A 70,319-nucleotide genomic window follows, 5' to 3' on the forward strand; every position below is an offset into this window, starting at 1 on the left:
GGCTGGACGTACATCAGGCATCTTCCAGGCCTGTGGCTCTCCAAGCGTGGCCCCCGGACCTGCCGCCTCAGTGTCATCGGGAAAACTTGGCACAGATGCAGAGCCTCGCAGACCTGCCAGACCAGAACCACTGGTGGGGATGGGGACACTGCAGCCTGTGTTCAGACAAGCCCCCCTCATTTGGGTGTGCACTCATGTGTGACAACCCTTTCGTTTTGGAGATGAGGCCCCGGGCCCCTGAGAGTCGGGACTTTTGAGTAAGTTTATCTCACAGCTGGAGCTAAAACCCAGGATGTGCCCCCCTCCCCGTCCCTGGGCGCTTCCCTGCACAGCACATGGCAGAATAGGCCTAACTGCAGGACACAGGAAGATGCCTATCTATCCATAACCTAAGGGAAAGAACCCAAAGCAGCATCCCCCTGCCTTTTTTTTTTTTTTTTTTGAGTTTTTATTTAAATTCCAGTCAGTTAACAGTGTGATACTAGTTTCCGGTGTACAAGATAGTGATTCAACACTTGCGTGCAATAGCCGGTGCTCATCACAAGTGCCCTCCTTCACCCCCAGCCTCCCCCTGATTTTAAGGGAGCTCCCAGGTCTATTATTAAGAAGCCAGTGGAGAGGCATGGTCATGAGCGCGGCTCTGGGTTTGGATCGGGCTCCGGGGCCAGGCTCCCCTCGCTCATTCCCAGCACGGATGTGTTGGGGCATCCTGTGACTCAGGCACTGTCCTGGGCCCTGGGATAGAGAAGTGGACAAAACAGACTCCTGCAGTGTGCATTCTGGGCAGACAGCCGGCAGACACACGGGCGCTTGCATGTCTGGCCGTCGCTGGCGAGGGAATGGACTGGAAAGTAGAGAGGAGGCATTCCCCGCAGGTGCTCAGGAAGGCACCTCTGGGGAGGTGGCCTGGTGTCAGGGACCTGAGTGAGTGAGCTCTGGGGCCACTGAGCCCTGGGGCAGGCCCGCCTGGGGTGTGCCAGCTAGTGTAGCTGGGGCAGGTGGGGAGGGAGTTTGGATTTCATTCCCAGTGCATAGGGAGGACCCCGGGGGGCTCTGAGCTGGAGCCCGGTGACCCAGTTTGGACTTAAGGAAGTTTAGCTTGGCGGCCGGGCGCTGGCTTAGGAGCATTAAATGAATAGAAGAGTGAGCAGGGCGCCCGACGCGTGGAAGAGCTCGGTGCACGCTGGTTGTCGTTTCGTCTGTCATCATTTCCAGAGCCATCCACCCTACGGCGGCCAGCCCTTGGAGGTAGTCCTGGGCATCAGGACCCCTGCCCAGGTGACCTGGGGCTGAGGGGAGGACAGCTCTGCAGAGCTCCTTCCCCCAAGAGTTCTGAGAGGGGGCTTCTCCCCCCTCCACTCTCTGTTGTCACCAGAGGTCCAAACAGATGGGAACAAAAGGTTCCTCCCCCACCCAGACGGGTGACCAACGGGCCAGCACACAGAAGATAGCGCCGTGTGGGTGAGGGGCTTTTATGCGGAGTGGTCAGAGAAAGCCTTTCCCATAAATACGAGATGGTTTGCTAGCTGTTTGGGGGAGAGTGTTAGCGGGTGGTGGCCCCAAGGGGTGGGGTCGAGGACGGAGCCGTTCCTTTTACTAGGATCAGCCACTCTGAACTGGGCCAGAATTAATTCTTTTGGACATAACTGAGAAACTCACTTTGGCAGAAAGAGCTCCATTTTTCTCAGAGTTAAGACATTTGCTGTATCAAAGGAAATGTCCGTTTCTGTGCAAAGCAGAGTTTCAGGGCTGACGGTGATGTGGGCTTTGGTTCATGGGACGTTTTAAGGCATGAGGAAATCTTTTTTCTTTTCCAATAACCATCTCTTTGTTTTGATAACACATAGAAAGGCCTGTTCCTCAGAGCCCAGACTACTGTACCTTGTAATCTCGCTCAACACAAAATTCAGTGATTTTTTTCTACCTTATGGATCTGTTTGCTGTCGTCAACCGAATAGAATCACTGGGGCCTTGAATATGGATTTTTAAGGGTCTGCATCGATCAGGTTCAAGGACAGTGGCTAGTTTCCGTCCCATCTCACACTGCAAAGGCCCAGGTCCGGGATGCTGGGCCCGTGGGTGTTGTTCCTTTAGAAACAGAGTCTGGGTGGGCTCGGGGGGTGGGGGTGGGTCTGTCCAAAGTCTGGGATGCCCTATACTCAGGCTGAGTTGCATCTGAGGCCCCAGCTGCCCCTGAGACCGGGTTGGGATCCCCCGGCCCCATCGTCTGGATCCTTGTGTCTCTTGCCAGAGGATGAGCAGAGGGAGAAGTCCGTCTCCCACCAGACCGTCCAGCAGCTGGTCCTAGAGAAGGAGCAAGCTCTGGCCGACCTGAACTCCGTGGAGAAATCTCTGGCCGATCTCTTCAGGAGATATGAGAAGATGAAGGAGGTCCTTGAGGGTTTCCGCAAGGTATGTTCATGTCGGGGCAGAGCGGGACGCTGGACAGGGTGGGTGGGGAAAACTGGAGCAGGTTGGGAGAGATTATAGGGACCTGGACTTGGCGGGCCAGGGTTCCAGCAGCATCAGGGAGTTCTCGGGGTTCCCACCCCCCGGGGCATTTCTTCTGTGGGCGTGACCTCTGTCCTCTGTCACGTCAGAATGAAGAGGTGCTGAAGAAGTGTGCACAGGAGTACCTGTCCCGGGTGAAGAAGGAGGAGCAGAGGTACCAGGCCCTGAAGGTGCACGCGGAGGAGAAGCTGGACAGGTAACGCGGCCTCGGGTCCGCTCCCGGAGGCCTCTCAGCACCCCGCCAAGGCAGGCCGGGCTCTCCAGTGGCACACTCACACTGGCTTGGGGAGGGCGGGTAATCCACTTGTGCTTTTTCAGTGTGGCTTGTGATAATAGTGTACTCTTGAGCATTTTGATAAGTGAAGGACACACGTTGCAGTTTCCAGGGCACCCACTCAAAGCACCGCGGCATCACGGGAATGGGGGCTAAGGGTGGGGCGTTCTCATGGGCTCCTGCTGCCCAGAGCTGGGAGGAAGAAGGTGGGAGGGGTCTATGGGGAAGGGTGACCGTTCCTGAGCATCCCCCCCGCCACCGCTGTTTCCACAGGGCCAACGCCGAGATCGCGCAGGTCCGAGGCAAGGCTCAGCAGGAGCAGGCTGCCTACCAGGCCAGTCTGCGGAAGGAGCAGCTTCGGGTGGACGCTTTGGAGAGGACGCTGGAGCAGAAGGTAAGAGCCGAGGGCGGGGGGGCCTCCACGGGGTGGGGCTGGCCGGACCCAGAGGCTGGGCTTCTCTGTGCTCCCTGCAGCTCCTGGGACAGGTTTAGACCTCGTGAGCATATGCTTGCTCTCCCTCTAGAAGATCCAGTGTAATGCTCGCCCCGAGACTGTCCCCCTTCTTGCCTTTCCTGGAATTGCTGTCTGCTCCGATGTTTATTGCTGCTTTTCATTCCTTGTCAGCATTCATCTGTCACACATTTACCAAGTGTCTACAGTGTGCCAGGCAGAGTACCTTACCCCACATCCAGCGTGCTTTACTGGTGAGGGAATGGGGTAATCACCAGGCCATGTTGGGGTCAAAAGGGCCCCAGATGTCCTCCTGCCTCCATGGATGGCAGAATCCTCCTGAGGTTCCTCAGCTTGTCCTGATTTCTGGTCTAGCGCCCAGTCTACCATACATACCTTCTCCCTGGGTATCCAGACAGGAAAACCCTTCCACCCAGGGGTGTCGTATGAGTCTGAATCTGGGTAAGTGAGTGCCACACAGCTCCCTTCCTTAAGTGTGTCTCTAGAAAGGGAGTTCCCAGACAGCAACCCCATTCTGGTTGATTTACTGAGCCTTAGGAGTCCCTTGGATGGTTATCAGAGAGCCCAGTGTCCTGGGGTAGCATCACTTCTCATGCATTTGGGCCTTAGAGGGCAGTCATGGTGGGGGGGGGGGGGCGCGTCCTTTATGGGCAGATGGCATCTGAAGTCCAGCATGTCTCCCAAATGGTCTGCTGACCCAAAAGCACCCAGTGGCCTCTGATTGACTCCTTTCCTGTGCCCATACCCGCCAGGTTCCAGGGGGACTGGCTATGGGTCCGAGGTGGGTCTGGGCCAAGCAGTGGGCACATACTACCTCTCTCTTCACCTAAATGATGTCAGGGACAGAGCCCTGGGACTCAGGAGCCTCAGGTTCTCCCCCCCCACCCCCACCCACTCCCCGCCATCCATTATGACCCTGAGCAAGCCTCACACTTGCCCTCAGGTTGTATAGGTTTGTCATGTTGGAGGTTGAAACCTGAAGATTTGGAAGAGTCCCTCAAAAGGGAAAGAAGCGAAGAAGCGGGACTGGCCCAGATATGCCAAATCTCTTCAACTGCCTCAATCTTCCAGGCTCTGCTCCTTGTTCCTAGCAGGGAGCCCAGAGTCCGAGGCATCAAACACAAGCATTTGCTCCTCCCATCGATATTTATTGAGGGCACTGCATTGCTCGTCTGGAGCGGGTGTTTATTTTGTATTCTTTGAATATTGATAATCCATGTGTAGCATATTTGGTGACTCTTGAGAAGTGAAATATTCATTTAAAGTAAGGACCACATTCCCCCATCATTTTGGGCAGGAAGGCAGTTGTGCATCAAATGTTTCCAGGTGAGAAATGTAGCAATATATTGGTTCCCTTCTATTTCCCTCAGGATTTGATGGTGTTTGAACTGCATCATGGTGTTAGCTCAAGTAATAGAGGTAAAACCAGAGTTGGGATAGGTGTTTTCTAGGCAACCTGGCCTGTTCAGACTCTTCCACTTGCCAGATGAAGGTGATGCTACGTATTCTGGCAAACTGAAAGACAAAGAAGAAGGCTAGGTAGCGTGCCCAGTTTTGGAGAACAGAAAAGATACAAACAGATCTATAAACATAATTCAGTCTTAAACTAAAACCGAGGAGGAATGGGTTCATCACACACGTTCTCCCCTAAAGGACTCTGAGTGATACGGAGGGGTCGGTCTCTGTTTTAAAGAGATTCAGAAGCATGACCTCCCCCCACCAGGCCCTTCTTAATCGGAGGCGCTGGGCATTTTGCCCAGTCAGGGCGCTAGAAACCCAGTGAGCTGAGCTGCACGATGGCCGAGTGCTAGACAGTGGGTTGCTGGTGCCAAGATGGAGCTTGGAGAACCTACAGGAATCTATAGGGAGTGGGTCTGCTACTGCCTCTCAGCGGTCAGTCGCCGCACATTATGTTTAATAAGTAAAACAGCAAAGCCATCTGGGGCCAGGCCAGCCTGAATTCTCCGGGCTTCCGGTGTCTGACCAGCTGCGTGACCTTAAATTAAGCACAACACTTAACCTCTCTGAGCCTCGGTTACCCACTGGTAAGTGCAAATATCAGTGGCTCCCCCGAAGGGACTGGTGTGTGAGAACCTAGCGGGGCCAGTGCCTGGGGCATGTTGAGCACGGTGACTGGCACACGGGAAGATGGAAAGTCGCCATCCGCAGCCCCAGCAGACGCTGTTGTGGCAAGGATCCTTCCAGGATTCAAGGTTCGAGCCACGTTCCCATAGAACATCGTCTTCCAACAGACGTTTCGGTGCTTCTCAGAATCGAGCCTCTCAGAGCTGAAAACTCTAGAAGGGGGTAAGCCGAGGTGCTGTTCCAGGTGATTCTCTCCTAGTGGGGGCTGGTGGCTGGACTGCAGTGAGGGCTGCGTTTCTCTTCTATTGAGGACCTCTCGACTCTTCCCAATATGGACACAGTCACGGGTGGCGCCCAGAGCCCAGCCTGGAAACACAGGACACGTGGCTCCGGGCGGGACCGTGTCTCAGGAGGTTTCCACGATTTCCAAGGAAGGGCCCCCATTACAGTCTCAGGGGAGAGGCTCGTGGTTAAGACTCACCTTCCACGGGGACCTCAGAAAACTGGCTGCAGTATGTCCCTGGGATACCAGGAAGATTTAGCCCCCTTGGAGAGGGCTGTTCGACATTGGCTGTTGAAGCAGATCTGCATCAGAGCAAAGCCTCACCTGCCCTTGGACTCATCCCGTTGGATCCCCACACTTAGAGCGTGGACGGTGTTGTCTGATCGTTGGTGCGAGCATGTGGTTGGCTTCCCTTGCTTCCCAGCATGGGGAGGGCGTGGTGCGAGGAGCATCTGAAGCCATCTTGCGTCTACCCCTGCCTCTCTCCTCGACTCCTTGTGTCCACAGCACCTCTAAATAATGCTAGCAACCCTATTCGAGTAGAATTGCTTAACCCCTCCTGGTGGCATTTCTCAAACAGACCGCCCGAGAGCTCACCCCGGACCCTCTTTTGTGTCCACATCCTTCAGAGGCAAAGAAAGTGAACCCATAGGAGTCAAGCCTCTACTCTATGCCGGTCACTGTGCTAGGGAGCTTTACGTTCTGACTGCATTCCATTCTCAGAGAGATGCTGTCATCCACATTGTAGAGAGAAAGACAGCAAGGCTCAGAAAGGTTGTGTAACTTGCTCAAGGTCACGGCTAGAGCTGGGGTATGTACTTAATATTATTTGTCTCCATGTCGTTTCTCTTACTGCATTAGATAATTTCAGGGGGGCCCAGAAACCTGGAGGGCCCCACACCCCTGAAAAGCCCAAAGATCATTCTGATTGGCTTGATTTCCAACAGCCAGGAGATTTCAGCAACCTTTTTTTTTTTTTGTCTTCACTTTCAGAATAAAGAGATAGAAGAACTCACCAAGATTTGTGATGAACTGATTGCCAAAATGGGGAAAAGCTAACTTTGAACCAAATGTTTGGACTTGACCATTGCGTGCAATATGACCGTCGGCTCACTGCTGTCCTTCCGGTTACGTGGACAGGTTCTGTTTTCACTTTTTCGTATGCACTACTGTATTTCCTTTCTAAATAACGTTGATTTGATTGTATGCAGTACTAAAGGAGACTATCAGAATTTCTTGCTATTGGTTTGCATTTTCTTAGTATAATTCATAGCAAGTTGACCTCAGAGTTCCTGTATCAGGGAGATTGTCTGATTCTCTAATAAAAGACAAATCGCTGACCTTGGCCTTGCCCTTTGTACATGAGTTCCCAGGGTGAGCGGCTTTTGGATTTAATATGAACATGTATAGCTTGCACAGGGACTCTTGCCTTAAGGAGTGTAAACTTGATCTGCATTTGCTGGTTTGTTTTAAAAAAAAAAATGCATGTTTCGAATAAAATTCTCTATTGTAAATAAATTTTTTTCTTTGGATCTTGGCAATACGTGTGGCTCTGATTTATTTTCTGGGAAGGGTTGAGTCTTTTCTGGCCTTTGTTAAAATCATATCAGATCTGGCCCTTCACTCTTCTCTGGCTCCCTTCTCTGTCCATGGATTTAAAGAACATTTCCTTCGTTATCGTGGAAACCGTTCGTAAGCTGTTTGTAAGATGGAAGCTAATGAGAAGGATGGACTTGCTATTTAAATGATGCAGTGTTTCGAATTACCGTAGATTTTGGTTTTACAAAGCCTCTCTTGAGTTTTGACGCGAAAGTCTATTTCCCTTTACTGGCTCGAGGAAATAGCAGGCTGTCCCTCTTCCTGTGTGTTCCTTAGCATATGACCGTCAGCCTGGAAACATTGCCCAGTTCCCTCTAAAGGACCAGGCCCGGGCGAGCGGTTACCCATGGGAGACAGGTAGTGAGGCCGCTTTGGAGACGAAATCGGGACGTGCCCGCCGTTAGATTCCTTAACTGCTCCTGACCTTCTCGGGGTCCCCAGGCTGACCGGTGGGCGTATGGGGGGCAGTGAGAGGGTGGGAAGTTGTCTTTGTTTCGTAGGACACAACATCACACAATCAGCAGCTTAAAACAACAGAAATGTTTGCTCTCACAGTTCAGGGGCCAGAAGTCCCAAATCCGAGTGCCGGTGGGGTGTGCTCCCCCCCGCCGAGGCTCTGAGGCAGAGTCTTTTCCTTGCCTCTCTCGCAGCTTCTGGACAGTGGCCGCAGTCCCTGGCATCCCGTGGCTGGCGGCTACGTCCCTCCAGTCTGCTCTGGGGCTCAGCTCCCTCTCCCCTCTCTTGTAAGGACACTGCTCTTTGGATTTCAGGCCCACCCCAATCCAGGATGACTTCCTCTCCACATTCCCAGTTACATCTACAAAGACTCTGTTTCAAAGAAGGGCATGCTCACAGCTAGTGGTGTTCGGGGATGGAGGCCTTTTTGTGGGGGCGTGGTGTGCAGCGTGAACTTGGAAAGCAGCCCCAAGCCCCTGGTGGCCCTCAGCTCCGGGTGCCCCTCCTCGGGCCCAGCCACCGTGCCTGTGGGCTGTGCCCCTCAAGTAGAACCCCCCGACGCCTGACAGAGCAGGTATCCCAGGCAGCACAGAGAGAAAGACCCAGCCCGCCTCTCTGGAAGAGAGTCCCAGCCTCTAGTCCCACCGTCAACCCCACGTCTGACAGGGACCCTGAGATAGGCCCGGGGGTGGCCTCCTCCCACTGCCCAGCCACCTCTGCTGGGCCCCGTCTCCCTGTCTCCCCTCCTCGGGGCACAGCCGTGTCTCCCCACCCCAATGCTCATTTGTCCAGACCAGACGCCTCCTCCACGCTCACCCCAGATTGTGATCTCAGCTGTGTTCTCACGACAGCCCAGCCCCTAGCTCTTGGAAGTTCCTCTGTTTCTTATTACCTAAGTAAAACATTTCCGGGGGCACCTGGGGGGCTCAGTTGGTTGAGCGGCCGACTCGATTTTGGCTCAGATCCTGATCTCAGGGTCATGGGATTGAGCCCCACACTCAGCAGTGAGTCTGCTTGAGATTCTCTCTCTCTGCCTCTCCCTCTGTCCCTCTCCTCCCCACCCCGCTCATGTGTACTCTCTCTCTCAAATAAATATTTTTTTTAAAAAATCTTCCACTGCTAAAAAGTCTAGAGATGCAGGTAAGGAAAAAACCTCATAATCCCCAAACCAAGAAATGATAGCTGTTAATGTTTTTATATTTATTTTTCTATACTTTTTTCTCAGTGTATGAAATACTTATTAATTTATCTTTATAAAAGCAGGATTATTTGGAGCTCTGCAGTGCCCCTGCATACCGTTTTGTAAACCCTTTTTTCATGTGATGCTATAATGTAACCATCATGTGATGCAAACTTTTCCGTCAATAAATACGGCTCTTTGTCATCATTTCTAATGACTGCATGTGTCTCATGGTCGCAAAATGCATTTACGCAGCCGCCCACTGATGGACATTTACGTGGTGTCTGATGGTTTGCTGTCATGGTGCACGCACATTGCATTGAGTTTCCTTACGCATATACATTTATGAACATGAGTTTTCCTTGGGCTAAATTTTGGAAGTGGATAACCTGGGTGAATGCTGTCACTACTCCAGCCAAAGGCCACCAGGAGCACCCATGTTAAGCAAGCTGGCTTTGGGGCTCGTTGTAGGGAGGGAGGACAGCCACCAGGGGGAGCTGTGGGGCAGCGCAGTAAGAGACTGTTGGGAGGCAGGTGGTGTATAGGATTTGGGCTTGAGTCAGGTGCTTCTGGGGAAGACGTAAAGAAGCAGGGCTTTGTTCCGTGTTGGATGCTCTCAGGGCAGAGACAGGTCTCAGGTGGGGTATCTCAGCACATCTTATCTAGACTAAGGCAAAGCTGTAATTGGTAAAGAAGGAATAGTTGTTCATACATATTAGCCAGGATGGAAGGATATCTGGTCCTTTCTGTGGGTTGGATAATGTTCATGTTGTGTGTGTGTTCAGGCTGATTCTGGGGTGGTCTTGTTTTCTCTTGGTCCATCCCAGCGTGGCCAATTCTGGCACCGATTTTCTGCGGAACTGTGTTCAGCAGGAGAACAGCAAGGCCTTGCAGGCATGCCAGGCCAGCTCCTGGATATCACATGCGGTTTTTCTCCTTGAAGCTTATACACATTTTTTAAAGTTGGTACACCCATTGCCAAATAGGCCTTCACTAAGGTTGTACTAAAATATACCGCCTCCCCCATACACACTCAATACGCACACATAGTCCGTATGTAACCTTTGAGGCATAGATCTGTCTCTGGGCCACTCTGTCTGCTGGTCAGCCTGGACTGGCCTAGCTTGGGACGCCCTGGCCCCACCTTGGCCTCAGGCCCACCTGCGCGCTAGGCCCCCTCACTAGACCTACCCACAGAGTGCCTGGCCTTGGGAACCCCTCTGGGTTGAGATCAGCTGCTTTTGGTCCTCCATTCACTTTATAGAATAGCACACGTGTTTGCAGATGCTCACCCACGTGATGGCCGCTAAGGACTATTTCAGGTATTTTGCCTTGCTGAATGAGCGGGAAGGGCAGGAGAAGGAAGCACCTGCCACCCACCCAAAGCTCCCCCGGCAGCCGGCATGACAACCTCTGAGATTCTCTGCAGCTCTTAGAAGTTCAGTTTGCCAAGTCAGTTGAAATCCTGAAGTTCGAACATCATTTTCTTTTTCTTTCTTTTTTTTCCCCCTGGCTCAGCATTTCCTTAGGGCTCTCAAGTTAAAGATGACGTGACTGAGATACTAAGTTTACTCCTGAAGACAGAGGGGGTGGGGAGGGAGATAGAAAAGAGGGAGGTGGTCACTGTGACCGGGATGGGGGGGCTCGGTGGAGGAAGCCTCTTTTTCTTTCAAGTTTGGGGCTCAGCCCCTTAGGCGTGAGATGTGAGGGGCCCAAGGCCATGCAAGGAGCACCCCAGCCCCCAGGCACGGAGAGAAGTGATCAGTGCTGTGCGTGGGACAGGTGACAGAGGTGACAGGCCCGAGTGCGGGCTCAGGCTCCCTGACAGTGCTTCTTTCACTTAATTGTCGGCCCTGGTAGGATGCTCAGGTTTTCTAGCAAAGCCTCTCTGCTTTCCAGGACATCCCACTTGACAAATGGAACAAGGCGGGGAGGGTGTTCCGACAAGGGCAGCGTGGAGGTGTGCGCACAGGTAGGAGGAAAAGGCTGTTCACATTTGAGGCCCACAGGGCTTCCTTGGGGTTTGCACTCTCTGGCCTTGAAACAATCTGGTGAATAGGAGCTATTTTTATTTCTATTTTACAAGAAGGAAGCAGAGGCTCCGGGAGGTTAGAAACCTGGGGATCTGACCAGGCCGCTCAGCCGGGAAATGGGGCCCCCAGGACGGGGCCTCAGCTCTTCAGTGACTGCGAGCCCCTTTGCGTTCCTCAGGCTGACAGTGGTCTTTATAAGGGAGCCCAGCAGAAAGCGGTGGGGAGAGAAGGCACTGGGAAGGGAGTGCGCCGCCCCCCGCCCCCGCCGTGGTCCTCACACCCATTCTGTCCTTAGACTGGCAGCCCTGTCTTGAGCCTGGGCTGCCCCTGCTACTGTGTTCAAGGACGCTGAAAACCCCGCTCTTTGTTCAATAGCTGGGAATGGCTGTGGGGGCCCCCCGCGGGGTGCAGTGTTAGGCGGGTGTGAGTGAGGGGCTCTGCTCTGTCTGGTCTTCACGTGTTTCCCTCAGCGGGCCTGTGGCCCCTCCCCAGGCTGGCAGCACCTGGCGGGGCTCCTGCGTCCCCTAGACTGGAGCAGCAATGGCAGAATACAGAGAATCCACATCTTTTGGGTTTATTAGGAGCTGGGAAACACAACTTGGAGATCAAAGAGGTGGGGCTAGACAAAGCCCCTTCCCCCATCCCCACCCTACGGTACAATGAGATGCATGGTCATTTCTTCAGTAGGTCCCGACACCTCTCCCGGGGACACCCACCCCTGCCCCATCATCTGGTCTCCCAGCTAATGCCCACTCCCTGAAGGCTCATTCTTGATGTCACTCCCTCCAAGGAACCCTCCCTGAACCCCCAGGCCTGGGTCAGTATTTTTAAATGTGGGTTTTATTATTATTCAGGCATGATGAGGCCCACGGACCAGGGGACAAGTGCCGTTGAAGACAGCTGGTTCCTCACAGTTCCCCAGAGGAGAGGGTACACTGTGCCAGGCAGGGTCACATAGGGAAGCACCAGGTTGGTCAGGAGACAGGGGAGCAAGGGAAAGATGTGGATAAGAGCCTTCACTGTGGTTCCGGAGGGAAGGAACAGGTGACGGGAGTAAATAGGCTTAGGGTCCGCTAGTTTGCATAATTTGCATCAGTAGGCTCTGGGCCGTAGGGGCTCTCTGTAGTTGTTTGGTACCCGGGCCTGGGGTGATCAGGACCGGGGGACAGCGGCCCTGAGTGTGAAAGCCAATAAAAGAAGTGATGGGGAGGGGCGCCTGGGTGGCTCAGTTGGTTAAGCGACTGCCTTCGGCTCAGGTCATGATCCTGGAGTCCCGGGATCGAGTCCCGCGTCGGGCTCCCTGCTCAGCGGGGAGTCTGCTTCTCCCTCTGACCCTACCCCTCTCAAGCTCTCTCTCTCTCTCTCATTCTCTCTCTCAAATAAATAAATAAAATCTTTAAAAAAAAAAAAAAAGAAGTGATGGGGATATGGGCTCTGGGTTTGGCTGGTTTGCATATGAAAGCTCGCTAATAGGCAGGTGCTTTACTAGCCCTAGGAACTGGCTAATGCTGAGCGGGACAGACAGTCCCTCCCAGGTCAGCACGACCTGAAGACGTCAAAGCAGCAGAATACATGCTTACTGTAGTTGGTTGCCCCTCCTGTGAATTCCTGGAGCTGACTGAGCTCCACTCCTGACTTGGCCATCCCCCTGGACCGTGCGAGCCTCCTAAGGGCAGAGATAAACTTCCAAAAGCAAAGTGCATGTACACAAAAGATGATTTTCAGGGGTGGCTCACAAAGGACTTTTTAAAATAGTTATGCAGTTAATTTAATATGTATTAGAAATAAACCAGCATACCAAAATGTTATTTCATCGATAAAGCAATTGCTACGTAAATAACGTTCCAGGTGCGATGAGGATTAAAAGAGCACACAGGTGGTCTCATCCTCCACTGAGCTCCCATTTTATCCGCAACCCCCAGCACAAACTTGACGCTCCAACTTTGTTTAAAGGTGTGGCTGGGACAAGCCCTAGGCCAGTGTGGTTTGTCATCACCCCACCCCTCCCCCAGTCCTGGTTGTACCAGCCTGGGAGTCTGGGGATAATGGGATGAGCAGGGACAGAGCGGAGGAGTTGTTTTGTAAGAGCTCTGTTGTACAGATGAGAAACTGAAGCCCAGAGCCGAGAGAAGGCTGCCCCGAGCTCACACAGCAAGACGGACCAGGGTCCGACCCAAGTCCCAGGCCGGGGCTCCTCACTTAGCACTGAGACTACCCCATTCCTGGCCATATAGGATGCAGTTCAAGGGCAGGACCCACCCTCTGCTTCTTGGTGGAAGCCCCTTCCGGTCTTCTGGCTCATGCACTTCCTCAGCCAGAGGCCTCATCTACAGGCTGCACCCCACCCCCCAGCAAGAGCCTAGACCCCGGTGCACAGACACCCCCCCACCCCCCGGGAGCCAGGCAATCCTGATTTGGACACTCACAGGAGCCTCCTGCTATGTACACACAGTGTCCTGGGCCCCGAGTCTTTTAAAATGAGGGTCCTTAGAGCCAGCACTCAGGTTCTGAGGTCAAGACCCTCCAACATGCCAGGGCCCCGTGTCTCTGGGTCTACTTTCCATTCAGGGAGGTGAAGGTCATGTCCAGGGTCACACACAGCTAGTCAGTGCCAAAACCAGGGTCAGAAATGGGGGTTCTTTCCTGTGTACCCCGCTTTCTGGGCTGAAATGGGCTCTCTGGGAAGCTGGGAAGCAACTCATCCCTGGGATGTTCAAGAAGATGGACATCCCACCAGAATCCCCCTGTAACTGGCACGGGAGATTTTGGTACAAGGTGGTTCTGGCTGAGAGCTGTGCTCAATGGAGTTTGGTGTCTGAGCCACTGAAGAAGGCCTTTGCTCTTGGGATGTCTGGCTTGTCTGAGCCCGTGGGGCATATATCCCCACACACTGGGCACCACCAGGAAAAGGCCGTTAGGGAAACGAGCTGGGAGCCATTTCCATTTATTTGTGTTGGCTCTCTTGCTCTATGGGGGATGTATGTACAGAGGGTTTGGGGGATGAGCTGAAGGCCAGACCCTATAGGGAGTGATAGACACAGACAAGGCCAAGGTCCTGCTCAGGGACACTAGGGAGTATGGCACCCTGGGATGCTTCCCGCGAGTGGCCACTAGAGAGCGCCCAAGGGCAAGCTCTCAGCTGTGCCCCAGACCTGGTGCCTGGAGGGTGTTCCTGGGCTTGCCCATGAGGGACAAGGTGGTCCAGGACAAGGTATTTCAAACTCTTTCATTGAAACCTTCCTTGGGGACCCACATTCCAGGGACAGGTAGCTGAGAAAAGTTTGGAGTGGAGGGAAGAGAGCAGCAAAGCGGGAATCTGTCCATCTGTTGAGATGGGATTGTGACCCACAAGAAAGAGATACACACACGCATACATGAACACGTGTGTATGCACACACACACACAGACACACACACACACACATGTCCATCCATGTGCAGAGAGGTGGGTAGGGGTGGGTACATCCAATGATCCAAGTCAAGAGACATCTGTTGAGCACTTCCTAAGGGCTGAGTCCAGTTGTTGGGTCCCGTGGGGAGGTGGGGATGGGCAGGCCACCATAGAGCACCCCCCACAGAAACTCCTCCCAGCGGAGTGTAGGTGTCAGGAAAGGTAGAATCACAGATCAGAGGGTGAGGAGGGAGGGACATTTAGAGATGCCTCTTCTCTATGGAGTGTGTTATAGTTTCTAGGACTCGGTTACAAGTAGGCAGAGCACTTACCTTCCTGTTTCACTTTGTAGTTTATATGACTCAGGAAAGGCCGCACATGAAGAGCCTGGGGGAAGCCTGTCCTGGGTCTCATGAGCTGCACCGACTCCTGGCTGTTCTTACTGTGGCCGGGATTTCTGTGAGTCCGGGGGTGGAGGTCCAAGACTTTGATGGACCAAGATTCCGGGCATGATGGATATGTCTCCAGATCTCCACCTCCTAGTTTGGGGCCTGGGCTTTGCAGACCAGGTCACTGAGCCCCTGGAAGTTTCCACCATGGCCCCCGGCATGAAAGCTCTTGACTTTTAGTCAGATCTTCATTCCCAGAGGGAGCGGATTAAAAATCACCTATCCACAAAATAAATCACCAGGCATAGTTTTAATAACGTAAAACTCTCCAATTCTTTTTTATTTTTATTTTTTTGATTTTATTTATTTATGTAACAGAGAGAGACACAGCGAGAGAGGGAACACAAGCAGGGGGAGTGGGAGAGGGAGAAGCAGGCTTCCCACTGAGCAAGGAGCCCAATGCGGGGCTCGATCCCAGGACCCTGGGACCATGACCTGAGCCGAAGGCAGACGCTTAACGGCTGAGCCACCCACGTGCCCCCAAACTCTCCAATTCTTATTTACATATTTTTGTCAAAACATTTCTAAACGGCTGAGCCAGAAATAGAACACCCCCAGAATGCCAAGCCTGGCAGGGATCTGAGAACCTTCCAGCGCAATCTTCTCATTTGACAAAGGGGGCCTGAGGACTTGAGGCTGGACACTCCCTGAGGCCCTTTTAGCGGCTCTTCCAGGTTACCCCAGGTGCTGTGAGGAGACGTGGCGCCACAGGGCAACAGGGCTGACACGTGTCCCCCACGGAGCCCAAAGTCCCCAGCTGTGCTGAGACAGGCCCGGAACAGGAAGCGCTCAGAACCTTTTCCTGATGTTGCCATGGTGCCCACAATCGGGAAACCAAGGGCAAGCTCCCCTGCCGAAGCACCTTGGCCCCTAAGAAGAAAAGGGTGAGCCCCAGATGTCATGAGCACTCTCAGGGTTCAGAGTCAGAAGGCGAGCAGCCCACAGCGATCCTGTCATTCAGAGACCGAGGCCACAAGAGTGCTTCTGTTCAACAAGTCTCTCCTGTGAACGCACTGTGGCCACGGGGACACTTCGAGACGTACGTACGGCTAGTGTTTTCATCCCCTCTGGAGACGGAGGGCACCCCTGTGACGTGCGCTGGCTGGACTAGGTAGGGAGGGGCTGCGGGGGCTCTGGGCGCGGAGGCGGGTGGGCCTGGAAGCTGGGGGTGGGGGGCCCCACAAGTACCAAATGACCTGACCAGCCTACTTACGGACCTCCTCCGGTTCCTGTCCCTTGATAAAGGGGCGAGGAATGGTGGGTTATCTCCCATTTGGCTCTTTCTGAGCCACATTTCCAGCCCAAGAACAGAGAAGAGAGTCTCTAGATTTGATGAATAACCCACCCTGGAAGTTTACTCATTGTTACTGTTTATGGCAGCAAAATAGAGACTCTTCAGGCCAATCTGCTGTTTTGAAGAGCCCCTCTGGAGAGTTTCTGCAAATGTAAACCTTACCCCTTTTGTCTTCCAGGTGTTTCTTCCCCCCTCTTTTCATAATCACCAGTACCGTCCAGGAAAATGCTGCATCCGGTGAGTAAAGCAGTTTACAGGCGGCCAGGCAGTGCGGGCAGCAGGAGCACCTGCTTACAGCTCTGTCACCACGTTTGCACAGGGCACGGGTCGTGCACCACTCACGACCCCCAGCTTTATTGGCTGACCCTGCTGTCAGAGCCCACCACTTACAGGACTGCATCTAGATTCACATTCCACAGTGTTCGATCGCCCGCCATATTCCAGGCACTAAAGCGTGGTTCCCAAACTTCCTCTTACCATTTTAACATCATCGCCTTCGCCATCATCAGGTGAGGACCGAAAGGCTCAAAAGGTTAAATGACTTGCCCAAGGCCATACAACCCATTAGTGGCGATAACAAGATTTGACCTTGAATTCTCCATTCCCTGGCCGCTGGTCTCCCCACCACCCTGCTGGTGACTGGCCTGGCTTAGGAACAACCGCACCCATTCCTGTGGGTCCGTCATGGTACACTTTCCCTGGCTAGCCTTTCCTTGACCCACCACGTCTGAGGCTTACATCCATGCTGAATATTCTACTGCTCCCTTAAGGAAACTGCTAAAGCCCTACGACCTCAGGAAAATATCTAAGCAAAAGTCCCTGCCCAGTGGCCCAGCTGTCCATTCCTGGGTATAGACCCAAAAGAGTGGAAAACAGGTGTTCAAATGGAAACTTGTACACAAACGTTCACAGCAGCATTTTTCATAATCACCGAGAGGTGGAAAAGACAGGTGTCTATCAACTGATGAATGGATTAAAAAACATGGTCTCGGGGCGCCTGGGTGGCTCAGTCGTTAAGCGTCTGCCTTCGGCTCAGGTCATGATCCCAGGGTCCTGGGATCGAGCCCCGCATCGGGCTCCCTGCTCCGCGGGAAGCCTGCTTCTCCCTCTCCCGCTCCCCCTGCTTGTGTTCCCTCTCTCGCTGTGTCTCTCTCTGTCAAATAAATAAATAAAATCTTTAAAAAAACAAAAACAAACATGGTCTGCCCACACGGTGGAATATGATTCAGCCCTAACAGGGAATGAAGTTCTGATACCTGCTACCACAGGGAGGAACATGGAAAACATGCCAAGGGAAAGAAGCCAAGCCTAAAAGCCCACATGTTGTCTGATTCCATTTACATAAGTATCCGGAATAGTAAATCCTTAGAAGCAGGAAGCAGATTGCTGGTTGTCAGGAGCTGGGGGAGGGGTATTAGGAGTGATGGCCTGATGGGTATGAGGTTTCCTGCTGGGGGAATGAAAATGCTCTGAACTGGATGGTGGTGATCGCTGTGCAACTTTGTAAATGTACCAAATGCCACTCAGTTGTATGCGATGAAATGGATAAAATGGTGAATGTTACATTTTGTGTATTTCACCACAATAGAGAGAAAAGCAGTCCCTACCTAGGATCTCTCAGTTTGGTATCTCTCTGAAGCCCAAGTGAGGATAAGCACGTAATGAAGAGTCTCTTGAAATATCCTGTCCCTGCTCGTGGGTTCTTCAGAACCACCCGCAAAGAAACAATCTTTCTTCCTGACCTTTGGCCTCTGGCACCTTCTGTCCTAGATCCTAAGCTCCAAATTACTTTGTTCCTTGAACTCCTCTGTCTACTGAGTACGATATTGGCCTTCGGAGAATGGCTCCTGAGAAATACCATGTTTGAACATCAACCAGCGTTTTAAAATGTGTCTTGCTTTTCTCTCTGTTGTACACTTTGGAAAACCTGGCATTTGGCTGAGGTTAAAAAAGGATTTTCTCCCTTCTTTTGCTTCCCAAGCAGCACAGAGCTCGGCTGGAACGTCGAATGGTTGGCTCAACCAACCGGTGGCGTTTTCCCAGAGAGCCTTTCTCTGGGGACCTGCTGGGACTTTCCCAGATGTGCAAGGCTTTGAACGTGAACTTTGAAGAAGCTCTGAAGAACCCAGACAGGTAGGGCGATCAAAGGCCCACGGCCGGGAATGCCCCAGGGGGGGAGCCCCATTTCTGGGAAGGACCCTGTGGTTGGGCCGCTCTACCTGGGCGGATGGGCTCATCTGGGCTGCTGTTGGGACCGACCTTCAGGGATGGACAGCCTCGGCGTGACCACTTCCCCTGAGGATGTCTGTGAGTGATAAAAATGTAGAGAGAGACTGACCCTTTTTTTTTTCTCGATTTTTCCTTTATACTGGGAACTTTGGACCCTAACAAGATTCTGTTATGTTTATCAACTGATTTGTTGACAAAGAAAACTTAGCTAGTCCTGGCTTAGAGTCCAACCCTATCTCTCAAATTCATATTTCCCCCAGTCATTTGGCTCCCCATGTGTGAGAAGCTGGTTCCTCCTTCTTTCCCAAGGAATTCTAACAGCTGGCTTATAAGGAGCATTACTTCTCCCTGTGGCAAGTTCTCTCTGGCCTCTCCTGGGACATGGAGCTGGACCCCATTGCAGAAGGAAGAATTCACTTCCCGGGTGCCTTGGACTTGACTCGATGCCACTGCCCCCCTGGGCTGGCGGTGCCTACCTCGTGAGCGTGCTGGAGAATCTACCTGAGCATGGCCTGTGCCCGTGGGCAGCACCCGGCGCAGAAGGGCTGCTCGCTCCCAGTTTGCTGAGCCAGTAGCCCCATCTTTCCTTTCTAGACCCCCTGGCCAGCCCTGCTCCAATCCCCCACCCCCTCCCAGGTGACTCTCTTACACACACTTGTAGATAAATGAAATCCATCTGCAGTCGGCGCCTAAATTCTCGGATGACCCCAGCTTAGAAAAATTGAGTGCTGTGAGTTGCTGTTTGGGGCATTAGCCTTAAACTATCTTGAATTTATTTTCTATTGTCTATTTATTTTATATTTTGTCTGGTTAGGGCCTTGAAGAAGTCTTAGGGTTAAAACGCATGCTGTTCCTTAGTGGTGTGGTAGGACCAGGCTGGGGAGGCCGGCACTGGAGCGGCGCCTGGGGATACAAGCAAACTGACCTGGAAAGCTGATGAGGGTGCCTGGGTAGTAGGAGCAGATGTCTCCAGGACTCGGCCTGTGCAATCGCTGAGCTAAGCTGGCGGTGGTGGCCTGAGGGGGGGGGAGCACAGAAGCCCAAGGATGGTGGCAGTTGTCAGGGCTATTGCAAGTAGCCTGTCAGACAGGGTTAGAATTCCTTCTCCTCCATTTACTAGCTCTGTGACCTTTAGCCAGTGGCTTAACCTCTCTGAGCCTCAGTCTCCTCACCTGTGAAATGGTGATAAGAGCATCTTTCTAGAAGTTATCTTGAGGATTAAATCAGACCGTACCTTGAAAATGCTTAGCACTGTGTCTAGCAAACACTAGATGATCTGTAAATGGAGCTTTTATTAGCCTGAACAACAGTTTTAGTTATTGGTCCTGGTGATTTCATTTTGGGGTGCGCCAGCCCTCTGCTGTGACAGCCAACAACTCCATTTTTCATTCTGCCTTTTACCACCTTCCCCCGAGGCAATGCACGTTGCCTGCAACATGGCAAGCACCTTGCCTACAACACACAAGAGACGCAGGGTGCCTCTCTCCTTGGTGATGCTAGGACGCTGTGGGTCCAGAGGCCGGCCGGGGCAAGGATGCACTCTGGGAAGGCTGATCACTCTTGCACCTGGTGGTCAGCTGATCCAGGCTCAGCTCTTCTCATCCTCCTCCTGAGATGGTGGACTCACCTGGGTATGGTCTTGTGCTGGCGATGGCAGAGGACAAGAGGCAAGCCCAGGGACACAAGTACTTTCCAAACTTTCAGCCACATCACATCCGTTAACATCCAGGCAAGCCACATGGCCAAACTCAAAGTCAAGGGGCAGGACATCAAATTGGAGTTTTGCCAGTATTAAGCCAAAAGCCCTTTGATGGTTTGTTGCAGGAAGTCCTTCCATCCATGAGACACATAGAGAATTTTACCCCCTTTCCCCTCTTGTTTCTCTGTCATGGGTCATGACTGGGGAGATCGAGTCCCCAGCCTAATAGCATGCTCCCAGTTTTCCCATGTGCTGCATTATCCCAGGCCGTCTAGTCCCACAGAGTGAAGAGGACAATTCACAGATGCCATTTATTCCATTAACTTTTCCAATGGTCCTAAAATAAACCTGGCCCTTGGAATCTGCAGAGCCCACATGATAGATGGTATATCTTGGCAAGGACCCATGACACCAGGAGAAGGCAATGTGGTTACTTCTGTTGTCTGGCTCAGCTGATGACAGTGATGTTTGTGAGGGTAGTTGAGCTCATGGGCATTGCCCATAGTTTCCAAAGTTCATTGCTCCATTTTGAGATCACAGTCTGAACCCCTGACCTTGGCCAGCTCTTACTAGACATGTGACCCAAGCCACCAGAAGGACTGAGGCTGGCTTGGGTCAGGTCCACTACTCCCGTTGGATAAATACCTCAAGCTCTCGCTTCCTGGGGCTGAGTCACTAGTAGCCACCCTCTCCCCTTGGAAAGGGCAGCATGTGGTCAGTGTTATTCTGGACATGGGTTCCCCCACCCAAGCCCCCCCTCTATGTACCCTGGCCACGAGGGTTCTTGGAACCCTTGGAAAACAGCATGGCAAAAGTGACACTGACCAGATGTGGTCATCAAGTGTCCTTTGGCCAGTTGGCTTTCTTGGGATGACTGTCTTCAAGCTGTGAATATGTGACTCAAACTTTTTTTCATGTCCGTGCTCAACGGGACGAATATAATGTTCATGAAAAGATATCTTATCTTTGTCATCATTCAGTCATTGAATGGATATTTATTGAGCACTTGCAGGGTGCCCATGCTAGGGTTCCAGCAACAAATAAATGCCAAATTTGTCTTTGTGGAATGCAGTCTGGAGTAGAGGACACATGAGTGAACAGGCGACCACAAGACACAATAGAAGGAGTTCCGATGGGGGTAATTACAGGGCGGTCAGTGGAAGGACCACTTGCTCAGTCTCCCCAGAGAAAGCTGAACTTATCTAGGAGGATGAGTAGGAGCTCCTCAAGTGAAGAGGTCAGGAGGAGAGCACTCAGGGCCGAGGGTGCTGTGGGTCCAAGAGAATGAAAGCGAGAGATGGCGGGTTCAGGCTGTTGAGAAGGGCTGGAGCAGGGACTGTAGAGGGCCGAGCCATGCTGAGGAGTGTGGGCTTCCCCCAAGAACCCTGGGGAGACACTGAAGGGTTCTCAGCAGGAGAGAGACAAGAGCAGATCTGTGTTTCACATGGTTCTCAGGCTGCGGTGTCCGATGTGCATGTGAGGGGAGCTTCCTGGAGACTGGAGACTGGCCATGATTTCGGGGAGATAATAATGGCTTGGATGCAGCTCACAGCAGTAAGGGGAAAGGGACATCTGATATTTGTCAGATCTAGGCAAGTGATCAGATGTGACAATAGTCCGCATGCTGGCCTGGGCAACTGGAGGCTGGTGGTGCCATTTGCTGGAGAAAGAGCACGGTTGGTTTGGGATAAAATCTGAGTTTAGTTTTTGGACACATTGGGACTGTGACATGCATAATCCCTAAACGGAAGTATTGGTGAGTCACTTCCCAAAAATGCCCAGAACCCTCTCTTCCTTTCTCTAGCAGATGTTTATGGAGTACTTACTATATGCTAGACATTGTCTTAGACACTCACCAAGACAGGAGTCACTCAGGCAACCGGATATAACCTCAGCTACCTTCCTGGTAAAGCCTACCCACAAACTGAAAACAGGAATCCATGTTTCGAGCCAGCCACCAGACAAAGCTTACAGTTTAATCAAACCGGCAGACAAATGGTGACCTAAGGAGACTCCCAAGGGGCAAGATATGATAAGCTAGATGAATGGATGCCTTAGGGACACTTACACTGGAATGATTCTTGTTGCGGTTGGAGAAAAACATCAGGGTTAACTCTTGAATTTTTTGTTTGTGTTTTCCCTGGAGGTTGTGTATTTCACAAATCCAGAAAATTTTCTCGGGAAACTTGAAGAACAAGACCATCCAAACTGGGGAGGCAGGTGAGTGCTTGTCACCAATGGATTCAGTCAAATGTCACAGCAGTCAGGGCCAGCTGTGGTTTCTACAGAAGGAAACCAGATGCTAGGCCAGCTCACTGGTCTGTAAGTCCCAGTTTCTGCCCGCTGCACACTACGTAACGTTAAATAGGCACTGTAAATATTTGTCAGATACACCACGGGCTGATGAATGAAACCAGGCTTGACAAACACATGTTTATATGCTAATCGGTCCCAGGGAAGACAGACATGCTGATGTAAATAAATAGGGTTTGGATTGGAAGACTAAACAGAAGCAAGCATGGACAGCTCTTCTCTGTCCCTTTTAGCTCTAACCAGTCATGAGTTGGACATCACATCTGCACTTGTCCAAGAGGACTTTTCTGATTTAGAATGAAGAACTAGGCTAGGTCTGTCCTGCTGGGAAAAGGCTCACTGAACCTCACCAGGCCTGGACAGGCCAGCTCCTTAAAGGAGATTTTTTTTTTTTTTTTTAAGATTTATTTATTTATTTTAGAGAGGGAGAGGGAAGGGGTAAAGGGAGAGAATCCTCAAGCTTCCTGCTGAATGCAGAGCCCAACACAGGGCTTGATCTCAGGACCCTGGGATCATGCCCTGAGCCGAAATCAAGAGTCAGCTGCTCAACTGACTGAGCTGCCCAGGCGCCCCCTTAAAGGAGATTTTTTTTAGATAAGCTGAGGTCAGAGCCAGCCTCCATCCCCAGCGGGGGCTAATTGATTTCTTCTCACCTGTGGGTTCTGGTTGACTGGAGGCCCCGCGAAGTAGTCTGAGGTCATCTTGTGGCTCAGGGAGAAGACTTCCGGGATTGGGTGTGATGTCTCCCATGCATGTGTCCATGTGAATGCAGATGCGGGTGTCCGGGGAGGGGACACGCTTTCTCCACAAGTCTGCTCCTGCCTAAAATCACCCTAACGGGAGGGATTCTTTCTAGCCCAGAGGTGCCCCGAGATTTGAGATGAGAGCCCACATTCTGAACCCAGCATGAAACAGCATCATACGGTTGGTGAAACACAGTGTTACTAACAGGAGAGGAAAAAGGTGCCCGAGCTCACTCAGTCAAAATAATGGCAAGGCCCTTAACAAGTCGATGCGGCTCCTGGCTCTTAAGGTCCTACCCAGCACTGAGGTTAAGGGTTTGGGGGGATGGCCGAGCACCACCCTCTTCCCCCAGCTCTGCGCTGACAGGAGTCCAGCCTGCAGAGGCCCCCTGCCCACAGCTTCTCACGCCTAACATGGCCAGGTATCCTTGGATCCTCCATCTGCCCTCCTGTCAAAGGCTCTCTCTTTTTAATCATCTATGCCATCCAAGGATGAGATAAAGCCCTTTGCATAAAGCCCCTTACAGTTTGCAAAAAAGCTCCTTTACTTTGTAATCCTGTTTCACACCTGTGAGCTGGGTTTTTGGGGGATCCCCACTCCCTTGAGGAAAGTGAGGCTCACAAGGACTCTGCCTCCTGGTGATGGGCCTTTGAGCTGCACTTTGGTGTCACCTTTCAGGTGGCCGATAACTAAGCACCAATGCCCAATAGCTTCAACAGGGGACTGGGTAGCGAGACCCCTTCCCAGGGAGACTTGGCGATGCTCGGAGACATTTGGGGTCGTCACAACTTAGTGGGGAGGGTGCTACTGGCATCCAGTGGGTGGGGGCCAGGGATGTTGCTAAGTAACCTACAAGGCACAGGACAGCCCCCCACGACAGAGAATTACGTGGCCCCCAATACAAACGGTGCCAAGGATGAGAAATGCTGTAATGGGAAGGCACGGTGAGGCCCCCAAGAGTGTCCCAGCCAGTGTCCCTTCCCCATGAAGCCTTTCTAATTCCCCAACTGGAGGGCAGCTCATATGCCTCTAAAGTCCTCCAGCTGTGGGTCAGCTGCTCTCTGATACTTATCTCTTTCTTTATTACCTTGTGAGGCTGCTCATCGTATCCCCTGGGGGCCACTTAGTGCCCTGAGTCTTCATTGTTTTGTTCCTGGAACAGCCCAGTGAAGCCCCCCCCCCCCGCCCCTACCCATCTGCTCTGTGACTGCGCTGGAATGGAAGGTGGGAGGGGTTGACATGTCTCTTGGAAGGGGCGCCATGAAACTGCCTACTCATCATGGCATTCTCTCCTTAGACGTGATTCTTACATGTCTTGGCTCCAAATGGGAACTCCACCAGCCCCAGCTTTTCCAGTCCAAGACCTTGGCCAAGCTCTACCTGATGGCACTGGCCCAGGGCACCACAAGCCCCACAAAGGAACTGGAGAGGCTTCTGCGAGGTATTTTCTTACTGGCACCCAGCATAGAGCCCCAAATGCCCTCTGGTTTGAGGGTCCCCAGCTTGGCGTTTGGTCATCTGTTTGGAGACCAGGGTCACTCCGGCAGATAAGAGCAGGGCCCATGGTGTGACCTCATCACATTAACCTCGGTCTGCAGCTATCGCATGGGAATAATTGTTCTCACTATATTGCTTTGAAGCCTAGAGAAGGTAAATAGCTGTGAGGTTCTAGAGCATATGCCTGGGCACTCAGGAAATGTCATTTATTATTCTCATAACAACCCAATCCTGCCCAGCCAGCTGAAATGGAGACTCTACCTACTACCTACTTCTTTGAGAAGAGTGAACGGTTGTGTTGAGTCTTTTGATGGGCTTTCTGGAAGGAAGGCATAGTTCTGACATCTGGCTGGTTAGAGTTTTCATGTGTATGTCGATGTTATGTTTCCTTTGCTCTCTCTTTTCGTAACTTCATGTCGTTCCATAAACTATTCAGGCCACTTCTTTCTTTCTTTTTCTCCTTTTTCAACCCTAATAATCCCCAGGCTCCTCTCTCTGTTCCTTAAGTTCCTCTCCAGACAGACTGCCTTCTTTGGGTAATATAGATTGGCATCATTTCAAGATGACTCCTAAGCAGGTGCCATGGAAAATTCAAGGTCTCCAAAGCCAACCAGCTGGGCAGGCGGGTTGGGACTCCATTTCCAGGATGTGGCAGCAAAGCTCTGTTATTCCAGAGCCAGACAGGCTGGCCAGCCCCCCAGCTGCTGCCCCACCCTGAGCCTGGAGAGAGGGCCTGGCTGCCCGCCGGATTCAGCCCAGCCACAAGCCTTCTGACTCAGCCCTTCCCCACTGAGCTGCTGAGCTGGGAGCTGAGAGCAGGCTGCGGCATTCCCCAGCACTGGGACGACCCTCACACTCACGTGACAATCTTCTTTGCTCCTTCCAAGCGTTTGTCCCAGTGTCTTTGAGAGTGGGATTGAGCATCTCCTTCTGTGTCCCCTTGCGCCTAGGTCAGAACACTCCCCAGGGCACCCAAGGAAAAGCCATGGAGATCCAGACATGAATGCACTGAAAAGCAAGAGAATTTGGAAAAAGAAAACGGAGTTACTGTTAATACTTTGGTCTTTGACATTCTAGAAGGGTCTCACTGAAAAGATTGGGCCCGGCTAAGACAGCCACTCTGCTCCAAGCTCCCTGCTGGAGGCTGGGCCTGCCTGGGGGGTATCTGGATAGGCGCTGAGATGAGAGCCCCTCCCCCTCACCGTGGCCCAGACTGTCACAACTTTCAGGGTCTGTGCCCGGTCCTAGGGATCATGTGCCCATGGTGTTCAGTGGACACAGCCACCAGCCTTCGTGCTCCTGCCGAAGCAGGACGTGCCCCACAGTGATAGTTTGGATGGTCTCACGACTACTGCTTTGTGCACTCCTGTCCTGGAGTGGTGGGTGCTGTGCGGAGACAGCCCCCCCCGTGAGCGTCCCTGTCCTGGCCACGCACGGCTCTCCCGGCTGCTCATTTTCCTTCCTCCGAGAGTCCAGGATGAGCTGTACTTCAGCAGGACCCATTTATTCTCTAGGAGGAACCCCCAAAAGGATACGGTACTCTCTTACTAAAAAGGAACCACTTGGTTTCAGAGTACCTCAGAAGTACATGACTGAATTACTACTTTCCTGTTCGATTTTGAGGTTTTCAGTAAAACAGAGGCAACGTTGAAGTTCTGTCTCCCACTGACTCTGACCTAGCAGATAATATTCATTTCTTCCCTCAACAAATGTTGAGTGCTTAACTTACCCTAGGCACTGTGCTAGGAACTCGGTGTCAGGGAGTTGGGGCATGGACAAGCCAACCCAAAATGATGATAAAGCACAAGGAATAGCATGACCCGTCATGAGAGAAACTACCACCTCCAGAGTGCCTTGTCTGTGGCCCTAGCATGGGTGAGCGACAGAGCGCCTCGTGCAGGCAGGAGGAAGTCCTGAAATCCTGGAGGAAAAGGAGTCAGAGCAGAGAACAGGGCCTGACACTCAGCAGGTGCTCAATAAATACTTGCCAAATGAGAGGGCGAATGGACCAGGGGCCATGAGCATGGTGAGGAAAGGCTCAACAGCCTTGCTTGCCCGAGGAGAACGGATCTTTGTTCTCCCCCTTTTCTCTGTGGTCTTTGTGGCTCGCAGTGTGACATCCTTTTCTGGATCCCGACTCGTGTTGTTTTTCATTACGTAGAACCTTGAGCTCAGTAGGCTTGGGATTCTGCTGACAGAATCCCCTCATTCTGTTAATTCGGCCGACATTTACTGAGGACCAGTGTGTGCAAGACCGTGTCGGGGCCTGGGGAGGGAGTGGTGAGGAAACCATCCAGTGTGCCAGCCCGACAGAGACCAGATGTGGTAACAGGTGGTGGTGACAGTGGGTCTGGGAGGAAAAATAAAGCCACTTGGGGGGAAGGTAGGGGTGGGCGACTCCACCGCCTTACGTACGGAGTCAGGATCTCTGACGGGGAGGGCTGGAGCCCCGTGGCTCTTCTATGGAATAAGCCACGAGGAGGCAGTTTTGGGGTCCAGTGAGCCAGAGACTAGTAGTCTTGGGGCCACTGGGTGGGCACTTTGGCTTTGTTGCCAAGGGCTTGGGATGCCACTGGAGACCTGAGAGCCGTAGGTGTTATAACTCCCATTTTAGAATAAGTGTGAGTGGCTGGGGGAGGTGGGTGGTGAATCAGGCTGCCCTTCCTGCCTGCTGGGAGCCCTTGGTGGGGCAAAGTTCCAACAGCCGCTAGGCGACTGCCTCCATCCCATGCTCATCCTTTAGCAGGTGGTCACTGTTGTCCCATCTTGTGCCAGGTCTGGGCTGGGGATGCAGAGATAACAGAAGCCCACTCCTTGCCCTCAAATTGCTCACAGCCTAAAGAGAGAGAGGAAGGAGGTGGGGAGAGAGAGGGAGCGGTGCAGGGCCCAGTAAAAAAAATATCTCATGCACTGAGAGCATCCGTTTCCCAGTTTTGGCAGCTGTAGTGGCTGAGTGAGATGAGTGGGGAAGGTGGCCGAGGAGGGCACGAGAGCTCTGAACTGTTTTTGCAACTTCTTAGGAGTCTTCAGCTATTTCTAAATAATCATTTCAAAAATGCATCCCCTAAACAAGCAAACAGAAACAAAAGATGGAGCAGTGAATGCCAAGGTCAAGGCTGTACAAAGGGCCAGGGGACCTCACGCTGTATCCTACACAATTCACTGCAACAATCGGGTCCTGACATACCCATCTGTTTCCTTTACCAGCTCAGTTGCGTGGGAATGTCAAGGAAAGACCCCCCATAAAGAAGATGATCATTTCCTTGAAGATCAATGACCCCCTGGTCACTAAAGTTGGTAATGTACACCTGTCTTCTTATGCCGAGAATGCCATTGAACCAACAGCCCTCCCAGATTTAAAAACAAACAATAGAACAACAAACAAGTGGCACACAGTGTTCAGTCCTTCCTTATTAGAAATAGCTGAGCGGAGCAGAGAAGGTGCTAGAGAGAGGTGCTCATCCCCTGGAAAGAGGTGTGGAGGATGCCAAGGAGGAAGAAAGTAGCAGGCACTGGGTCAGACAGACCCGATGACAGGGAAGCCCTGTGGCCCGCCCTCCCCAGGCAGCACCGCACACGCCCCTCCCTCGCTGGGCTCACCCTCTCCTGCCCCAGCCTGGCCACCTGGAAACAGAGACAGACTTCTGTCTCAATGTGGCACGTGTTGCAGCCGCATGCCGTCATGGTCTGCGGATCTGCAGGTCAGGACACCATCCGCGGAAGCCCTGGGCAGGCCGGTTGTCCTCAGAGAGCACCGGGCCGGGCTGCAGTGCTGGTTGGGATCAGGTAGACTAACTTAGAATAAGCCCAGTCCCTCTGCTCCCGGTCACGGGAGCTCAGTTCTTCGACATGACATCATCCTGGCTCTTGCCAGGAGTCCTTAGCCTTTTTGAAGACCCCCTTAACCTTTTTGGAGGCTCTGAGGAAAATCTGCTGTAAGCTAAACGTCCTCTCCAGAGGAGAAAGCACACCCACACGCACACGGCATTCTGCACATATTTGGGCAGCACGCGGAGCCCAGGTTCACGGAGGACCCCTGAGGCACAGACGCCAGGATGGGCTTAGAGCAGCATTCTTTCAGCAGAAGCTGGATTTTCTTGGGCTCCCTCCTCGACTCCTTTGGGGAGAGTGGAAGCCGGGCTGGATCTGCGCTCAGGTCCTCTAAGGGCACCTTTGCCTACCTAGCTCGGGACACTTGAGCATCCAGCAGGGAGGGCACCCGCCAGTAAGGGACGCAGGGTGCAGAGCCGCAAGCTGACAGCTTTCTCTCTCGGCTACGGCTCCCCCAGCCTTCGCCACGGCCCTGAAGAGCCTCTACCTGAGCGAGGTGGAGGTAGACATGGATGACGTGCTGGGCTTGTTGGCTTCCGCGCACATCCTCCAGTTCAACAGCCTGTTTCAAAGGTAAGAAGCATGGCAAGGTGCGGGCCCGGGCCAGCCCTGGGCAAGGGAGAAGGGGGCCCTCCTGGCCCATTCGTAGAACGTTCCTCTTCTGTGGGTTTCTCTGCACAGAGCACAGCTGTGAGTCCGCAGAGGAACTGAGGCACTAATTCACACGTGGTGAGCTCACAACTGAGCCACGGCCCCAGCAACATGCTCCTTCCAGCCAATCAGTCCTGACTCACGGCATGCAATGCAAATGGGTTCTCTGCCTGCGAGATACTCTACGGGTGTGCGGGGTGACCTCCCAGGGGTGTGCAAACCATGCTTGCTTGTCAGTTTCGCCCGCGTTCACTTGTAACTAACAAGTCTCTTATTTCCAGCGCACACACCTCAGCTGGCCCTTTGAAGACAAGCTGACTCTTCACTGTCCGGATTTACTTCTCCCACTTGTTTTTCTTTGTATGTAATACTTTTATTCTTACAAATGTTACACACGGTCATCGTAGATCTTCCAGAAGAGAGACAAATGCAACAATCCAAGCCCAAATTGCCCACCAATCCGGCTGCCCATTTTGGGGTGCAGCCTTTCTCCTGGGTGTTCAGACCCACTGGCCCACCTGGGCTGCCCGTCAAGGGGCGGGGGCCGAGACAGGGGAACCAGGAGGCGTTTACAGTGGATTGGCATCGAATGTGAAAGCTTGCTCAACCTGCCAACGGTTGCCTGGGTCCATGGGCACTGAGAGAATGTGTAGGTGCTGAAGGTGTGAGGGTGAAATGCAGCTCTGGGGGTGGAGATTCAGAGGCTCCCAGTTTTTCCTTTTCTGTTTTTTTTGTTTTTTGGTTTTTTAAAGATTTGATTGATTAGGGGCAAGCACAGGGAGAGGGAGAGAGAATCCCAAGCAGACGCTGTGCTGAGCACAGAGCCTGACTCAGGGCTCGACCCCACGACCCCGAGGCCATGACCAGAGCTGAAATCAAGAGTTGGACGCTCAACCGACGGAGCCACCTGGGTGCCCCAAAGCTCCCCATTCATTAGACTTTCTGCAGAGCCAAAAGCAACCAAGGGTGTGAGCAGCAGGGGCTGTGCTCTGCCCTGTGGTAAGCTGTTCCTTGTTCTTATGTGCCTCAGTGGTCTCAGCTGTGAAATGGGGCTCTTTACATTTGCCCTACTTCACAGGACTTTGTTGGGGGTGAGGGGATGTGCTCTGAGATGGAGCATCTGCTGTAGTCAGACACTGTCCTCAGCTCTTGGCAAGGGTGACCTCATTCAGCCTCCCTGCAGCCCTAGAAGGTGGTACATGACTATGTCCACTTCACAGAAGAGAAAACGGAGGCCTCGTGAGGTGGGTAACTTGCTCAAGGCCACAGGTGATCAGCCAGAACTTGCAGGAAGTCGAGGGGCCCCAGAACCTGGATCCCTAACACTGTCCGTTTCTGCTTAGCTCAGGTGAAGTGGTGGTATCACCTGCTTGCTCATGGGTCGGAGCCTTCCTGCTCCCCTCCCTTCAGCGGCATTTGGTGAGGCCGGGTTTGCTGGGGGCCAGTCACCTGCCAGTTTATTCCATCACACCTTCAATCACTTACCTGCTCCTTTAAGAATGATGCCTCCAGGACACCGGGAACAGTGAGGACCGGAGGGACAGAGTCCCTGCTCTCTGGCGCTTCCTGCCCTACAGTCTCCAGGGCACAGGAAATGAGTAAAGTGGAACAAAGGATGGGGATCCCAAGTGGAACATTCTGTGTTATGTATGATTAATTTCAAGTAAACAGGTCCCTGTGATTAACCGGAACAGTTCTTAGAATTCCCCTTTTCTGTATCCTGTAATATTGCTTCCTTCCAGTAACATTTAGGAAAGGGTAAGTGAACCAAATGGAAAATCGTTGATGGGATTCAGTTTTTCTAGAATATTTTGTGCCTTCCCTCGGGCTTCTCCAGGGATGTGTGCCTACTGCACTCACATCCCGAACCCCGAGGTGGTATCTTCCAGCTCTTCGATTTCCTAGTACCTGATGGGATTCCACACAGAGAGGGGACTCCGGGCAGCGATGGTCCGCCTGTGGCTTGCTCCACTCTCTGCCTCAGGATCTTTATTTGAGGAAATGAATGAATGAATCAATCAAGTCAGAAGAGGACATCGGCTTCTCTGTAAAGGGCGGGGCAGGATCACTCCTGAGGCTCGTGCTGGTTTCAGCTCACTTTCTGTAGAATCCACACAGTCAGGTACAACCCTGAAGATGGTTTTGAGCCAATATCTCATTCTTGGGGTACCTGAAATGACTCAGGCCAGACACTCGATCAGGAGTATCAAGAAGCCTTATCGGGGATGCAGATGCCATGGGAACTGAGGGATAGGCTCTCAGAGGCCTAGATGTGACAAGTGAGGGGACCAGAGTCTTGAAAAGGTGTCCCAGCACGTTGGCTTGGCCTGACTGCAGGGCGGGTGATTGTGGGAGGTGGGAGACCAGCTGGTGTAGGCAGAGCCAGGTCATGCAGGGTCTGGGGCTAACTACACTGGGGCTGAAGGTCTGGCTTTTGCTGAGATTTGCCACACCCCATTGCATTGCATGCACCACGCATCTGCAGCTCAGCGCAGCAGTAAAAATAATGCCTAAATCACAGCTTCCTTGCTCAGGACATTCCTGGGCAGCTATTTCCTGTGCTCTGATATCTCTGACCCGAAAGCTGGAAGGTGAGCCTCCCCTTGGAGCAGGGTCTGCAGCCTCTGTCTCCCAGCTCCCCTACCTCGGGCGCAGATGTGAAGCCCCAGCTTACTCTTGGAGCCCTAGCCCTGGGCGATCTGTGGCTGAGCCAAGAATGACAGGTCCTTCATTTTCCTTCCTCCACCCCATGACTTGGTTTAAAGGTCAGAGGAGCAAGGGCTTTGGAGATAATGAGCCGTCATTGCATGGATGAGCAAACCGTAGCCTGCCTGGGGCAGATGGGCCTTGCACAAGATTCTCCAGAGAGTTGTGGCGGGTATTACAGGTCAGATCCAGGTGGGCCTGGCACGCAGCTGGGCTGACTTTTACCTGCCTTTGAGGGGCTGATGGTACAGTTGGCAGGGGTGTGGCAGCACAAGCCCCAGTGTGTGTGTGTGTGTTTGGGGGGATTCATGCGTGTGTGTGAGTATGTGTGTGTAGCGGAACAGAAATGCCCTGGGTCACCCTGATAGCATTACAAATCCACGTGCTGGGCGAGACCTCAAAGGTCATCTTGCCTGAGCTCCCAGCAAGGTGCAAAATCACCCCGATGGCTGCTTAGGTCTGGATCCCACACCGCCAAGGCCGCCCATCTTCGGGGGGTGCGGTGTGTGCGTGCAGGTTCCAGCGGGTCCTGTTCCTTGGTTTCGTGCATGAATCACTGCACTGGCAGAGCTGGGATCAGGCTTGCTGCGAGCATGCATGTATGTGTGTGATTCAGGCTTGCCTCGTGTCCCCTGATCTGGGGAAGCCTGGCCAATGAGCCTGACAGTGAGAAAGGGGGAGCACATGTGAGCACGTCAGCCTCCTGGAGCACCAATTTCTGTACCCCAACCCCAAACCCAGCTAATTCTGCTCGAGTGTCTCACTGGCAAAAGCCAGCACATGAAGAACACCGTGCCTGGTGGGCGGCGGGACCAGCACCTTCCACACACCCCCTTTTGCACCTCGGTTCCCACCCCTGTCACCATCCTGGAGTTGACGCAAACCTCTGGGGTTGCCAGCTTTGCTGAAAGCAGCCTGGGGCCCTCCAGGAACCACACTTCTCTCTCTGCAGGTGTGTGGTCATGATGATGAACGGACTCATGCCAAGCACCATCAAGAACTTCTACCTGGCTGGCTGCAAGGTGAGGGTAACCTGGATAGAGCACATCACACCTGGGGACCTTCAAAGCACCTCAGGCTCTGGGATTTTACCCACCAGGCCCAGCTCCAAAAAAATCTCTCTGAAAGCACCCACTTACGGGTACCGATATTTTATTTTGCCAAGGAAACAATTTTAAAAATCATTTTATTTTAAAAGGACATTTTAAGACCAAAATTTTTTTTTAATTGAGGGGAAAAAAAGCCCTAAAATTAGGGGGGCAAATAAAAGCACAGCCTTTCTCACCAAAATAACAATCTTCCAGGACATTCTTGTTGGAGTCGGGTGAAACTGTGTGTGTCTGCCTGCCCAGGCCAGTCACTGTGTCTGTATGGGCAATAAATGATATCATCTTAAGGGTCACATTATCAGAGGAGAACACTGAGACCCAAGGAGGGGAGCAACCTGAACAGGGTGACAGCTTCTGAGTGGCGGTGCTGGGCTCGAACCCCAGGCCCTCTGGTCCCAGCCTTCCTCTGTGAGGCCACCATTGACCAGGAAACAGGCACATCTGACCGTCACGTTCAGTTCGCGAACAATCGGCACATCACAGTGCCCTCGTGATGGCCTCTAAGAAGGTACTCACTGCGTCTTTTGTCAAAGACAATGCGGTGCCCTCACCTTCACGCCATCAGGAACTAGAATGTCACTCTTTGGGCAGCATCTCTGCATTCCGGTCAGCATTTCTCGGCCACTCTTTGGCCTTGGAAGGACTGTCACCCCGAGGACCTGTAAGGTGTACTAAGACCCTGTCGAGGTCCCTGGCCCTGGGAGAACTTTCTCATTTTCTTTGGACTTTGATGTTAGGGTACATGCCCCTACCAGCCTCCCTGTGGGGTACACGCTGCAGGCCCTTCCATGATCAGTGACTGACTTTAGCCCAGTGATTTCAGTGTGCAACCCTGTGGTCAGACCACCGGGGTTTGCTCCCAGCTCTGCCATTTGCTGCTTGTATGACGGTTGGCAAAAGCAACAATCTTGGGGCCTCAGTTTCTCCATCAGTAAAATAGGGATAATAAGGAACCGACATAGGATCGTGGTGAGGATTAACTTAAATCAACCTAGTGCAGGGCCGGGAGCAGAGCAAACACTCCAAAAACGTTACCTGCTGCAGTTTATGTATTTGGAAGAAAAGGTTTGAGCGCGTCTGCGGCAGGACACTCCTGGGAGCCCGCTTGTAGAATAGCCACAGGCCAGCAGAGGGCGCCGAGAGGCCAGGGATCTTTTTTATCCATTGGCTTTTCTTTTCCTTCTCAGTACAAGGAAGAGCCGCTCACCACTGCCTGCGAGAAGTGGCTGGAAATGAACTTGGTCCCTCTGGTGGGGACACAGATCCACCTCCGGAAAATCCCACAGGAGCTGCTCCACAAAGTGCTGCGGTCCCCCAGGTCAGAGCTGGTCCCCAGGGGTGCTGTGTGTGGGACCAGGAGTTGAGCCTGGAGTGGGCCTGGGGCAGCAGGGCTGGTCCTGGGAGGGAGGTGCTCCAGTGGGGCGCACCCATGCCTCTGATGGCCAGGCCCAGGGTTCAGCACCTGCTCCATCCCAAACTCGCCACCATCCTGGACAGCCAGCCCCAGGTGGGGGCCAAAACGTGGAGTAGCAGGGGTGGGGATGGGGATGGACTTCCCTAACCCTCTGGGTGCCTGCTGTCTCGTTACCCGTATGGTAAATAATTCAGTAATTGCCTATGTAATTAAAAAAACATCCTGACAACATTAATATACATTCACTGTGGAAAATGGGAAACAGAGAAAATCAGAAGACAGAAAATAAAACCTCTCACCCTAAATCAGTTCCTAGCTTTAGCCCTGACTCCTCTCCCCAACAGCTCTGACCCAGACCTCTGTTTGACCTGACAACTCAAGCTAACACCCAACCCTTGGGGCCCCACCCTGTGTTCCTCCACCAGCTGCTCAAGCTAGAACCTTGGGAGTCCTTCCGCACACCACTTGGCCCTCACCCCCTAGTGCATCAGTAACACTTCCAGACCCAGCCCATCTCTATGGGCTTCTCTTCTTGGGCACCAGCCAGAGGCCAGACCTCCATCAACTGTTGTGTGGACCACTGCAGGGACCTCTAACTCAGGGTCTTGTGTCTGCTCTTGACCCCCATCAAGAGCGTCTGTAGCCGAAGGGCCTTTGGTGTGCCCATCTGCCCCTCCATCTCACCAGCCATGAGGCATCCATGGGGCTACGTTAGATTCCAGCCCTGCTGAGCACCTGCCACCCATGGGTATGCTCTCCCTCCTGTCTGAAATGCCTGGCTCCTGGCTGGCTCGTTCTGGTCATTCGAGTAATTCATGGAAATGTCCCCAGTGCCTGAACTTTTAGGCTATTTCTAGTGTTTTACCAATATAAATATAGCGCCTTGATGACATCCTTCAACAAATATGTCTTTATCTCAGATTATTTTCCCACATTAAATTTCTAGAAGTGCAAGGACTTTCTGTTTTTGTCACAAGTGAAAAGTATCACTTGAAAACAATTTCAAACTTAAATAAAAATTATAGGAATGGTACAAAGAATATTTATATGCCCTTTACCCTGTTTTTTTCAATCTCTGCTGTTTGCTCGATCATCTGCATCTGTGTGTAGCTACTTACACACATCTTGTTTCTGAAGCCTCTGGGGGCAAGGTGCATGCATCAGGTACCCTTTCTCCTAAATGCTTCAGTGTTTATTTGCTGAGAAAAAGAACTTTTTAATGTGGTCACAATGTAGTTATCAACTGCAAGCAATGCAGCACTGATGTGAATACCTAACATCGTGGGCCCAGTGCTCTCCTTTATGACATTCTTTCATCCAGCGCAGGGTCTGCTTTAGGGTGACAGATTGCATTGACTTGTCAGGACTCTTTGGGCCTCTTTATTTATTTTTTTAAAGATTTTATTTAGTTACTTGACAGAGAGCGACACAGCGAGAGAAGGAACACAAGTAGGGGGAGAGGGAGAGGGAGAAGCAGGCTTCCCGCGGAGCAGGGAGCCCGATGCGGGGCTCGATCCCAGGACCCCGGGATCATGACCTGAGCCGAAGGCAGACGCTTAGCGACTGAGCCACCCAGGCGCCCCTCTTTGGGCCTCTTTAAAAGGCTCTTGATACCCATTGCCAAGTTACCAAGATTGTATCCCCTCAGGGTGAATTTCAAAAGCGAGAAGTAAATTCTAAATATTTTAGCTGTAGATTAGCGATGAAATGTTTACTCATGCTTATGGGATGGAAGGCATTCTGATTTCAGAAATTAGATCTGGACGGATTCATTCCACTGTTGGTTTGAATTTACTGAGTGGCTTGCAATGCCCTCACACTTAAAGAGAAAGGAGGTTGCTAGAACAGAGTTCTGGTGTTGAGGGAGACTGTATTATCAGGTGGACCTCGGGAACCCCAGCCCGGGAGCACCCCGAGGGGCCCTGGGTGGGCTCCTGGTGTCGTTCTGCCCCACTCCCTGCTGCTTTTCCCCACATGTGCCCTCCCCCACCCTCCAGCAGAGCAAAGGTTACGCAACCGTTGAAGAAAAGATAAACATGGCATCCCTTAGACTTTTCCTAATGCTGTCCCTCCCTTGGAAAGACTGAGCTGTCGCACCCTGGTAGCATTTAACCAAGAAAAGGGAAAATTTTTCTGACCACAGCCAGAACCCCAGTGATGGAATGGGCCTTACAAAACGTTCACGAGCCAGGGAAAGAGGTCAAGTACATTCCACGTCAAGCGTCTAGACGCACAAACTTGGGGAGACATGACTGATGTGGGAATGGGGTCCTGCTCCTCCGGCCCCTCCCCAGGAGATGTCTACGCCAGTCCAGAGCCGTCCCAGCAGTAGGAGGGAAGAGCCCTGCGTGACCTCGAGCACGTCATCAGCTTGTGTGCCTTGGAGACACCGGGCCGACTGCGCCCAGACCTCAAGTTCACGTCCCCGGAGGCAGATTCTCCTCGGCCACCCTGGTGATGTCCAGCGGCCACCTGCTTTGAAGCTGGAGGGAGGTGGGGAACAGAAGGTGCTGGAAGACGGGGCTCAGCCATACCCGGCGCCTGGTAGGGTTGTGAGACATTTACCCAGGCTCGGGCTCCTCACCTGGGCACGCTCATCGGCTGGTGGATCTGGCACCTTGCACCGCAGCTGATTAAGAACAAACCTTTGGATGCGTTCATGTTTATCGAGCACTTTGGGGTATGTGCCTTGCTCTGTGCACTGTCCCTTCCAAACCCCCACAGCCCTGTGTGATAGGTACAGTTACTGTCCCTAAGATAAGAGGGATAATAAAAGGCAGGGCTGGGCTCAAGCCCAGGGCTCAGGCTCCAAAGTCCAGCCTCCCACCCTCCACGCTGCACCGTCTCTTCATTTGCTCTGGAGGCCACGCTGCCCAGCAACCAGAACTCTGCTAGGACTGGGTTGTCCTGGCAAGTCACATGGCCCCAGAGCAGCTGGGTGGCAGTACCAGCCCATGAGGGGTCAGGGATGGCACATCCCCCGGGCCCACTTAGTGTAGAGAGTGGCCCGTCCCCCGGCTTGTGGTCATGGTGTTTGGGTCTCTAAGCCTCATGGGAACAACGTCCATCTCAGCAGATGCTTCAGCTTCTGGGCCATTCACCTTCCCTTTCTGAAGCCCTTTGACCTCATCTTCCTTTGGGTTTCATAAGCAGCGTCGCATAAAATACAATTTTCCTGACCTCCGGGGCCTCTGGGTTTTTATTTCTTTGCCTGGGCCTTGGGTTGCCAGTTAAGTTTCTCTTTAGAGGTCACCACTAGGTTACCCTGGTCCGTGAACTCTAATACTATGAAAGCTGCATTCCAAGTTCTGCTTTTCTGGAAGCCAAGCTCCTGGTAGACTTAGGAGAAGTGGAAAACTCCATCAGCTATCCAGTTCCTATCTGCACAGGAAACTGCCCTACAACCCAGGCTCTGCCCACTTCTCCCTGGCTTCCGGCCCATGACACCGTTTGGCTTGAGGGCTCAGGAGTTCACAGGAGAAGCCAACCCTGTCCTCCACGGCAGGCCTGTCCCACATCTGGAGCACCGTGGGGCATGGCTCTCAACCATAACAGTTCCTCAAGCTGATGCTTCTCTGGCTAATGGCAACGCCATCTACCAACTATTGAGCACTTGTGGTATACAGGATACTTTGAGTGGGTTATCAGCCTAACTCCTCCAGCCACCCAGTGAGGTGGGTACTGTTACCTGTGTTTTCACGTGTGGAATGGAGGTTTTGGGAAATGAAAGGATTGGCTCAGATTCCCTGCGTGCAGCATGAGAGTTGGGATTTGAACACAGGTCTGAGTGACCTCAAAGCCCCGGGTGTTTACCCGCCCAGGCCACTGCTGTGCTCTGCACGAGGACTCATTTTTCCCTATTGATAATCAAGATCAATAAGGATATTGATGGTTAGTTTTTATTGTAAAAATATTTTAAAGGTAGGAGGAGAATAGAAAACACAATTGGACCCACCTCCCAAAATGAACAATGACATTTTGTCATAAGGAAGAAAACATTACCAATAAAGCAGAAATCAACCATGCTCCCTCCGCAGCATCCTCTTGGCCTCCCTCCCTCCCTAAAGACAATCAGACCATTGTCGTGGGCCTGCATGAGCCCAATCGATGTGGTTATATTCTTACTACATATATGCGTGTCCATAAATAATGTGTAATATCGTTTCATAAAAGCTTAAACTTCAAATCAGTGTTCTCATAGTGACTGCAATGTTCTGCAGCTTACTTTATTTACTGACATAATGTGATGTGTTCTCTCCATGTTGATACTTACATATCTAATTAGCATTTTAAATTTGATGTTGTACACGGTTCCAGTGAATGAACAGATAGCAATTTTTCATTCCCTTCCTAATGGCCTTTTGTTTTATTTTGCTTCATTTTTTGTTGGGGCCATCAGACTGCCGTAGACACCCTTGGTCATGCTTTCTTGTTTGCAGTGATACTGCTTTCTCTGTAGTCTGTACTCAAACGGGGGCCTTTATTACTTATGTATAATTTTCTAAAAAAAAAAAAGACAAACTGTCTTGTTAACATTTTTCTCTTAAAGAACAAATACCAGTTACCTCCCAACGGCTACTAGTGAGCACCAGTAAACGCAGATAGAACAGTCCAGATGTTCACCTGTGTGGGAGGGAAGTTCAGGATCTCTGTGGGTTCTGTGAGGCCGTCAGAGCTCCTAAGTAAATGAAAATATGTTTGAATGTCCTCAGCAGGAATCAGTACTTTAGGGTACCGGTACTTAGCCTAAGGACAGAGGGCTTGGGGCACCTCCGGTGGCTCAGTCAGTTAAGAATCCAACTCTTGTTTTCGGCTCAGGTCGTGATCTCAGGGTCTTGAGATCGAGCCCCACATCAGACTCCATGCTCAGTGCGGAGTTGGCTTAAGATTCTCTCTTCCAGGGCGCCTGGGTGGCTCAGTCGGTTAGACGTCTGCCTTCGGCTCAGGTCATGATCCCAGGGTCCTGGGATCGAGCCCCGCATCGGGCTCCCTGCTCGGCGGGAAGCCTGCTTCTCCCTCTCCCACTCCCCCTGCTTGTGTTCCCTCTCTCGCTGTGTCTCTCTCTGTCAAATAAATAAATAAAATCTTAAAAAAAAAAAAAAGATTCTCTCTTCCTCTCCCTCTGCCCTTCCCCCACTATGCATGCACACGCTCTCTCTCTTTCTCTCAAATAAATAAATAAATCTTTAAAGACAGGGGGCTTTATTTGAACAGTTACTCATCATAATAAAAGTAAAACCAGGACCCTGATTCATGGAGCCCCAGTGACTCCTCCCATGTTGCTGCCTGCTCCTCGGGGCTTGGGGACCTAGGGCTTGGATTTTGCACCAGGAGTCACGTAGCTCCCCAGCCAGAGCTGGCTGGTGTCCTGGTAGAGATCTATGTGGGCACATCATATCCTAGGTGGCTGTGTGACATCCCCCATCATTCTCACCATCATGGCCCAGACAGTGACAAATTTGGTCCTGTCTAGCCAGCGTCAAAGCCCATGCACCTGTAGGTGGCCTAAAAACAAATAAGAGCAAAAAGACGTTCTCCTGTGGCCAGAAATAGTGTGAAAGGTGGGTGGGTGACATTTCCACTTCCCTTTAGAGTCACCACTTAGCTTGGGTCCCACCCACCAAGACCACTCAAAGTGGTGGGTGCAGCGGCTGTGAGATGTTTGGAAGCCAGCGTGCCGTCCCCATGCTCAAGGTGGGAAACATCCAGGGGTTTAAGACATGTTGAAATGACCTGTTAGATAGTCAAGTTGTTGGAGGCTTTAGAGAAGCTCTTTGGGAGACCTCCTTACTTTACAGAGTTGACGGGGGGGGGGGGTGACACTTGCTCTTTCTCACCACTTGTTTCTAGATAAGAAGTCTCACACCACTGTGGGCGGAGCGCGGGCTCTGCAGCCAGGACCCAGCCCTGCCCCTTAGGAGGCAGACCTGCTGTTTGCTAGCATGCGCCTCCGTGCCAGGCACTGCGCTAATGACCCGTGTGTGTGCCGTCAGCTCGATAATGACGTCCCAGCCAGAGCCTGTGACTATGTTAGGTTGCACGGCAAAAGGGCAAGAAGGTCGCAGGTGGATGACCTTGAGCTGGGGAGGGTGTGCTGGATCACCCAGATGGGCCCAATAATAATCCCAAGGATCCTTGCACCTGGAAGACAGAGGCAGGAAAGTCAAGAGCCTGAAAGAAATTGGAAGGTGCTGTGCTGCTGGCCTGAGGTTGGAGCAAGGGGCCGCAAGCCGCGGGATGTGAGTAGCCTCTAAAAGCCGGAAAAAGCAAAGAAATGATTCTCCGTAGAGCCTCCAGAAAGAATGCGGTCCATACCTTGATCCTAGCCCAGTGAGATCCGTTTTGTTCTTCTGACCTCCAGAACTATAAGATAATAAATGTGTGTTGTTTTAAGCCACTTGGTTCATGGCAGTTTGTTAGAGCAGGGACAGGAATCTGTGCCGCTCACGTAGTTTCTAGCATCTTCTATCACCACTATCTACGGATGAGGGAGCTGGGGCTGTGGGGCCACCGAGCAGCCTGCAGGAGGCTCCATAGCCAGCCTGGGGCTGCACTGACCCACGCCCAGCTCTGCCCCCAGAATCCTGCGGACTTACTAAGGTGTTTTGCCCTCAGTCCCAGCTGGGACTAGGAGGTGAGGATTGAGGCATTTACCTCAGGTGCAAAATTTAAGGGGGGGCACCAAAAGACCTCAGCTGCTGAGATAAGTATATTGTGGTGCAATGTTTTAAAATCAAAATTAATGCAAAAAACCACGACGAACAAAATATTAAAATTTTAAATAAACGTAGGGTCAGTCTGAATTTATGTATCTGTAAGACTAAGGAGTATATCCCAACTTTGCAGGATTGTTGTACGGAATTAAATGAAAGAACAGATGAGAACATCTCGGGCACACCTGTCTCATTAAAGCTGCCCGTTTCTTTGGCAGTGCAGCGGGTGGGGGTCAGGCTGCTGAGGGTCACATCCCAGCTCCGCCGTTCACCGGCTCCCATGACCTTGAGAACATCATTTAACATCTGTCTGAAGTGACCTACAGACTCAGGGGTGGTGTTGCCTCATTCCTAAACTCTTAACTTTTTGTTTTTTCTTAAAAATGGCGGGAGTTGTTGCTATTCCTAAAATTTCTTCTCTTTTATTTTGGCCAGGTTGTTCACTTTTAACGAGTTTCATCTTCTGAAAACGCTACTTTTGTGGGTCTTCTTGCAACTGAACCACAAAGTCCAGACAGTTCCGGTGCCTGAAACTGTGCTGGCATTTTTTAACAGGTAACATAACTTAGTGCGGATTGATGAAATGCACATACATTGGTTTTTTACTCATAACATCCTGGAGGAAAAGCATCAGTGATGTGATTTTTCATAGCACCATCCAGAGTGCACAGAATGCAATTTTCTTTATGGGACTTAAAATTATGGGAGACCTTGGAGACACTGGATTACTTGAAAACGTGAAGAATATGTAGGTGTTATAATTTGAGATAACCATGTGCTTCTGTCCACCTGTTCTGTCCAGTAAGAGACATGATGCACAAAGTACTCCTTTTATTCGGCAAAATTTATTATTACCAAACCACGCTGACCTTCAAAACATCATGTTTAAAATGTATCTAAATGAGACCAGGTCGTACTCACTTATGTTTCACAGTAGCATATGACATTCTGAATGTTCTAAACAAATGGAAAAGCATTTGAATGCACAAAGGTTTCATGGAATTAGCTCGGTTTCTTATACCCTCTAAACTTATGAATTCTAGAAATTCTAGATCTCAAAAGTTCAGTGAAAAATAATAATTTCAGTTTAATGGACACCATTTAATTATGTGTACTAAGTGCAGTAATTCTGATAAACATTTTCTATTTGTAATCTCATAAGACTCTGGGGCTGGTTTCATTCCCATTTTACAGATGAAGAAACTCAAGGTGGAGATGAACTATCTGTCAGAGATTATGCAAGTGATGGGGTCTGACTTGAACTCAGGCCTGCTGAATCCTAAGACACTTTGCTGCTGGTTCCTAGAATGGCCGTTAGGATTCCTCTCTTGTGCCCGCTCCAGCTGGTTCAGTAATAGCTCCCTGGACGCCGTGTTCAGAAAGATTCTGAGGCTGCCTCTAGGTTCAGTGTTATTGTTAGTTGAGGACTTGCAGGGCATCCTCCCCTCCCTGGTCCACTCTCTGCTGTGAGAGTTTTCTATCTGTTCAATCAAGAGTGCCCCCCATTAGCTCCACAGCTGTGGCAGCTTGAGGGCAGGGAGCAGGGTCGGGGGGAGGGTGAAATTGGTAGTTTACGGGCTCTCTGGCCTCAATTAATACTTTGTAAATATGCTCCCATCACGCAGGCTGGCTGTGGAGTGTGGTGGCCCTGTCGCCAAAGACAGTCCCAGGCGGTCCTCAGAGGATCTGCCTGGAGGAAGTCAGGCATGACCTTTGTTGTCAGGTTGAGGCACCTTCCCCCAACCTCAGCAGGAATGGGGCTTCCAGGCACGATAAGGTGTGTTCAAGGAAGCCAAGAGGCTCCGTTTCTCGTGCACATGTGAGTTTCGCAGATAAACACATCTTTCACATATTCATCAGTGGATTGACCTGTTTAAGCCAGGTTTCATTTGCATTGTTCTGAAGCATTTAATCCTTTTCTGGAACATCTGTGCACCATGTTAACTACAGAGCTCATTTTTCCTGCCTCATTATTTGGGGAAAGCAGTATTCAGTGCCAGAATGACATGCACTTTGCTTAGTTTCTATATAATTTGCTTTGAACGCAAATGCTTAAACCGCGCCCCCCCCCTCTTTTAATAGCCCAAGAGACTTTTTCCTATGAATCACACGCACCAGGAAAACTTGCTATTTGGCTCCAAGTTAGCATTCGTACTGGAAACGTCTTAGAACCAGGAGGTAGGAAATGAGCTGGGATGTGGAAACTGTGTTTTTAATGTGGAAGAAACAGTGGGAATGAGGCTCTCAGGTGTGTAGCCCCCTCTGCTGAGAGTGGGGTATCCTCGGTTTTCCTGAGCTGGGGTCCTGAGGCTCCTCCCTGCCATCATTAGCTTTTCCATTTCTCTCCCATCTACCCTGGTTCCTTTTTGAGCCCACATTCCCCTCCATGGCCTTTCCCAAGCCCCCGATGCCACCTTGTTCCTGGTTGGAAACCACTTGTGAGTTTCCACTTGGTGTCCATACCTCCTACCTGGGCCCGTGTACTCCAACCTCAGTGCAGGAGAGACTCCCAGCGGCCCGCGGGCCTGCCTTCCCTCCAGCTCCCCTCCAGCAAGCTTCGTGCCCCTCCACCCCGGGAGAAGAGACAGACCATCTGGGCCTCGGTGCCCTTCCGCAGCAGTCTCCTAGGCCCACCCCCAACCTTGAGGACCATGAGCCCATTTTTAGGATTGTGGCTGGTTCTCCTCCCATCCCAGTTCTTCTGCCCCAGAAAGGTGGCACTTTTAAGGTTCTCCCTCGTCAATGGCCTCCACCTCCCCAGTGCGTGTTCCCGGAGGCCCCAGACTCCTTAACCTCGGTTATCAGCACTCGCTGCTTCTGCTTACCTGACCCCAGCCCGCTCTGCCCCCCTCTGCCCGTCTGTCCATGGCGGGGCCTCGCCGGAAAGCCTCTGTAACCAGTCCCTACAACCACGTGGTGTGCACCTACATCCTGCCTCCCCGGGAACATCATGAGCAGCTTGAAGGAAGGGCGTGTGGGCCTTTACTTACTCGTAGCTTCCCGGCACCGTGCTATGCACGGAAGGGCTTACTGAATGATAAGTTCGCATTAGTCGTTCTTGTGTAACTTGGTTCCCCTCACAGAAGCGGGTCTTCGTATGCTGATGCAAAATTCAGAGAAGGCCTTGTCTGTAGCAACTAGAAGTAACAGGGCTCCCGGGCAGATGACTGAGGGCGGGTGCCCATTTGGTGTTCTAGACAAGGAAGGCTTCCAAGGCTTTCTTTAGGCTCAGGGAGAAATTACGTCTTGGTGGGTCTACCCCAGACATGGCAGTGGGTGGTGGTGGTGCCCTTGCTCCGTATTGGCCATCCTGTCCTGAGGATCCCCGGGGCTGACCTGCAGCAGGGCAGGGTCTCGGGTCAGTTGGCCCAGCCTCCAAATCAGAGGGCTTGGAGCAGTTATTGGGTAAAAATAGACCAGATGCCCCTTTTCTGATCTGTCTTAGCAATGTCCAGAAAACAAGCCAGGAGGCCAGGTATTTGAATAGTGCCTGCAAATAAAGACACAGGTCCAGGCCTTTCTTATTCTCCCATTTTCTTTTATTAATTGATTTTTCAATTTTTTATTCATTCAACACATAATTACTGAACACGCACTCTATGCCAGGGGCACTGACGGAAAGATGAAGAGGAAGTTTCTCTGCCTAGCTAGATGTGTATGAACATCTTCCAACTTATTTTCATTGCTAAGTATAGGAAGGGAACACTCATACACATACATACACACACACACACAAACACACCCCTCAGCACCCACAGTCTGTTTTCTGGCAATGGTTAATTTAGAAAAACAAATGGGCTGGCCAGAATTAAATTTAACATTTCCTTGTAGGAAAAACAAAACAAAACAAAAAAGGTAAACAAAGCTGTTGCCTCTGTCCACAGAGGAAGAGTCACCTTTTCTTTCCAGTTAGCAGTCTGAGAAGTCCAGGAAAGCTGTAAAGTCTCCTCAGTTGGAGTAAAGCCAGAGGCAGGGAAACTTTTCACTTTATTTTTTTAAAGATTTTATTTATTTATTTATTTATTTATTTGACAGAGACACACAGCAAGAGCGGGAACACAAGCAGGGGGAGTGGGAGAGGGAGAAGCAGGCTTCCCGCTGAGCAGAGAGCCCGACGCGGGGCTTGATCCCAGGACCCTGGGACCATGACCTGAGCCGAAGGCAGACGCTTAACCAACTGAGCCACTCAGGTGCCCCCTTTTCACTTTTTTAAAAGCACATCTTTAATCAAAGTATAAAATACACACTGACAAGTTCCCAAAGCTGAAGTGGATTTCCACAAAGCGCACACAGCTGTGTGCGCGGCACCCGGCCCCAGAGACAGACCCGGCCAGCCACCGAAAGGGTCTTATCTCAGTCCCCACCGTTCCCAGAAAAAGGCAAACAACATCCTGGCTTCCTTTCCTTTCAAGATGTCTTGGCTGCTTTTGAACTTTGTATAAATAGAATCTTACAGTACACATGTTTTAAGGTCTGCCTTCCCTTTCACTCAACGGAGCATCCGTAAACTCCGTCCAGGGACAGATGGCGGGGGAAGGCAAGGGGCGTGCTCAGGGTCCTTCAGCAACATGGTGGTGGAGTAGGGGCTGACCTGGGTCTCCCTGATCTTCTATTTTGAGATTCTCTGGGTTGAGGGAAAGTCATGAATAGACCTGTAATTCTAATCCTTAACAGATTGATTAATCACTAAATGGGCCCCTCTCCGACACGAGGATGGGTCCCAGCAGTGGGCTTACAACCTCTCCAGAAGGAGGTCACTGAACCCCACCAGTAAAGCCAATTTCCACATGATCCCAACTCCCAGATGTCCGTGAGCACTGCAGCTGAGTCTCCCCTCCTTCCTCGGCCCTATCCCAATCTGACCCAATCTTTACAGCACGGGCCAAGGACTCCTCCAGGAAGCCCTCCCAGATCTCACCTGCCTACTGGACAGATTCCTCCTCTGAGCTTCTCTCTTTGCAGAGAGAACAAGAGCACATGCTGACCGTGTGAGTGGGCACTGGCCTGACAAACCCAACACTACGCTCCCCCCATGCCCTGTGAGGGGAGCCACCCCACCACACCCCACATCCCTGACGCCTGAGCCTGCCAATGTCTCCAGGGACATGCTTTGTGACGCTGTGTGACAGGGCAGCCAGAAGCCATGTGTCTATTGTGATTAATAAGTGGCATTTGCAGATGTGGCCACAGAGTCATCATGAAACTGGGCACCCCTGGTGTGACAACTCTGATCTCTTAACCAGAGCATTCATTTTGAAACAACATGGGAGCCATTAAATGGTTCTGTCTCAGATAGCCAAGCCCTGGGCAGGGAGGTGGATGTATTTGGGGGCAACAGGGCTTCTCATGACCGGACTTCGGTGTTTCTTGCCTTTTTTATTTTTCTCTTGCTCTGACCACACTGTCCCTGCTCCCCTAGAGTTTGGCTTTCTGGAAGCTGAATCTCCTTTGTTTTCAAAGTCCCTAAATATTATTGATCCCTATGCTTTGCCAAGTTTTCACTTCCCTCCTGTGGCTTCTTGGCTTTCCACCCAAACTGGGTAGCCCCAGCGTGTCTTCTTCAATAAGAGTAAAGACGTGGTAGGAGCCCAAGGGTTGTAAAGTGTCTGATGCAGGAGATCCTTACAAAGGGCAGAGAAGATGACCATTACACGGGATTTCTAGAACCAGTTCTGCCTTTGGGCAAAGGTCAAGACCAACTTGGGGTTGTCAAGACATCGAACAGGGTCTCAGTGAATATCTGACAGGAGTTGGCCTGGCAAATAAGCAGGCAACAACAGCAGGTGGGACCCCATAAAGCCCAGGAAAATCAGCTTGCAATAGCCTGGTCTGTGTGCACATGTGTGTGTGCACGTGTGTGCACATACGTGCGCTGGGGACGGGGATAGCTGGTGTTCCTCCAAGAGACACTGTGGGCAAGTGGAGGGAAGGGAGGGCAGGATGGAGGCTGCCAAGTTGGTGGGGCCAGCTCCTCACCCCTTTCATTCACTCAACATATTGCAAGACCACTGAGCGCCAGGCCTTGCAAGAGGAGCCGAGAGTAGGTGAGCAAACAAAACAGATGCCGAGCCCCATCTCTGTGGCATTTACCACCTCAGAAGCAGAGACAGACAATACATTCGGTAAATAAGAGGTACGTTAGCAGACGGCGGCCCGGGTCCTGGCTCCCAGCTGGCTGAAGGTGCCCAGGTCTATACCGAGTTACGTTTTGAAAAAAGCCGGGTTCCATTCTCATCATGAGTTTTTGCCCCAAAGTGTGCAACTTTTTTTTTTCAAACTTCCCCTTAAAATATAAACTATTATTTCATGTATTGTTCATAGAAATGATGTTTTGATCCTCCTCCTTTTTTATTGTGGTAAAATATGCAGAACATAAAATTGACCATTTTAACCATTTTTATGTGTTCAGTTCAGTGGCAGTAAAAAAATACCTCACACTGTTGTGCAACCAACCCCTCCTTCCATCTCCAGAATGTTTTTATCTTTCCAAACAGAAACCCTGTATCCATTCAGTAATTAAGGGCTAGCCATCCCCCTGCCCCAGGACCCACCGCTCTGCTTCTCTGTGAATCCCACTACCCTAGGGACCTCGTGTAGTCGAATCGCATGGTATTCATTCTTTTGTGTTGGGCTTATTTCTCTCAATATAAAGTCCTCAAGGCTCACCCGTGGAGTGTCATGTGTCAGAATTCTGAAGTGTGTATTTTAAGGCTAAAATCTGAAGTCCTGGGGCAATGGGGCCCTGAGTCAGACGCTCACAGGAAGGGTAAATAACCAACATGTGATGGGATGGGGGAAGTGAGAAGGCTGTGGTGAAGAGCAGCTTTATGATCACAACCTGTCCCAGTCAGAGGGACACTCGTCCTGGGCACTGCCTTTCAGGAAGTCTGTGGGGGATTTGTCCCCGGGCCCTTGAAAGCAGGGCCCAGAGCCAACCTGGGTGTGTCCTGCCGTCTCAAGGCCTATGAACTGTCCTTCCCGAAGGGCTCGTGACCCAAGGGTTTCTTGAAGAACTTGAAGAGGCAGACACCATGGCCTGAAGCTTGCCCCAGAGCAGTCGGTGCTCCCAGAGAGATCTTGGCACACACAGCATTGAGCTCCAGGCGAAGCCATGCCAGCATCCAGTCCCGCCGGCAGACCCATGCACAGAGGCCCCCAAGTTAGGTCAGCTTCCTCTCACTTTGTGTCAAGTGGGGTGAATGCACTCATGGTTGAGCCCGAGATAGTAGGTGCCTTTGCCTCCAGACAGTGGAGAGGAACCAGGGGAGGAGAAAACGCACGGGGCTGTTCTCAGGAGGTCTGGGGAGAGTCCTGGCTCGGCGACAGTCGACCTCACGGGGCTCCAGGGGCAGGGCTGTACTGACTGGTTCCAGGTGTTGGACCACAGCCCTCTGATGCTTATGCTGTCAGATTTTAGAAAATCAGTAGCGGAGGCCACCACTTTCTTCCTCTGAGGTGGCCCCTGGCTTGGACCATTTAGGGTGTGGCAGTGATCATGAACACCATGCACTTAGCTGGCTTGAGTCCAGGTCCCTTTCCCAGGGACGAGAGGACTGTGGCAGTCATCACGAGGTGGGGAGTCCTTGCTGGTGTACTGTGCCCAGCACCATCACCTTTACTCTTCCCAGCTACCCATGGAGGCACACGTGGCCGTTGTCCCCACATGACAGGAAGGAGATTAGAGCTCAGGGAGGCTCAGTCACGTGACTGATGGCCAGCCGGCCCGGGACTGGAACCTGCTGTGTCTTGACTCCAGGGCTAAGCTTGCCGAGGCGTGGCTGGACAATGGATGAGCAGATTCATGACCTCGCAAGTCAGCTGCCACCATTGCCACGTCTCTGTGATCCAGAGGGATCTTAAAGTTCAATCACGTGTCTCAACAGAGCTCTTCCCCAAATCCTCGGAGAGAGGCGGTCTGTCCAGAGAGCTCCTGGCTGATGGGCTGTCGGGTCTGAGCAGCAATCCCAGGGAGACTCAGGGACCTTGGTTTCCTCTCCCAGCAGCCTTCCCACCAAGCTGCAGAGTTGGTGCCCCGGGGGCTTCCAAGTCGCAGGAGAAGTGCTGTCCTCTTACTGTCCTTTCCCTTCTGAACTGAAACTGTCTATAACCTACAGCTCCAGCAGGTGCTCCTTTCTCGGCAGTGCTGGGCTGTGGGGGCCCTTGCCGAGGATTCTGGCTCATGCCCCAGAGCATTCCCTCCTTGACACCTGTACCCTGCGTGATGGCACCTAGCTTGTTCCTTCGTTAAATGGTGAGAGAGAGGCAGGGAAGGAGGCTAAGATATCGTGTTCTTGGGGCCCCGGCATGGCCCACATTAGCCCAGCTCCACCTGCTCCGGGTAGTGGAGGGCTGATTCCAAGATCAATAGGACACTGCATTCCTGAAAGTATCAGCCTTCCTTCCTTTATGCCTGATCTGTCCACTCCCGGAGACTGGCACCCAGTGGATTCTAATTAATAATCATTGGATTGAATCAACTCATTTGTCGTGGTGTCCCTCTCCCCTCCCACAATGCCTCACCATCCCTAAACTATCTCCTGGGACCGCTCACACAGAGAGTCCCAAGAATTCCCATTTGAAAGCAAATGGTCCTCAGCAGGCTGGCGGGCACCCCCAGCAGAGGCAGGACGCAGGGCCAAAGGTGCATTCAGTCTGGCTGAGACAGGGTGTGATTTGGACATCACTCTTGATTCATGGAAAAATAATCTACAAGAACCTTGGCTGGTCTCATACGGATTTGCCTTGAGGGAATGACTTTGTGTTTCCAAAGGGACTTGGAAAAATTACCCCCGTAGTCCCCATTGGTGAAAAGTGACACTTTAATGAAACAAGTTGTTTCAAAACAAGAGTGGTGGGTGTGTGTCTACATGTATGTGTGTTCTCAAAAGGAATCTGATCTCAACCCAGCCCTGACCTCAGCCACGTGTGGAAATTAACTGGCGTTAATATGGGCAGTAACCGCTGAAGGTGTGATTGGGAAACAGCTACTAGAACTTGTTACCCACATTCCTTCGTTTTAATCCTACCAGAAAGCACCTTTGAAGGGCCTACATTGGCCACTATTGAAAGGGCAGCCTGTGGAGAGGAGGAATCCGAAGTCCTGGGTTCAAGTCCTCACTGAGCCTTTGTTTTTCATCTGTAAAATGGAGCCGATGACACCTGCCCTGTCTGGTCCACAAGACGTTTGTGAGACCCAAGTGAGAAAATGTATCTCAGAATCCTCTATAAAGTAACTCATTACCGTCAGTCACTTCATAAGTACGCTCCGTGCACCTGCCGTGTTGCTCGGCTCCGTGGTGGATGGCAAGGGGGCTAGAACCAGTGTCTCATTATAACCTCTGGGGTCAACCTTCGCCCAGGCTGCCTCAGCGGCCCTCTGCTTCCACACCCCTCACGGGTCCAGAGAGAACCAAGCCCATCTACCCCTGGCTAGTGAAATCACGAGTCTCTTTGACATGACTTTCACTACCCCTCACCAATTCTAGAAAGCAGTTTTATGAATCTCTTGTTCCTCTTTGCACCTCTGCTAAGCTTCCCCAAGAAGTATTCCTTTCTGGATCAGGACACAGGACAGAGCTTGGTGCCGCTCTTCCTTTGCCTGCGTCTGCACGGCATCATCAGAGGTAAGCCCTGCCCAAGGGACTGCCCCCTGGGAAGGCTGTTGGGGACCTGCCCCCCCCCGCCAGCAACTCTTGGGAAAGACCCAGTAGGCATTTTGAAAGGAATAGGCTGAGCGATGGCATTGTCACTTCCAAGTTGTGTGACTTTGGGAAAGTCACGAACCTGTCTGGTCTCAGTGTCCTTGTCTGTAAAGTGGGGGATAGTCAGAGCTTCGTGAAATACGGTAGTGGATGAAGGGCCCTGTGGATCCTGAAAGCCTGTGCACCTGCCAAGGGCTGTGTGAGTGTCAGCTAGCCATGCTCCCCCCTCTTCGAGGAGCATCCCCTCCAGGTCAAGCATTCGGCCATTGGGGCGAAGCCTGTGGGTCTGTGCTCCAGACCTGGCTTCCTCAGCCTCATGCACTGGGCCTGGCAGAGGCCTCTGTGAGTTGGAAAGAGGAGGAAGCTACTGGGGAGTGTGTTTGGGGCTGCCCAGGTGGCCCCCCAGGGAGACCTTTGCAAATGAAAGGATATTATCCAGACATAATGCGTAACTCTAAAACCCAGGGATAGTTGATGGACCCCAGGTAGTTTTGTCCAAGTTGCTTCTAGACACCCCAAATACACCCACGATCAGACCCCAACCCACCCTTCTTGGGCAGGATTTCGGCCGGGGGGCTATAAACACTTTGGGGGAAAGTGCTCGGTGCCGTCCCATTTGGGCTCCACGCACCTTATGATCCCTGGGGCCCTGGTTGGACCCTCCAATCCTCAACCCTCAGCTCCCTCCTTTTTCTCTCCATAAATTAGCCTTCTGCCGGTCTGTGCTGAATACAGCTATAAAAATGTTCTCTTTGTGTTTCTTCCAAGGCAAAAATCTGGAGGAGTTAAGGCACATTAATTTCTTCCCAGAGTCCTGGCTGATCCGGGTTACAGCCAACCATTACCACGCAGTGAGTGGCCAGCTCAGCAAGGAAACAATTATTGAAATTTATTGCTTTTCTGACTTGGCTTTTTCTGGAGATGTGTTTTGCATTTGAAACCTCTGGGCCTTTGAGGTCGGGATGTTTCTGGCTCCTCCTCCAGGGCAGTGGGGAAAGCCAAGCCTGGAGGGCCAGAGGGGGAGGAGGCCGGGTTAGGAGGAACCCAGGTGCCGGGCGCATTGCACACTATTGACCCAGAGCCTGAGATGGAGTCCCGGAGCACTGGCCACACTGCCCTCTGACCAAGCCCCCAAAACACACATGTAATGGGTGCTTGTTATTGGAAATTTTTAAAATGCAGAGAAATTGAAAAAAAGAAAAGACCTACCCCCAGACCCATCACCCAGAGACAACCACTGCTAAGATCTCATTGTGTTTATTGGCTGCAAACTCTTCCACCAAGAGCATCTGCTATAAACAATGCTTCTTTGCCTTTCCTTTAGTGTAGACAATTCGTGGTGTTCCTAATTGTTAACGATTATAAATGACTGTATGATAAACATACTTGCACGTGAGAGTTTATTTTACCATACTTAGAATTGTTTTCTTATAGGAGATTCTCAAGAATAGAAAATACTGGCCCAAAAAGGAACATTCATTTTTGTTCTTGATACATATTAAACATTTAGGACCAAGTTACTCTTCCCCCAGTAATGAATGAGCTTGCTTCACTTTGTACATGCTCAGCGATGTAGGGCGTTTTTATTTCGGATCACTTTTGTTAATTGAGAAGTGAACAATGAAATCTCGTTTTTCAATATGCATTTCTTTTATTACTAGATTTACTATTTAATGAATATTTTTCCCATGTGGCATTTCTCCCTTTGTGAATTGTCTATGCAAACTGCTGTACTTCTTGTGTTTCTAATCGTGCATTTCTAGGGATGAAGTAGGGCAGTGTTTGAGTTCTGAGGATTTATGAGTCACTGGTTAAAATTCAATTCAGCCCAACAAATACCTATTGTAATGTGCAAACCACAGTGCCCAGTGTCGCTGCCCAGCAGACAATGACTCCATGGAACCGAGCCTCTGTGGGACGTAACTCACATCTATGCTCTAAGAGCAGAGTTGAGGCGGAGACCGTCCTTGGGGCTGGACACCTCAGGAAGTACCCCCCCCCCAACCATTTCTGTTCTTCTGACCCAGCCCACCTCCTTTCTTTAGCCCCTTGCTGCCAGTGTCCTGAGCCTGCCATGTGGGATCATGCTTGTGACTTTATGGCCATCATCATTCTCTGCATCGTGATCAGGCTATTTATGTACACATTTTATTTCCCTGGTGAGACTGCTCAGGCATGTTTCTCATTCTCACCTTTGCATCCTCTCAAAGCACTGAGCACAGTACCGCACATAGTAGGCTTCAACAAATACTACAGCCTAGATTAGTGGCTGAGTGTGGGATCCAGAGACAGAACTCTTTTTCAAGCAGGTTTGGGGTTGTGGGATCAGTGAACCGATGTACAGATGGTGAGAGATGTATCCAGGTGAGCTTGTGTGCTTCTCTTTCAGCTGGAGAGTGGGGGCGACATGGTCCACGTGAAAGATTTTACCACCCAAGCCATGAGATTCGGACTGCTCTTTAACCAGGTACAGACCACTGGGCCCAAGCAAGGGGAAGGATTGTCCCCTTCCACACTTGGTTAAGGACCTTTGTATAATCGCTTCTTACCTCTCTTAGCAAGGCCAGGGCAGAAAAGGAAATTGTTGTGTCTCCTTCTGCATGTTCACCACATCCTAGGAAATGAAATTCACAAGACAGGGGCCTGGGACAGACTGTTCATTGACATGGTGTGCACATCCAAAATTTCTCCTTGAGGGGGACCAACTGTCCTAGTTTTACAGGGATGGAGGAGTTTCCCTGGGATGCAGGGCTTTCTGTTCTAAAACCAAGAAAGGCTTGGGCAAACTGGGATGAACTGGTTGTTCTCTTTCCCACAAACATCGAGACTTGCCAACTGCTCGATGAGAGATTCCACTCCAACCCTGTGTTTACGGTTACAAGGGGGAACCTATTTTTTTTAAGATTTTATTTATTTATTTGACAGAGAAAGAGACAGCGAGAGAGGGAACACAAGCAGGGGGAGTGGGAGAGGGAGAAGCAGGCTTCCCGCGGAGCAGGGGCCCGATGGTGGGGCTGGATCCCAGGACCCTGGGATCATGACCTGAGCCGAAGGCAGACGCTTAACGACTGAGCCACCCAGGCGCCCTGTGGGGGGGAACTTATTCTGGGTGGATATTTTGATGGGTCCCCCAAATCCAAGCAGCAGGGGGTCAGGGAGCTTGGCTGCAAGGCTCAGTCACCAGGGGAGTATGCAGGGCCAGTGGTTGCATTCTTCTTGGGTTCCCTGAAAAGGCACAGTTCTCCAAGAAATTGCTGTTCTCCGACATTTTTAAAAGCCACCCCAGTAGTGATCTCAAAAGAATTTGTGTTTCAGGGACTTGGGGCTCTGAATCTATCATCAGAGACTCCCCTCTGGGTCAGGCCTGGATGGGCTGGGTCTCCCCCTTTGCTTGCAGAGACCTGCCTAAGTAGACAGACCGCCGACCGCAGGGGTCAGGACACCTCGCAATACCATGAGTATGGAGTGTCTTTTAGACCCATCAAATTAGAGCAAATGCTTTGTTCCAAAGGTCCGCAAGCCCCTGAACATCTAAGAACATGCCTAACTCGTTCTTCTCCCCACTAGAGGATGCACAGAGCAGTTAACATGTCACTGAGTGCTAACCTGGGGGATTTGTGAAGTCACTACAATTTGGCTCTTCCTAGGCTAAAATTGCTGTTGTGTTTTAAATCAGCTGTCAAATTAGTCATTTTTGTCTTAGCTAGAATTTGTTTTACTGTGTCCTCTTGCCGCTGAACACTGAAGATTCTGTTCTCTGTCACTTTGTTGTTTATCCTTCCCAATTTAGGAGTATACAACGCATTCAGAAATGATTGCCATATATGGATTCTTCTTTGAGATAAAGGGGATCAAACATGATACTACCTCTTATAGTTTTTACATGCAGGTAAGGACAGAGCCCAGGAAAGCTGTGTCTCAGATAGAGTCAATTCATACTAAATCAATAATAATTGATTAATCATTCATTAATAATGAACATGGAACGTGTTGTAAGCCTGGTGCTAATCATGCTCATATAATGTGATTGTCATTTGACTTGTACAACCTTGGGAGGTTGCTGTTGTTGGCCTGTTTAACAGATGAAGATCTCCAAATTGCACGTCTTCATGTTCGTATGGCCTCTATTGACAAAGCTGGGGTTAAATTCTAGACTCTGACTCCACATTTGGGGCTCAGTTCATCTTCAGTTCATACGTGGTGGGTGATCCTTTACTGATGGCCCCTCTTCATGGAGGTAACACGTAGTGCCCACAAGGGAAGAAGGAATGGAATTGTTGAAAGAGGCAGAGTAGGGCGGTGGACAGGACACTGGTGAAGTCAGGAGGGCAGATGGCTTCGCCTCGGTGCTCTTGCTAGACTTTTGGAAGAGCACTGTGTTTAAGAGCAGAGAGCTGAAGTCAAGCTGTGTGGTGAGCTGCGTGACCTTGGCAAGCCGATGAACCTCCTTCCCTATGTCCAGCGTCCTGAGCTTTAAGATGGAGAAGGTAATAGGACCTACCTCACTTGGCTGTGGGCAGTATTACTGGGTTAATTTGCGCAAAGGCCATAGAACGGGGCCTGACACAAAAAGCGCTCTGTGATGATGATGACATTGACCATGACAACTGTGACCAGGGACCACTGTGTTCCACTTAGGATTTGCTTTATAAGTCTCTAAGACATCAAGCTCCTTGAGAAACCATATCTCATTCATCTTTTTCTTATCACCACTAATCATAGTACCCGGCATGCAGGGGATGTATGTTTGTATCACGAGTGGATAAATGCATGAGTGAAGAAAACGAGAGTTTTACCCCCAGCTTTGCCACCACCCCATTACGTGCCCTTGAGTGAGTCACATCTCTTCCTTGCGTCAGTTCTTGGTCTTCAGTGACTCAGGCACTTCCCTACATAATGGATTTTACTGGATGGAAGAGATGAATCCTATAACAACGCCCATTGAAATGCTCATGTGAATACTATGTTGGTTTTTAAATTCGGGCCAAGCAATAGTGAAGAACTTCCAATTCAATGCAGCTTGACCTAAAAGCATTTTTCTGGGTTCACCAAACCCCAGTCTGTGAGCCAGTGGTTTTGTATGGTGAGGGCTCCGTGGCGAGCTGATTCAGCAGTAGCAGCTGTTAGGAAATGGGGCCCTGGGGGAATACCCTCTTGCTCTCCGCACACATCATACGGGAGAGTCAACGAACCAGGTGTTGCTAACTCTGGGTCACCCCACTTTCAGTTTCACCTAAGGCGGATCACCCTCTTTGCAGAGAGTAAGGCACACTGACTCGGGGTTCCCGTCCTTGCTCTGTGAGCATGGCCCCGTTAGCCTGAGAGCAGAGCGCTTGGTGAGGTACGAGATCAGAGCCCAGACCCTGGTGGATGGCAAGTGGCAGGAGTTCAGGACCAACCAGATCACCCAGAAGTTTGGATTCGTCAAGCCATCCTGCAAAAGCCATGTGAGTGTCTGTCTTTGACTTTTCTCCTTAATGTCCTTTGTGCTCTTTTTCTCCTCCACCCCTTGTTGGGGATCCCTGACTTTACATCTCCAGGGGACCCTTGCTCACTTTTTAAAAGATAATCACAGCTCCACACCACGCTAGAGAGAGATATTGAATGAAAAGCTGAGGACATTGAAAACTCTCACTATAACACCAGATCCATTTTATAAATGTCAAAGGGTACTGTATTGGAGGAGGGGAGATTTGGTGGAGTGTATCTGCCACTACCATCCCCGCTGTTGCCTGCACATCTCCTGGGATGTGCACCAAGATCCGTGGCCTGGCCCACCTGCCTCAGTGGCCGCGCCAGCATCCAGCTGGATACCCTACCTGGCCTGGCTCCTGACAGGTGAAATCCAAAGATTGCCAGAGAGCCTGTTTGTAGTCCTAGAAGGAACCTGTGAGTTCCAGGACGTCCGGGGGCCTCCCTTGCTGCCGTGTAGGGAATGGGACTCAGCTTTAAGCCAGGGAGTCGTTCCCACACCTGACTGCACACTAGAACACTTGGCCCTTTGCACGGTCTGCAGGCCTGAGCGCCACCCAGCTCCTGAGACCAGATATTTCGTGGTGGGGCCCAGGCATCGGCGTTGTTTAAAGCTTCCCAAGCTATTCTCTGTGATGTCAGAAACCAGAATAGCAATTTCCGTTGTGGAGGTGTGTGCAGGGAGGCCAGGATATTGGCCGGGAGAGAATATGAAGAGGATTTCTGAGGTGCCTGAAACGTTCTTTATTATGGTCAGCCAGGAGGACTCACTCATGAAAATTCACCAAGCCGGACCCTTAAGAAGTGTGTACTTTATTGTATTTATGATATACTTAACTTTTTTAGAGTTTGTTTCAAAGAACTTCCCTAGGTGGTTCCAATGCGCAGCCACAGTTGGGAATGACCACCTTACACAACTGTGAAGGCCTCTCTCTCCCCTTCTCAACAGGGCAATTGTGTTCATCCTAAAAGCCCCATTTGCTTTGTTTTGTTTCATCTTTTAGGCCTTGAAAGTCCAAACTGTGGGCATCCCAATCTATGCAAGTTTTTCATTCATCTTCCCAATATCTTGACAATTTCCAGAAGAATCTACGGGATTTCTTTTCTTCCACCAGTCTGCATAAAAGAAAATAAAATGACATTGAAGGGACCACTCAAGCATTCAGCTGACTTTCCTAGTTGGCCATGGTCTTAGTAGAACTTTGCCCACGTCTCAGTCAGGTTGCTGTCACAGAGTACCACACGCTGGGGGGCTTATAAACAACAAACGTTTATCGCTCACAATTCTGGAGGCTGGGCGTCCAAGATCAAGATGCTGGCGTATTAAGGGTAGGGTCTGGAGAAGACTCGCTTCCTGGTTCATAGACGGCCATCTTCTCGCTCAGTCCTCACATGGTGGAAGGGACAAGGGGGCTCTCTGGGGACACTTTGTAAGGGTTAGAGTGGTGCCCTTGTGACCTAATCACCTCCCAAAGGCCCCACCTCCTAATACCATCACCTTTGGGGGTTAAGATTGAACACAGGAGTTCTGGGGAGATGTTCAACCCGGAGCACCATATTTGTATCATTTGTGGATGGAAAATACCAAACCTGAGTTCCATTCGCCATCCTTGACCTCAGAGCACCCGGAGGCCAGCCTTAATTTGTTGCCTGTATAGGAGCACTGTAATGGGAGCATCAGCAATGACAACATACTCCAACTGGGAGCACCAAGTGCTCTCCTTTTCATGATGCATCTCTACGTGCTGCACAGGACACACCTGACCTCTGTCCCTCAGTTTTAGTGCAGCCAGAACAAGAAGCAGGAAGGGAAGGGAGCAGTTACAAGGTACAGAGTGACTTATTGATCATCTACCTTTTTAAATGGAGCTCAGTGGTTTGGAGAAAGTGAGTTAGCCTTTCTTCCCACTTTGTGCATTAGTTTTCTATTGCAGGGTAACAAAGTACCATAAATTCAGTGGCTTAAAACAACACACATTTATTATTTCACAATTGTTCCAGGTCAGGAGTCCAGGTAGCTTTGCTGGGTCCCTTGTTCAGGGTCTCCCAACTTTACAGTCTAGGGGCAGTGCGGCTGTGTTCTCATCTGAAGACATGACTGGGGAGAACCCGTGTCCAAGCTCATGAGGTTGGCAGATTCATTTTCTTGCAGCTGCATAACTGAGGGCCTGGCTGCTTGCTGGCTGTTGGGAGAAGGCCATCCAGGCCCCAGCGACCCCCACAGTCCCCTGCCAGGCATCTCTCTATATATAGACACTTTGAAGCATGGCTGTTTGTCCTTCAAGACCAGCAGGAGAGTCTCTCTCGTGCTAGTCTGCTAAGACAGAGTCTTGTATGATGTAAGGTAAACTTGGGAGTGACATCCCATCACCTTAGCCATATTTTCTGGACTGGAAGTGAGTCACATGTTGCACCCACACTCAAGGGAAGAGGATTATACAAGGGGTCATCTCAAGGTGTGTCCACTGCAGTGGGTTATCCAGTGTCTTTGGAAAAGTGATGGAACATCCTTGATGCTGTGCATACAACAAGGTGGGTAAATTTAGTCTAATGATCACCTTAGAATCAGACATGGGCCGAGGGAAACCCTTCCCAGCAAAGGACCGATGCCCCGTGCAGGGTGACCTGGGAGGGAGAGAGGCTGGTGGGAAGATGGGAAGGCAGCCCAGTGGAAGATTTGGAGAGGATCCAGTGCATTCATTCCCACATGCATCCCCACTTCTCTTCTGCAAGTCCTATCCCATCTTCCTCACCAGCTTGCTTCTGACCAGGTCCAGCCCATGGGAAGAGGTAGCGGGGACTTGAAGGACAAGAGACTGGGAGAAGCCGACATTTTTAGCAACTGCTGTGTCTCCTTCATGGCTTCTGCCTGGCAGCCTCCTGCCATGGTCCCAATGCCACCAAATGGCCCTGCTTCTGGGTCTGTGTCCCTTCAGTCTGAGGGGCAGTGCAGGCTTCAGTTGGGGTTTCCCCATTCTCCTGTTTGCCTTCTTAGTTCTTCCTTCATCCCCATAATCAGTTCTCTGTATCGTATTTATATTGTTTGAAATCCCTGGAGTCCCCTGTGCTTTCCAGACAAATCCTTGATATAAACGGTTTTGATAAGTTGGTCAGTGTGGCCCAGTGGGGTAGAGTGTTGGAAAGCACTGCCTCGATTATTCTTCCCATCCCTGCAGGGCTGGGGCAAGGGTGAGGCAAGGGAGGCACTCACCTTGCATCAAAATCCTCAGGAATTCAGAAAAATAATATTTTTAAAATATTTTATTTATTTATCTGAGAGAGAGCGAGAGCACAAGGAGGGGGAGCAGCAGAGGGAGAGAGAGAAGTAGGCTCCTCGCTGAGCAGGGAGCCCAATGTGGGGCTCCATCCCAGGACCCTGGGATCATGATCTGAGCTGAAGGAAGCCACTTAACTGACTGAGCCACCCAGGCGCCCCATGAGATAAATAATATTTTAATAAATAAAATAAAACCACTTAAAATCTATGATGCAGGTTGATGGATTACCATAAGGTGAACATGCACATATGACCAGCCCCCAGATCAAAAACGGAAAGAGCACGGTTCACACCCCAGACACCCCCCTGCCAGTCACCACCCCTCAAAAGTAGACACTATCCTGACTGTCAGCATTAATTAGTTTGGCCATTTAGTTTGAATATTGAATAGACAGCATCCTACAGCTCATACTCTTCCATGCCTGCATTCTTATGTTCAATATCTTGTTTAAGAGATTCATTTATGTTTCCATAGGAGTTATGGTTTCTTTCCAAATACGCATAGTTTCATTTTTCATTTTTTAAAACACAAAATGTTGTTTCTAATAACGTAGGCTTGTCAAAGAAAAAAAATAAGACTACACAAAGAAGAAAAAAATGCCACTGGGACTCCCATCACTCAGAAGTCTGGCAGACAACCTCTTGGAATTCTTTTTAGGGACACTTAGAGTTTTTTTGCCACTCAAAATGGGATGATGCAGCACATCTTTCTTAGAATCTGATTTTTTTTCCCCTTAAGAATGGTTTCTTTAGGGTGCCTGGGTGGCTCAGTTGGTTAAGCGACTGCCTTCGGCTCAGGTCATGATCCTGGAGTCCCTGGATGGAGTCCCGCATCGGGCTCCCTGCTCGGCAGGGAGTCTGCTTCTCCCTCTGACCCTCCCCCCCCCATGTGCTCTCTCTCTCTCTCTCAAATAAATAAATAAAATCTTTAAAAAAAATAAAATAAAATAAAAATAAAAGAATGGTTTCTTTAACAGAGGAGCATAGTATTTGGGGAAGAAGATGATGTTATTTGCCTCGCCTCCAAACTAATTGTGCTAAGTTAGAAAAGTCACCTGTCGCTTACCCTCAGTGAGCATTGCTTATCTATAAAAAGGGCCTAAACCAGTGCCTCCGCCTCCCTCTCGGGACCGTGAGGCACCGGCCACCGCTGCGTGGGACAGTCCCTCTATGGGCCACCGGCCACTGCTGCATGGGACAGCCCCTCTACGGGCCGCCGGCCACCGTGCAGCCGGGTGTGGGCGTGATGTTACTGGCTCTAAACAAAGAGCAGCCTCGTGGCATTTTTCCACAGTCCTGTGGGATGACGGAGAAGATAAGAACTAGAAACCTCTGAAAAGCAAGTCTACAGTTGTCCAGGAGAGAAGAAGCTGTTTGGAGGCTCTGAGACAGGAATGATTGCCCACCTTCCAAGCGAAGCAACAGTTCTAGCTTAGCCCTGTAGAACAGGCAAACTCGTGATACTGGGGTTGGCAGGAGTGGGAGAAACTTGCAACACGGCAGTGCCAAAAAAATGCCTCCCTGAGGTGAATAGTAAAGCTGTGAGGGGTCCAAAAGCCAGGGAGGTAGGAGGAAGGCAACGTGCAAAGTGATCGGGTAAGGGTCTGAAGGGCAGGGCTGCATCTCCTGCCTCCAGAAGCAGCAACAGAAAGACAAGAGGGCAAGAGGAAGGAGCTCTTGAGGTGTTAGTGAGAGAGGCCTTTTGACGTCATTTCTACCTGCTCGTTGTACAGTGGGGGAAACTAAGGCCCGGTGAGCTGGAGTGACTGTTCTTGTTGGAAGACACTTACTAAGCACCTCTGACCCATGAGGCACTTGACTCCCACCTTCTCAATGAATTCTTGTAGCCCTTCATGAATCAGGTGTATTTGCCACATCTGGTGGAGTGGAAGCTGAGCCCCAGGGATTAAGGCATTTATGGGTCCCCGGTTCCTCAGGGCGAGCTGAAACAGCTGGGAGCAGGCAGGTCTCCAGGTCCACAGCTCTTGGATTGAATCCTCACCCGGATCCCCTGGGAGCTGGTGCAAGAGCAGGTTCCGGGGCCCCACCTGCTAGAGGCAGACGGTGCGGTCTAGCCCCCCTCCCCAGGGACCTGCACTTTAACAGGTGTCCTGGAAGACCCTGATGCAGGACGTCTGCCACTGCCCCCAGAGACTCCAACCTGAAGATGTCGATCCCACCGCAGGGTACCCCTCTGTACCACACACACCCGACTGCCTTCTTTACCTGGAGGAAAAAAAATCCAACACCACCACCAAACCTGTGAATCTATTTCACCACACTGGCTGATTTTGTTTTTACAGCCACTTTTCCTGCAATAGGAAAGGAGCAGAACCTTAGGGAGGCGTCCTGGCATGCAGGAACTGTTTGCCGAAATCCAGAGCCCACCCCTTTCCACTAGGGGGCGAGGTCTGCCTCAAAAAAAAAAACAGGAACCATACTTTTCGGGGCAGAAATTTGCAACCAAAAACTTTATCTTGCAGAGTCTTCCTCGCTTGGTAGTTGAAAGTGAACTTTCGTACATCCTGGGTGAGGCACAGGTCCCTTGAACGTCTACAGTGCTCACATCATAACATCTCTGAACTTGGGAAGCGTGAGTCTTGAGACAAAAAAATTCTTAAGATGATCTTACAAGCTCTTCTCTTTGTGAGAACTTCTTAGACTAGAATTTTAAAGCCTACAGTCACAATGGCCAAAGCAGTGACCATGAGTGCTGGTCAGCATAACCTGTTGTGTGTCACACCCATGACCACCTCTCTTTGCTCCTCTTATCACCCACCATCTGGCTCACCTCCCCAGACCTTCCTCTCCAGGAGGGGTGGACAGGAGTCCCTCTGTGCGCAGCAACTCCTTGAGGTCTTGAAGTCAAACACGAGAGTTTGGGTACTAGCTCTGCCCTTTACTTGCTACGTAGCCTTAGGCAAGTCACCTAACCTCTCTGAGCCTCAGAGCCTAATCTAAATTTGGCAAGAAATCTTGTGGTTTTGTTTGTTTGTTTGCTTGGTTGTTTAGGATTTTATTTATTTGTCAGAGAGAGAGCGCACAAGCAGGGGGAGCGGCAGGCAGAGGGAGAAGCAGGCTCCCCGCTGAGTGGAGAGCCCAATGCGGGGCTCCATCCCAGGACCCTGGGATCATGACCTGAGCCGAAGGCAGACCCTTAACTGACTGAGCCACCCAGGTGTCCCAAGAAACCCTGTGGTTAAGTGTTAAATAAGTTGATGTGTGATTTATAAAGCACCTAACGCATAGCGGGAGCTTAATACAATTTATTCCTCCTTTTCCCTCATGGCTTGGAGTCCTTTAGTACTCGGTGAAGGTTAATGAACACTGTGTGATCTTGGGCAAGTTTCTTTCCTTCTCCGGGCCCGATTTCCCTTATACAAAATGAAAAGGTTGAACTAGGTGCTCTTGGTGGATCTTCCCAGCTGCAATCTTTGAGTCCTCTGATTCCATGAGTGGAGGAGAACGGAAATGGATGGCTGAGCCTGTGAAGCAGAAGGAGCGTCTGGGGAAGAAATGAACTGTCTTACTCTTCCATAGGCTCATCGGAATGAGAAGGGATTAGAAAGAGTAAGAGGTATTTTTTTCCTCTCTCCGCTTTAGAGGGTTTTGCATCCTGGAGGCTGGTGTGTCTGTGGGACCAGAGAGGAGAGAGGAAGTTTTTGCTCTTGCAAGCCTAGGCTGGCAAGGGGAAGTGCTTGGGGCTGCTGGGGTTGGGGGTGGGTAGGCTCCCCCGGGACTGGGTGGGGCAAGTGCCAAGCTCCATCTGCCCACAGGCTGTTGGTGTAGGATGTAGTAGAGGTTGGTCTGCAGACCCTGAGGCCTGAAGAGCTGGGGCAGGGAAGGCAGCCTCCCCTGAAGGAGGCAGAAAGGGAGAAACCTCTGTGAGGGAATCCTCGGGGGCAGCGCTGCCCACTGAACTTTCTGCAATGATGGAAATGTCCTGTATCCGCCCTGTCCAATATGGTAGCCACTCGCCATGTGTGGCCTCTGAGTACTTGAATTGTAGCCAGTGGGACTAAGAAATTGAATTTTTAATTTTATTTCCTTTTAATGTATTTAAATTTAACTGGCCATAAGTGCAAGTAGGAGCGGAGTGACAGCAGGCCCAGCATGGAGCGAGGACCGGGTCCTTCCGGATTCTGGAACCCCCTCCAGGTACGGAGGCTCTCAGTCTCTCCCCAGGGCCCCAGAAGTGTGGCATCCGTAGCCAGCTGTGCCTGAGGCTCAGCCCGAGGCCACCCCAAACATTGGCAGACTAGTGGGTGAAGGCCACCTCTCTGAGAGCAGAGAGAAGGCATGCCAAGAGAATGAAGGTTCTAATGCCAGGACAGCAAACTCAGCTCTGTATGGTGGGATACATTGTTACCCCGCTTCTTCTACCAGCACCGATGGTTATTTAAATTTAAATACGTTAAAATGAAATAAAATTAACAACTGAATTTCTTCATCGAATTTCAAGTGCTCAGTGGCCACATGTTGCTGGGAGCTAGCATATGGGGCTGAGTGAATAGAGGACAAAAGACATCCATGGCCCTACTTCCTGACTCTGAATGAGTCATGTGCCCTTTGTACTTTCATTCCCTGACTCATTCTTTCATTCCACAGACTTCTAGTGGCTGTTGCCTTGGGTTAGGGTTTCAAAGGTGAACAACACAGGCCCTACCCTTATGGAGCCTACAGAGTAGGAGAGACAGGTGTTGATGGATGCCTGAGAGCCCTGAGGAGAGGGAGCCCAGTTCTTTGAAAGAATAAAGCGGAGAAAGCTGACCGAGACCCCAGGCGGGGGAGTGAGGCCCAGGAAGGACTCTCCCCAGGGAGGTGACGCTTAGGCTGAGAGCAGAAGTAGGAGTGGAGTTAAAATAGTTTGGGCAGAGAAATCGGAGCAGAGACAGAAAGTAGATGAGTGGGTGCTTAGGGCTGGGGGGGGGGGAGGAGGAGACTGGGGAGATAGGGGCGACGGCTAAGGGGCACAGGATTTCTGTTCGGGGCAATGAGAATGTTCTACTATGGACTGATGGTGTTGGTTGCACAGCTCTGAATATGCTAAAAATCCCTGAACACTGCACGTAAGTGGGTGAATTTTGTGATACACGATCTATCTCAATAAAGCCATGAAAAATGAAAAGAGGAGGAGTTGGGGGTTTGGGAAAAGCCTCCAGCCCCGATGACATGTGCAACCATGTCTAGAAGACACAGAAGAAGGCCAAGTGGCCAGAGCCAGCGGAGTAAACAGAAGAAACGGCTGGAGCGGAGGGTAAGTCGGACCCCAGAGGGACCTGGAAGCCACAGGAGGGAGTTTGGTCTTTTTCTAGAGAGCAGCCAGAAGCATTGAAGAGTTCTTCAGCCTGGGCCTGACCTGATGAACTTGGCGTTGTGAAAAAAAAGTCATTCTGGATGATATATGGCAAAAGGAGTGGGGGTGGGGGCAGAGCAGGACTGAGCACACTTAAGAGGCTTTGGCGGTGACCCCGAGGAGAGGTGAGGGGGCGTGGGCAGGGGTGACAGCCGGGCAGAAAAGTGGAGCTCACCGCTGCTCTGTCCAAAGGGAACGACCATCCCTTCATTGCCCCGTGTGAACGTCGACCATGTGTCAGGCCCCTGGCACCACCCAGGGGTGTGACGGTGGCCACTCGGGGGACAGAAAGCTCTTCTGCTATCGCGTATTGTGTGCGCGCTTCTAGAAGTGGGTGCGCAGGTGCACTAGTTTGTCTAAAAATAACTATCCCCAAAGGACCGCGGAGGGCGGCGGTATAAATTGGAACTGCCTTCCTGAGGACAATATGGCAATGTATTAGAAAAGGCCTAGGACGTAAACTGCTGTGGTAGGTCATCATCATAGTGGCCCCAGGAAATCCCACCTCTCTGTTCATGACTCTTGGCCTTGCTGCTCTATCCATGGGGAGATGGTGTCTATTTCTCTACCCTCTTGGATCTGGGCTGGCTCCGGGGCTGGCTTTGGCCAATAGAATATGGCAGAAGGAACATCGTGTGTGTTTGGAAGTCTAGGCACAAGGGGCCTTGCAACTCCCACTCTTTCCGTGTGGGAACCCTGAGACCAGGACGTGTAGCAGCCCTGACTAGCCTGCTGGAGGCTCAGAGACCAAATGGAAGAGAACCGAGGACCTTGGCCCACTGGCAGCACCAATTGCCAGACATGTGAACGAGGCCATCTAGATCCTTCCAGCCCAGTGGGCCCTCCAATGAATGACCCCAGGGGGGATCACACTGCAAAGGATTTCTCCAGCCAATCCTCAGAACCACAAGAAATAATTGTTGTCTTAGCCACTAAGTTTTGGGGGCACTTTATCACCCCACAAAAGATACTGAACTACATGCTCTTTTGATGAAACAAATCCACTTTAGGTATTTATACCAATAAAAATAAAAATTAAAAAAACCCAACAATTTAGTTACAAAGGTGTTCCTTGAAGCATTGTTTATGATATAAAACATTGGCATGATCTTAGATTATCCAACAGCAGGGATTAGATAGAATATGGTACATATGTATACTATACAATCATCAAAAAGATATTATTGAGGAGTGCATGGGTGGCTCAGTTGGTTAAGCGTCTAACTCTTGATTTTGGCCCTGGTCATGATCTCGGTGTTGTGGGATCGAGCCCTACATCAGGCTCTGTGCTCAGCAGGGAGTCTGCTTGAGGATTCTCTCTCCCTCTTCCTCTGCCCCTCCCCACTGCTCACGTGCTCTCTCTCTCAAATAAATAAATAAATCTTTAAAAAAATTTATTATTGAGGTATGCTAGTGGCAAGATTTCCAGAATCACTATTAATTAGAAAAACAAAACATTTTTTTTTAAAGATTTTATTTATTTATTTGACAGAGAGAGACACAGCGAGAAAGGAAACCTAAGCAGGGAGAGCGGGAGAGGGAGAAGCAGGCGCCCCGCGGAGCAGGGAGCCCGATGTGGGGCTCGATCCCAGGACCCGGGGATCATGACCTGAGCTGAAGGCAGACGCTTAATGACTGAGCCACCTAGGCGCCCCAACAAAACATTTTCTAAAAGTATCTATGATTCCATTAAAATATGCATATTTTATTTGTATTTTGAGATGAAACTGATGGGTCCAAAGGCATATGCAACTTCAATCTGATATTGTTAAAATGCTCTCTAAAGATGGATGTCACAATATACTTCCCACCAGCAGTGATGAGCCTTTCTGCTTCTCTATGTCCCAGTCACGTCCCCAGCCACCTGCTAACGCATTTGAGAGGCCGGTCAGTCCACTCTCAGAGTCCATGTGAGTTAGAGCAAAGGTAGCTTTAACCTTGATTTCACTGAACAGGATTTCCTGGTTTCTTGGCCACCCAGAGACACCTTCCCTTGACCCATTTCTCACCCCAACAAAGGGGCCTGATTTACTCCTGGACTCCCGTACAGAGAAGGAACATTCAGGTGCATCATGAAAAGCCAGCATGAAGCCAGGCGTCATGCCAGGGGGATGGGACGGCGGCTGGCAGCCGGGGAGTCATGTGTCGACCCAGCACGCCAGAAAAGGCTCAGTGAGTCTCGAACACAGTGATTAACTTCTCTTTAATCTCTGCATCACTGAGCAGCACGGCCAGCTGCTTGGCTTCCCCAACAAGCCCTGCATGAGTCACTGATGTCTTACTGTGGACGTCCCACTGTGGCCCGCGCACATTTCATTTCAGGCAGGTGTGACTGTTCCTTTATGTGCCCTTGAGATACCCAGGGAGTGAATAATGCCTGCTGTCCCCTCCGACACAAGCTCAATACTGAATCAACAATGCCTTATTTAAAACAAAATGATATTACTCTAGAGTCTTTTTTCTGCTCCATTTCTTTTCTTTTTTCCTGGCTGTTGAATCAAGGCTGAAGGTCCCTAGGATGTGGGGCATCTCCTTAAATAATAGGAAGTTTATTGACTCATGGGTTAATTGAGAAAATCATTTACCAAACCATACGTGGGCATGCTGTGCTAACAACCCTTGAACTGCCATCCAGGCTGGGACCCAGCTGTGGCCTGCTTAGCTCTTTCTTCTAATGTGGGTCACTCCTTGAACTAGGACAGTCTGCAGGTGTCCCTTTTGTGCTCAGACAGACACTCAACTCTTAGCCCTTGAAAGAAAGAAGTTGGAACAAAGGCTTGCTTTGTTGGGGCATGTTGGGGCATAGGAATTGGGGAGAGAAAAGCAGAACCTTTTTCACACTGTGGATACCTTGTACTCCTCTGACTTTATTATATAATCTGTTACATTCAGTCAGAATCACGGAGACCTGGATTTCCCTCCCCTTCCCTACAGTTTTCTAGCTGTGTGATTTTCAGCAAATCACCTAACCTCTCTGAGCCTCTGTGTCTCACCCTCACAAAGCCACTGTGACCATGAGATGAAGTGAGGAATGGGGATGGGTGGGAGGCCGAATAATGATCCCCAAACACGCCCATGTCCCATGCCCCGGAAGCTATGAATGTTCCCTTATGTGGCAAAAGGGTGTGGAGGCAGGTGTGATGAAGTTAAGGGTTTTGAGTTGGGGAGAATCATCCTGGGTTCTCTGAGCAGGCCCAGGATAATCACAGGGGGCCTTACAAGAGGGAGGCAGCAGGTCAGAAAGGCAGAGGGGATGCGACTATACAGAGACTGGGGTCATGTGACCATGAGCCACGGAATGCTAACGGTCTTTGGAAGCTCCAGGAGGCAAGGGACAGATTGTCGACCAGGGCCCCCGGAAGGAATTGGCCCCGCCAACAGCTTGACTCGAGCCCAGTGAGACTAGCCTCCTGGCTTCCAGAACTCTAAGAGAAGAGATGCGTGTTTTAGGCCACTTGGTCCGTCATGTGTTAGAGCAGCCACGGGACACTAATACGGGGTGGCCTGTAAATCTAAAACCCTGTGCACGCAGACAGATTGGCTGTCAGGTAGCCGGAACCAGGTGAGGCCAAGCACGGAGGGTGTGCCTGATGAGCCAGCAAGGTGGCCGCCCGCAGGTGTCTCCTTGCAGGGAGGGGAAGTGCCTGCAGAGGCGCTGTGAGTAGCCGTGCGGCCGGAGTGAGGTCTGCTGCTCAGCCTGCCAGGTCACCCAGATTTAAGCCCCAGTCCCGTGGGGAGAGACTCTGGACAGAGCCGAAGGAACTCTTTCCCAAGGGACTCTAACAGTGTCATGGGGGGAAACTGAGCTGATTTGGGGTCCGGTGACAAGGCAGGACATGGAGGGAGTAGGGAGCACTGAGCCCATTTTTTTTTTTTTAAAGATTTTATTTATTTATTTGACAGAGAGAGACACAGCGAGAGAGGGAACACAAGCAGGGGGAGTGGGAGAGGGAGAAGCAGGCTTCCCGCCGAGCAGGGAGCCCGATGTGGGGCTCGATCCCAGGACCCCAGGACCATGACCTGAGCCGAAGGCAGACGCTTAACCATCTGAGCCACCCAGGTGCCCCGCACTGAGCCCATTTCTACAGGTAGCATGGCATGGCTGTAGTCCAAGACAGCGCCTGGAATGTTCTGGCACCCAAGGCTGCATCTCAGGACCACTGGCCCGCCTCAGCCTTGACCTGGACGGTGGAGAAACACCACTCTTGGAACTTCGCAGGCAGCTGGTGTCACTAAGAGATTCAAGACCTCACTTTCCCCCTGAAACTCCCCCAAAGAAATAATGCAGTGAGCCGTTGTGGGGAATTGGGCATTGGGAATCACTGGCATTGGGACTCATGTGTGAGGTGCCCACCCACTGATGAGGCCCTGGGACCCTCAGGCTCCTGGCAGGCCTGCCTGTGGGCACCCACCGCAGCTCCCCTCCAGGACAGCTGTTCCCCAGATAACCCGCTGACCTATTTCAGAGCACCCCCTCCACTCCTTGCCCAGGTGTGACCACCCCTCACAGTTGGGAACGTGGCGAATTCACTGGAGCTCAAGTATGACTCTCTGGGAACTCCTCCTCCTCTCCGTCACATGTATTCTGAGTCCGCCTGGAGAGCCGTCAGTGTGACAACCAGGCAGATGCTGGGTGTCCCGGGGCTTCCCATGCTCTGGGTGTCTCGGAGTTTTGTCAGCCCAGCGTCGCTGCCGTGCAAGGCAAGGGCTCTGTGAGCTGGCGGCTGGACCGACCAGTGGGATTCCTTCTGCCTGAGGATTCAGTCAACAGATCCTGAGTGGACGGGCCTCGGGCCTCATCCATTGTGAGAGAATACTCACCTGCTTGGCTGTGCTCCTCAGCGGGCCACCTGGGCGCGCACCTCTTCTCTCTCCTGATCTGCAATCCTACCTCTCCTCCAGCTGCCCAACAACCCCAAACAGAGTACAGATCAGACCAGATCATCCCGCCATTGCTTTAAAGCCCTCAATGCATCCTAGGTAGGACTTGGAAGTAGATTGAGCAACAAATAGGCAAGGTGCCTGGTTAAATCGGAATTCCTGAAAAACCATGCATAATTTCTAAAAATATAAGCATGTCCCAAAACGAATCTGAAATTCACATTTAACTGGGCATGCTGTATTTTATGCGGCAACCCTAACTGAATACAATGAATTCAATCTCGACTCTTCCCCTTGATGGACAGAATCCTGGGGTTCCCACCTTTGCCTACTCGGGGACCTCATATTATGCCCTCACTCTCTCCACATGCGCCATCACGTTAGGCTTCCTGCCGCTGCTTAAACACTTTCCCCACTCTGAGTCTTTGTACATTCTGTTCCTCTGCCTGGACCAGGGCTCCCCAGATCCCCACATTGATGGTCTCTGCTTATCACTCGGGTCTCAGCTCCCAGTCACCCCCTGGGGGGGGGCTCCCCTGAACCCATCCAGGTGCTCTCTGCCGCCTGTTTTCTTCCTGCTGTACACCTAACTTCACTGCTCACTGGTCTGGAAAATCTCAGGAGCTAGCCAAGTAAAAAGGCACAGGAAGCCCATGAAGTGATTTTCCATCAGGATGGCCTGAGTGAGGGTCAGTGGAAA

At 51.2% G+C, this 70,319-nt stretch overlaps 2 protein-coding genes across 8 annotated transcripts in view; both read left to right on the forward strand.

Annotated features, from left to right (window-relative positions):
- Nucleotides 1-7,162, forward strand: part of LOC110592778 (transforming acidic coiled-coil-containing protein 2) — a 162,569-nt gene extending 155,407 nt beyond the window's left edge. For all 7 annotated transcript variants that reach the window (XM_044916172.1, XM_044916170.1, XM_044916171.1 and 4 more), the window contains 4 exons: nt 2,252-2,412; nt 2,601-2,707; nt 3,059-3,179; nt 6,619-7,162. In XM_044916172.1, coding sequence (XP_044772107.1) covers nt 2,252-2,412; nt 2,601-2,707; nt 3,059-3,179; nt 6,619-6,684 — 455 coding nt within the window. In that variant the 3' untranslated portion in view covers nt 6,685-7,162. The remainder of the gene's footprint in view (nt 1-2,251; nt 2,413-2,600; nt 2,708-3,058; nt 3,180-6,618) is intronic.
- A 6,915-nt stretch (nt 7,163-14,077) lies between these two features.
- Nucleotides 14,078-57,223, forward strand: BTBD16 (BTB domain containing 16). Its single transcript, XM_021703828.1, has 17 exons — nt 14,078-14,104; nt 16,205-16,263; nt 16,419-16,535; nt 17,980-18,159; nt 22,101-22,174; nt 24,309-24,452; nt 27,716-27,805; nt 28,798-28,912; nt 32,649-32,718; nt 33,993-34,123; nt 41,368-41,487; nt 50,464-50,555; nt 51,402-51,484; nt 53,023-53,100; nt 54,424-54,522; nt 55,892-56,080; nt 57,110-57,223. Exons 1-17 carry the CDS (start codon nt 14,078-14,080, stop codon nt 57,176-57,178), a joined length of 1,737 nt encoding a protein of 578 aa, XP_021559503.1. The 3' UTR covers nt 57,179-57,223.
- Nucleotides 57,224-70,319: the final 13,096 nt, after the last annotated feature.

This window comes from Neomonachus schauinslandi, chromosome 6 (assembly GCF_002201575.2).
Source record: "Neomonachus schauinslandi chromosome 6, ASM220157v2, whole genome shotgun sequence".
Lineage (NCBI taxonomy): Eukaryota > Metazoa > Chordata > Mammalia > Carnivora > Phocidae > Neomonachus > Neomonachus schauinslandi.

What these genes read in the sequence shown, in the direction of transcription:
- BTBD16 (XM_021703828.1), top strand. Translation starts at nt 14,078, where the DNA reads ATGAGGGACAAGGTGGTCCAGGACAAG. An exon ending in TCGGACTGCTCTTTAACCAG is followed by an intron (nt 53,101 to 54,423) that starts GTACAGACCACT and finishes TTCCCAATTTAG; the next exon opens with GAGTATACAACGCATTCAGA. An exon ending in AGCCATCCTGCAAAAGCCAT is followed by an intron (nt 56,081 to 57,109) that starts GTGAGTGTCTGT and finishes TTCATCTTTTAG; the next exon opens with GCCTTGAAAGTCCAAACTGT.